The sequence below is a fragment of the Ochotona curzoniae genome, unplaced genomic scaffold, assembly GCF_017591425.1.
Source record: "Ochotona curzoniae isolate NIBS_2020 unplaced genomic scaffold, NIBS_Ocur_1.0 scaffold_2453, whole genome shotgun sequence".
NCBI classification, from domain to species: domain Eukaryota; kingdom Metazoa; phylum Chordata; class Mammalia; order Lagomorpha; family Ochotonidae; genus Ochotona; species Ochotona curzoniae.
In genome coordinates this window covers 8,975,651-9,047,739 of record NW_024467094.1, presented here as the reverse complement: position 1 = coordinate 9,047,739, position 72,089 = coordinate 8,975,651, and positions in this window count along the sequence as shown.

Here is a 72,089-nt window from a genome sequence, read left to right as displayed (position 1 = left end):
CTTCTCCACCCCAGGTCTTCAACTATGACCAAGCTCAACACTCTATCTTCACCAGGGCTCAGGACCCTCCTAGTGGATCAGTGATTTGGCTGCTCCTAATCCTACAGGGTTTTCCAAACAGTAACTTTGTGTGTCTCACCTAGGGTCTGATCTCCCCCAGCTCCACCCAGAGGCTGCTGGTCTGGACTCTGGGCACTTGGCATTGAATGTTCAGAGCATGCTGCTAAGAAGTAGCCACAATAAATTCCAAGCAGAGAGTACCTCTAGGGGAGGGGTTTTCAGAAGCACTCCCGTGTCTTGCTTATTCTCTCAACCTCTTCTTAACATTGGCAAAACACCCATAATACTTCAATTATCAAAAAAATGCAATCTCATCTATCTCAACTACCACTATTGCACATAAAAGAGGTACCATGAGAGTGGGATCGAGGTGACGTGGAGGTGACATAGCTGGAGAGGTTGGGAGACACTTAGAAAGAAAGTTAGCATCCAGAAGGCGGGTGTGAAGTGAGACGGGAAAAGTCATGTGTATTCCTAGCCTAGAGGGTAGCTCTGTGGGGCTGGATGAGAGCTACCCATTTGCTGCTGAGAAAGTGAGCTGAGCCCTGGATGCTGGGCAAAGGCATGAGTTTGTTCTTGGGGGAAATGGAACCATGAGGGTCATGAACTGGGAAGCTCTGGGGTCAGAGCCAATCTTTAATGGGCCAGTCCAGCTACAGGGACCAAACATAAGGTGACTTCACAGACTGAGGAAGCAGAGGGGGAAATGAGCAGCAGTGTGGGGTCTGCAGAAGGGAGGCCTATGACAAGTGACATGAGATTCTATTGGGGCAATGTTCTACATCCTAAATGCAGCTCCATTTGAAGGGTTGATACATTGAAGAGTCATGAGTGTGGGGGGATTACAAGCAAGAACATCATCCTAGGTGACCAGATTAAGTGGCGTGAGTTCCCTGACTTCTCCCTAACTGTGCCACAATGCTCACTCAAGGCTGCCTCCATCCAGTCTCCAAGAACCACCAACGAAAGTTGGCCATCTGGGAGTCCTCAAACCTGGGGGAGCACCCCACCACAAGCTCCCATAAAAGTGCAGGTTCTGAATCAGCATGTTCAGGAGAAGGAGGAGTATCTGTGTTTCTAGGAAGCTCCCAGGAGATGGCTGTGCTGCAAGCCCTGGGATCACACTTGGCCGTAGTGAAACTCTAAAACCCAAGTCTGCATGTGAGACTGTCTTGCACACAATGCTTGGGGATGCTTGGTGGTTTAATCAGTCAAGGCCAAAATGCTTCCTGGGGCACTGAGGCAGCCAGGAATCAGCTCTTGTCTTCCCAGCCCAGCCCCAGCCCGCACAGCCTCACATTATGCAGAACCTTCTTTTTCCACACGATAACTGTTGCCTGAACTTCCTTCATGTTTTTTACCTTGGGGCATGAAGATTCCTCTCTACGTGTGTATGTGTATGCATACACACATGCACGCACACATACACACAGTATTTTTGCTTGGTGAAGCCTTTCTCGCTTCCATCCTCCCAACACACCCCCGCTTGGCTGCATGGCCCTCTCTTGCTGTCACATTTCCTGTAGTTCTCCTCACTGATTCATGGTGGGCACTCAGTATGTTTTTGCTTTACAAAGGTTTGCGTTCAATACTCAAATCTGGTCCAGACCCCAAGACCAGAGATGCTTCCTGAACACACATTTCTCTGTGTTTAGGTAGACATCAGGATGTCTACTGGAGCAGATCAGAGCACCCTTCTAGGAGCTGACTGGAGAGGCCCTGGTCAAGGTTGCCAGGTCTGCCTTGTCTCCTCCTTAACTGCCGAAGCCACACCTCTTACCACCTACTATGTGTTCAGATGGCCTTGGGCTGGGTCCTGAGGCAGGAGCTCAAGGGGATGCTGGTCTTGTTCTGACCTGGAGGCCTAGAGTAAGCCTGTGGAAGAGTCAGGACCACCTGACCCTACAGCCCTTAGGCCCCCTCTGCCTACCTGCTGTTTGAAGAGCCCAGCGAGGTCTTTGGGTCTGCGCTTGTATCACATCTCCCATTGGGGCTGGAGTCCATGGTTGAAGTCCTGTTCTCATTCGCCATCCATCTCCCACCTGAGCTTTATCACGGTATTCTCTCACCTTAACTTGGTCTAACCGGTTAGTTGCCTTCTGGCAGCCAGGGTGTTCATCACTTTCTCCAGAGTCCATTCCAAACAACCTCCCAGTTCTTACACCAATCCCAAAACCATATCCAGCTTCAGCTGGGATTCTGGCCACTTTTGTAATGAATGTGTCCTAGTTCAACCAGCAAGGAGTTCATTCCAGCAGTGTCACTGAGAACTCTCCAATGAGGCTGTAAATCCATCCTAACTCAACATGAATGGTGCCCATTGGAGCTGTGCATATGGCGGCCTTACACCTAACAGCTCTCTAACCAGCATCTTTCCATTAACAAAGACCAGGATGGCCAGAGTACGAGGTCCTCCAATGATCCTATAAGTGTCTCACTGAGCCAACCCCATGCTCTCAAGGATTGTAATGGTCAGTCATTTGAATAAAGTGCTAGTTGAGGCTGTTTTACTCAGCGTCCATAAATCACTGGATGTTTCACATTCTTTTTGCCTACTGAGGCCATGGTGCAAATGCAGGGTGACCTCTTCTAAGCCTGGGAAGGACATGAGCAGGGAGGAACATCGTTAGGTAAGCTGATGAGGAGCTGATTACTGCTAACCACGCCGGATTCTTCCTTGTAAATTATTCACAAACACAATTTCTAATGTTTGTGTCCAAGCAGGCAACTTAAAAAAAAAAAAAGCACCTAAATAAGCTGATGCAGTTAGGAGAAATTGCCCTGTTGGAAACATCAAAACTGAACCTGACAACTGATTATTCAGTGGATGAATTTATTCTGGTTTTGGTATTTCAACTAGACTTTCATGAGATTCTGATGGGAGAAAGGAGGGGCCACTGGCACTCCATTGTTTAACCCTGTGTTGGGCTGGCCCACAGTTAAACTGGACCCCCAGTGTTTCCCTGCTGCCTGAAATCTTGCCCTTCAGCTCTGAGGGTTGGCTTCTCTGGAGTCCTCTTGGTATAAAGTACAGGAATCTTGCTTATGACCAAACCTAAAGCACTACTATTCACTTCTTGTGGTAGAAAATTGAGACCCTATAGAATGATGCTTTGCCTCATTAAATCTCATACATGGGGATGTAGCCCAAGGAGACGAGCGACTCATGCACAAAGACAAAAGAGTGAAATGCTCACCTCCCATTCCCCCCACATGTGTAGGCTGAGAATAATCAGGGTGCTCCTACAGCTTGGAGAACAAACAGTGGAAGTCAGGATAACATTGAGAGCTAGCTGGGCAGCAAGAGTATTCCAGGCCGTCAGCTGTGACCCCTGCAAGGCCCTGTGGAAGGCACAAGGACTCCTCAGATAGCAGGGTTTAAATGACCAAAGCCCAGGTTCAAATCACCACGTTACCAAGATTCAGGAGGAAAGCTACCCAGTCATCTCAGAAACACCCTTGATAAAAGTTTGTATCTGTTTGAGATTTAAAATGTGCTAAAAATTCAAAATACAAAAGCACTTTCCTAATCTGATAGGCCTACAACAAATATTGCACTCAGCAGCAAAACATTGGCTTCTTCCTAGAGGTGGGAATAATCTTCTATATGCAGTTTTATTTTGCATTCTATTCAAGATCTTAGCCAATGCGACAATTTTTTAAGCCATGTATAGGGTTAAAAAGAAAAATACCAAATCGTTATTTTTCACCAATAACATGATTATATATACAGAAAAATCCCAAAGAGTCTACAGATGAGTTGCAAGAGTAAATATGTGAATTATTGAGGTCATTGAATATAAGATCAATGCATCAAATTCAGCCATGCTTCTATATGCTAGGAAAATGGGGGGGAAAAGGTAAAATATGCCGTTAAACTAGCTTAAGGGATCAAACTCTCAGAAACAAATTCAACAGAAGATAAAGACAACCAATCAGTGGAAGGGAACTTTTTTCTGCTAAAAGCTATTTGAGTATTTATAACTTCATTTGCAGGCCATACCAACAATCAACTTAAAAGTGAGTTGGATACAGACTTACTAATTTCTTTCTTAAAAGTTTACTTCATTAATTTCAAAGGAAGAGTTACAAAGAGAGGGAGATACACAGTGAGAGATCTTGCACCCACTGATTCACTCCTCAAATGGCCAGATGGATCAGGGTTGGGCCAGGCGCGTGTGGCCTGGGGAAGCAGTAGAGGACAGCCCAGATCCTTTGACTCTGTACCTGCACACGAACCCCAGAAGAAGCTCCTGGCTCCTGGCTTTGTATCGGCTCAGGCTGATTGCAGCTTGAGCAGTCATTTAGGGAGTCAACCAGAGGACAGAAGATTTTTCCTCTCTGTTTCTCCTTCTCTCTATAAATCTGCTTTTCCAATAAAAATCAATGAATCTTTAAAACATTAATTCCAGCCTGATTGTAAGACTAAATATAAAAAGTTTAGCATAACACTTCTAAGAAATAATAGAGGAAGCTGTTTTTATGACCTTGAACTAAGAAAAGAGGTCTCAATTATGATACACAAGTAGTAAATTTAAATACATGATTGGGGCTTGGCGCGGTAGCCTAGTGGCTAAAAGTCCTTGCCTTACATGCGCCAGGATCCCATATGGGTGCCAGTTCATGTCGCAGCTGCACCACTTCCCATCCAGCTCCCTGCTTGTGGCCTGGGGAAACAATAGAGGATAGCCCAGAGCCTTGGGACCCTGTGCTCTCATGGGAGACCAGAAGAAGCTTCTGGCTCCTACCTTTGGGTTGGCTCAGCTCCAGCTGTTGTGGTCACTTGGGGAGTGAACCAGTGGATGGAAGATTTTTCTGTCTCTCCTTCAAAACAAAAATAAATAAACCTCTCTTTTTTTAAAAAAAAAAAAAAGACATGATTGATAACTGGACTATACTCAGATTAAGAATAAAATGGGGCCCGGCGTCGTGGCCTAGCAGCTAAAGTCCTCGCCTTGAACCCACCGGGGTCCCATATGGGCGCAAGTTCTAATCCTGGCAGCTCCACTTCCCATCCAGCTCCCTGCTTGTGGCCTGGGAAAACAGTCGAGGACGGCCCAAAGCTTTGGGATCCTGTACCCGTGTGGGAGACCCAGAAGAAGTTCCTGGCTCCTGGCTTCGGATTGGCATAGCATCGGCCGTTGCGGTCACTTGGGGAGTGAATCATTGGATGGAAGATCTTCCTCTCTGTCTCTCCTCTCTGTATATCTGACTTTCCAATAAATAAATAAATCTTTTTAAAAAAAAGCATAAAATGACATGATTAAGATAATAACATGGCAACCCAACATGAACGACAGCATGGGGAAAGTTACCAAGATCAAACACAGAAAACAAGGGAATTCTAAAACATTGACAGAAAATTCTTACTGCCTTCTCATTCATTTGTCTTTGAACTTTCTGAAGACTCTACCTATACTTAGAACACCTACAAGCCAATAAGAGAAAGCCAGCAAAATGTTTGAAAAATGTTTTACAAAAGAGGATATTTAAGTGGCCATTGAACTATGGAAATACGTTCAAAATTATTAGTCATCAGGGAAACACATTCAGATTATAATAAAATCCACTAGACTATCTAAAACAAAAAAAAAAAAAAAAGATTTTAGAGTGCTGACCAAGCTCTGGAAACTGGAGCTCTCTTACATGGATTGTGAATGTGGAAGTGTGCATAGCCACTTTGGGGAAAAAGCTCCTATGAAAAATTGAAACGGTTCATACCCTACAATCAGTTGGCCCTGGGCATTTGGCAAGCAGAAATGCTCACCATTGTCTATATAAAAAAAAAATGCATACAAGAATATCCACAGCAAGGCCAGAGCTGTGTTGCAGTAGGTGAAGTCTCTGCCTATGGTACCAGCATGCCATATGACCACCAGTTCAAGTCCCAGTTGTTCCACTTCTGATCTAGCTTCTTCTAATGCCCCTAGGTTCAAGTCCTTGGGCCCCAGCAACCATGTGGGAGACCTGGAAGAAAGCACGTGGTTCCTGACTTTGGCCTGGCTTTACCCTGGCTGTTGCAGTCATTTGGGGAGTGGATTACCCTATGAAAGATTCTGTGTCTTTTCTTCTCTCTGCCTTTCAAATATAATAAATAAATCTTTTTAAAAAAATATTCACAGCAATGTCATTTGTGATAGGTAAAAACTGGAAACTCAAATATCCATGAAAATAGAATGAGTGGATAAATTGCAGCCAATTTATGAAGTGGCATTTTAAACAATAGTGGAAATAAACAAGCAACTGGAAATTTATGATAACACAGATGAGTTTCACAAGCAGTGTTGAACAAAAAGGAGATGCAGAGAAAATACTCCTCTTCTGACCTCATCTACATAAAAATTCAAAGTTAGACAAAACTTCTCCATGGTTTGGGAGGAAGGGATATTGATTACCACTGGGGAAGATTGACAGGGACGGGACTCAAGTGGGTTTTCTGATCTTCTTGGCAATGGATAGAGCTCATAGGAATGGAGCAATTTTGAAAATATGCCCATCAATCATTAAAATTTTCTGAGTATGTGTAGTGCTTCTATAGATGGTTCCCACAAAGTTCATGGAAGATGCAATTAAAAGGTTCTTTTAAAGCATGAATTTTTGAATTCCAGTGCACAGTTTTTTTTTTCACGACACATGTTTTTCATGAATTTTTGAAGAGCCTGCATATAAATGGATTTCAAAAGTGCACCAAACTAATCCTTTAATTCCCAGGAATGGTATTGTGTGAGACAGACTGTGAAAGTGAGAGAAAGAGAGAGAGAGAGATCACACTTACGTTTTGATGCAGAGGTCATGAAATCAGGAAAGGAGTAGAGAAGCAGAGGTCTGGCACCCTCAGTGGGGTTGGTGCAGAGCCTACCCTGCGGATGGTGAGGGTGAGTACATCTGGGTAGTTACACTGGGGAAGACTTAAAGAGGAGGTCTGAGGTTCTCCTATCTTTTCCCTCAACATTCTAGGAGACAAAATTATCAGCTACACCCTCACTCAACTGCTACTCACAGCAGATCCTTAATAACTTGCTCTTTGGCGAGAATAAACGTATTTGTCCCAGCGAGTTGATGATGATTTTATTGCCTTGGGAGGGTTGTTTCTTGTTTTCTGCTTCCTTAGCTAAATGTTTCACACACTATAGTCAAAACACAGTGACTGCTGAAGAGCAGGAAAAATCAATAGAGGACTTGAGTTTATTGGGCCTGTTCTTACGACTTTCTATCATGAAATCATTTCCAAAAGAATTGGGATCCAGAAAGCGAAACAAATCACTGTGTGCATACAGATTGTAGTCTCTTTGCTTCGCTCCCCTCGCCCCTTTGGCCCACTCAGCATGTGATCCTACATGCTAGAACTTTCCTGATATTGTACCAACACACAAACACGTACATTCACATGTGCATCCATGTACACATACACGTGCGAACATGCATACAGAAACTGTACCCTTCCCATTATTCTCCGCTTCCTTTTTGGATACTCCTCAGCTGAAGGGAGAAGTCCTGTTGTGTTCTTGGTCTTGATGTTCCCCAGTGGACCATGCCAGAGCTGAGTAAGACTTTCTCTCTGGTTTCATCCTACTCAGATCCCAGACCTTGATGCTCTGGTTCTCTTTCCCTCTATTGGAAGGAAGCCTGCAGGTGAAGGACAGACATGGGCAAGGCTGTTCAAGATACAGTGGATCAAACGCTGGGTCTAAAAGAACTGACTTGGGCCCTAATGTGGGGCTGTCTGGCTCCATCTTACGTGCAGTCGGGGGTTCCCGCTGTTTTGTAGAAGAGGACGGGAATGGGCCATTGGCACATGCTGCTCTTCCTTATCTCTGCCAGCACTGCCTGTGCTGAAAACAGCCCCAGGGTAGTGTTCTACTTCATACATTCACTCATTTCCTCATTCATCATCGACTGACTCCTATCTTCCATACAACACTGGCACGTACTACATCTTGAAATGACAACCCCGAAGTTACCAAATACAGGCTTCCTTGCCATAGGACATCACCGCATACATCATCCATTGGCCATTGAAATCTGTGATGTCTTTGGCAAATTCAACGGCTAGGGGGTTACACGGCTCTCTTGAAGAGCAGCCCCAAAAGGGAGTCCTCATGTGACCTCCTGTGGATTGGGGAAAAGTCCCCGTATGACTTCCTGTGGAAGAACTGGGTTATGTACTCACAGGCTTCTAGCTCAGAGAGACACCCGTGCTGCCTCTATAGGCTTCCACCAATTCCATATCCCAGGAAGCTTAGGAACCACCAGCTCTTGGGCAGATGCAGAGCCCCTTTGTGCCTGGTATATCCGCGGCAGCCCCAGGGTCTGGCCTAGGCGGCAGCTGCCAGCACTCACAGAACTTCCATGATCAGTGCATTAATGCGGCCCCTGGCCTCTGTTCATCACATTACCTGGCTTCCTTTCAGCAGTGCGGTTGCTCAGTGGAGGGTGTAATTTCCTGACTCTAATGCATGACAAGGTTTCACTTAGAGGATAAAATAAAATTACCTTGGGAGGCAGACACCGAGAAGTCACAGATAGGACTTGGGCCATAGCGCTATTCAGGGCTGGGCGGGCTGCAGAGAGGATACAAACGTCTCCAGAGGTTTGCAGTCCAGAGTTCCACGGCCAGGGTCAGGATGTAATGGGGTGTTGGATACAGCTCAGCTGCTCAGAGTCAAGACCCTCCTTGTGGGCTCACAGTTGACTGAAAAGTCTGCTCTTCTGTGGCTAGAGTCTATGGCCTCTGGGCACCTTCACTCTGGGCTATACCCACTGACCTCCTCCCCTCCTCAAGACCACCCTTTCCTCCAATCAGGATTCCTTCCAAAGGTTAGGAGAATCACTAGTTAAGCCTGTAGCCTTACTGCAGCCTTGTCACAGCCCACTGGATGACACAGAACTATGGACCCACAGAACTATGGACTCCTGGGAGGCACATGTCTTCAGCCTATACAAATTTACCCTATTCTTGCCCTCTTTCCTGATAGGTGCTTGCATCAAACATCATAGCTGGATATTCAAGATGAAAGGAAGTGGACATTCTCTAATTCTTGTCTCAGGAGAAGTTCAGCAGACCCCTGCCTTCACCACTGACCCTCTGGTGATGGAGGAACTCGGTACCATCTTGCTTCATTCCGAAGCTGATTCTTGAAGAATGCATCTGTGCTTTGGGTTATAAGTCAAAAGTTTTTGTTATTCCCAGAAGGGCCCAGAGGATAAAATCTAAGCATTACAACTTTCTTCTTTGTCTGTCTGCAGTTGGAGGGTGTTTGAGGAAGGAGAGAGCTCTCATACACAGGGGTTGAGGTTTATGTTGGGGCAGGGCCTGGGTTTGATTATAAAATTGGGAGGACTCCGATTCCACTGCAGAGGAACAGCCTGAGACAGAGTTTGGAGAGTGGAGAAGCAAAAGATACCCGCTCAGCTATGCATTCCCTGTGCAGCCGTGGACAGAGCCAAACTTTTGTTAGCAAACTTTTCATTTGCACAATAGAGATGACATTGTGGGCTTTGTTCTTCTGAACTAAAGTTGAGAACTGAGTCTGTTACAAAGTACCACCAGTGTGGTACCACAGGACTCCGCTGTAGTTATGCATTCTCCCGAGGCTGGGTATCTGGGTTGTTTCTAGGTTTTGACTTTCTCATGAAAAAGCTATGAAGAATCTTGTGTGAAGCTTTGTGTTGACACATGTTGCTGTAATTGGCTGGGAATGGACACTAGGGACATTGCTAGAGTGCAAATGACCTGTCTGCAGAAAATACAGGCTTGCAGAGTGGCTTCCTCCATGCCTTGACAAGCTCACCACATCTTCAGAGTCTTTAGGCTTTAACCAAAAGTGTCTGCTCCGGGCTGACTTGGCTGTACTTAAACTATCTTGCCTCTCGCTGACATGCATGACAGGTGTCTTTAGAAGGACTGGAGCCTGGGCTGAAATGCAACACCAATTTATTTGAATATTCATGGAGTGGGTTTCATTCGGTGGGGGGAGGTTTGGCAGGAAGCATAACAGCTGGACGTGCAGGTTGCAAAGAGACCTAATTTTAGAGTTGTTTTGACAAGTTTCCAGGGTTTAGTTACTGGCGCCTGGAGTAAGAGATGCTCAGAAGTAGAAGATGCTACTTTTTTTTTTCAAATGTGTAATCTGTCCAGTTACTTCTGAAGCATGAAAAAAAAAATTCCTAGTTGGAATGGGGTCAGCAACTGTGTCGGAAAAAATGGATCAACAGTTTCTTTATGAGTTAAACATGTATCCATTTCATCTGAAATTGCACTCCTAAATATTATTTTTAAGAATAATAAGAACATGTGAGTCCAAAAAGCTATGTCCAAAAAAGCTATGTTGATAACAGACTTTTGTTATGATAGTCAAAAACTAGGAACAACCAAGGTCCATCCTTGGTATCTACTGTCTGTGGTTGAGCCAGACAGTAGAAAACTACTCTATCACTTATCTTTTGCTACTAGCCCCAAACTACTGACCGATCAGTATTAGAAAAGTAGGTTTAATTTTTATGTGATTCTGCAGGTCCAAAGCTAAGGGGCTGCATCTGGAGGATCTGTTTGTTGGCAGAATTCCAAGGAGAGCAGGGCATCACATAGCATAAATGGATGTGTGTGTGTGTGTGTGTGTGTGTGTGTGTGTGTGTGTGTATTCTCTCTTTCTCTCTTCTATGCATCCACCAGGATTCAGTCACAGAAGCACCACCTTACTAACCTTATCTAACCCTGCTCACTTCCCCAAAGCTTCATCTCGGAGCAACGCTAGAGTCAGACCAATTTTCCACCCTTCTCAACTCTCACAATAGAGGGAGGGGTCGAATTCAAACCCACATTTCAAAAGGCAAAACCCATATTCAAACCACAGCAACTACCAGTAGCAGTGAAAAGAAACAAGCTCTACCAACACAGGAACAGCAGGGGTGAATCCACTGCCTCCTACCACCCGGCAAAAAAAAAAAAAAAATTATGTGCTAAAGAAGCTTGACGCCCATGAGCACATAGGATTCCATTCACATGAAATTCCAGAAACAGTAAGCTTACCTTTGGGGACAGAAATCAGTTCAGAGGTAACTCTGGGTTGGGGCCATTTTCTGAGAGTGGGCACAAGGGAAATTTCTAGGGAGTGAAGATGTTCTGCCTCAGCTCCAACACACCACTCCCCACCCTGCAACTATTGTTCAAGCAGCACAGGATGAGCTCCGGACCCATCTATCTGGTTTTCTGTTTTGACTCCTGTCATCTCTCCTGCCAGAATACTTCACTACCTGACTCCGTCCACCCAAAAAAAGCCTGTCTCTGCAGGTCCAGAACTTTCTACCTGCCAAGAGCTGGTTGAAAATCACCTTCCCTGAGAAATCTAAGCTGCCTTAGCCCTCCTTAGCAGCAGTCTCCCTGTCTGAACCAGATCTTGTCCTCTAAGCATTTTTCCCATCTTTCTTTGGGTCCTGCTTATACTTTATGATTTTCCTTAACAATTGGTGGCATACAGGCCTTAATTGCCTTGCTCTGTTTTGACCTCACTGGCAATCCAGGACTGTGTTGATTCTAGCCACCCTATTCCCTAGAGGTCCCATAGCAGATGCCTGATACCTCCATAGGGAACGAAGGAGGGAATGAAATGCAAGTTTTCCTTTTGGCTTCTACCAGACGGACGACGCAGTGCGTTGTGCTCTGACTCCCCTCTCGCTTCTCAACCATGCAAGGTGCAAGACACACTGCTCTTTGCAGGCTCATCCTCCGGGACCCTGGGGAGGGCTAGGCTGCCAACGTCTCCCGGAGTAATTAAATGACAAATTACCTGCAGGCTCTCAGCTGGAAAACCTGCAGGAACACAGCCTTTCCATATTCATGGGATTTAATCAAGTCTGAAAGCTCCGAAGGACCTTCCCCAGCCTTGTCCTGAAGGCCTTTCTCTACAGAAGGGGAAGTTGAGGCTTGAGGCAGAGCAGTGACCCATACAGTGACACACAGGGCATTTGTGGGATTGGGATGCATGTCCCCATGTCCTTGTGTTTCCATGGAGAGAGACAGCTTCCATTCCTCTCTCCAGGATAAGAAAGGATTGGAGGAACATTCTCCAGCCTTCTCTGTAATACCTTCCCCCACGAAATGGAAAGCTCTGTGTGCAGAGATTAGATTGAGCATGGTCCAGCTTTTCTCCGAGACCTGGGCTCTTCCAAGTTGCTTCTCCTATGCAGGAGGCCAGGGTGACGGCTGAAGAACCTGCCAAACAGGTGCAACCAGGGGAGACCCAGATCGCCTGGGTATGCCAGCCTCACTGTGATTATATCTGGAAGGAAAAGTACATCAATGGCATCCTGTGGCCCAGTCCAAGGTAAGCTTGTTATCCGCCTCCATTGATATTTCCATGTATTCTTGGGTCTGTCCTTGGAGACAAGAAGCCTACCCTCATCCATCCTATGGTGATAAGTGGTAGTGCCAGGGAACAACCACGCCTTCTACTCTCCAGCCAGACACATTTCCTGTAAGTGAGGCAGGAATTGGGGAAGAGCGGGTGCCCCAGCTTCTGGTCTAGGATGGATAGGTAAGTTGCTTCCTTGAAGAAAGTAGACCACAGATAAGACAGCATACATAGGGAGGAGCGAGTGGACTCATCTTTGACCATGCAGACAGGCATGGCAGCAGGGTATCCTGGTGGAGGTGTCCAGATGACTGGAGGACGTCGAGGAGAGCCCTGGATAGAGAGGGAGGAGCTATCAAGGTGTGGGTGTAAGTCCATGGAGAAGATGTCCAGTGAGTTGGGGACTGGGGACAGAACACACACACACACACGCATACCCAGGAGGGAAGAGGGAACTCCAAGCTTGAACAGTGGGTTTAGAATGAGCAGCACGATGAGGGAGAAGGGGTAGAATTGGAGCTAGGAATACAGGATGTTTCAGGGACCAAGGCTGGAAAGGCTTTCAGGAACTGAGCACTGAACGTGACAGGTGCATGTTTTATGGTTTTCAGTGCTGAGCAGTGTGATCCATGGGCCTGCAGTATCAACATCACAGAACAGTGGCGTGTTAGATATGCAAATGCTCCAGCTCCTCTCCAGCCCAGTCCCACCGAGTCAGGAACTCTGGGCTTGCAGCTTGAGTAATCTATGCTTTAATAAACTCTCCAGGTAATGCTGGCATACATTACAAATTCAAAAACCTGACATTAACAATTACCTTCCTACACAGCTTTAGGCTTATTTCTAGGAATTTCTACACATTTGGTGATGTTAAATGTTATTTTGAAACTTATTGGTCTAGTTTCTGATTGATAATCCATAAAAATATAATTGATTGATATTGACCCTTAGTCAAACATTCACTTATGGATCCCAATGATTAACAGATTCATTCCTCTGCTTGCTTCTGTGCCTACTGAACGCTATAGGATGATGACAGAGATGGGGTCACAGATTTGGAAATCAATAGCACATCTGTGAACTTATTCAGAGTTATTTTATAGGAGAAAGGAGTCCAAAGTTAGATTTCAAGGCATTTTTGCTGTGTTCTCAGGGAATCTTCCATATACTATTGATGTGGCTGGGATGGCGGGCAAGCCAGAAGCTCCTCCACGTTCCACTCTCACTAAGGAACCAACGTTGGAAGTTGACCTCAGGTGACTAACTGCAGGGTATTTCCCAGGTCAGTAGAAGTGGTTTGTTCAGATATGGATGAAGGTGACCAGTCACCCTCATTTGCCGGGACCTGAACTTTTCTTCAGTGTGAGGTGCTCAATGCAAACACCAGGAGAGTCTGAGGGAAATCAGGATGGCCAGCCATTCTGGCCTTGAACCTGGTCTCCTTGGAGCTGCCTGGTGATGTGCAAGATCCAGGAACACCCCCCAGTGAGTGTAGTAGTGTCCAATTCTGGGCACTTGTCAGACTGACGTGAGAACTGTGCGTGTTCCACAGCTTCTGTGTTCAGGCCACACCCTTCTAATTCTCCAGACCTACAAGACTGCAACGTGTCTGCTGTTTTGAGATGTCTTTGAACCCTGCATCTTTGCCACCATGGTTCTCCTAGAACCTTCCAGCAGTTGGCACCTTGCAGGCTTTTGATCATTCATCATCAGCATCCCAAGGGTAAGAAACTAACACATTCAGGGACCATCCCCTGAGTTCTTGGTCATGTTTCCCCTTGACAACAGACTTGTAAATTCCAACTCACAGACAAAACCTCAATACTCTCCATGTATAAGAGCCCAACTTTCTTGCAAGAGAATGCACCATACAAGAAATAACTGAATTCACTATCATTTTCAGTCTTTAGAAGAAGAAATTGTGTTCAAATTCCAGTAATTATTAATAATAAATTGCTAGTAACATTGCTTTCTCTCATGTGCTCTCTCTCGTGTGATCTCTCTCTCTCTCTCTCTCTCACATACACACACACTGATATACTTCCTTGAGGGCCACCACACAGAAATACATCTTTGCGGTCAGATGTCACCTGCATGTGCACAGGTAGTGGCTGAGCTTTTAGAAATGACTGAAGGTACCAGTCGTGACCTTAATCAGCAAGATGGAGATTCAGAGACTGCAATCCCCACACTCCTCCTTACCAACAGCTAGAGTGAGTCACGCATGTCACTCAGCGCCCTTGTTCTCCTTTCTCCCTGTCTCCTTGAGGAGTCTGAGTCCTCAGAGAGGCTGGGTCTCCACCACCCTCACCCATACAGGCAGGCTGTTCAGCACCCAGGTGTCTGGTCTGTGGTCTGGGAGGCCTGCCACACTCCATCTGCACAGGTTAGAGGGCTTCAGGCATGGGTTTGCTTGCAGCAGGAAGAAATGGAAAGTCAGAAAACCTTGAACTTGACTCCTACCTTAGCTTTCATAAGCTTCATCTCAAATCTCTCCAAACTGGCAGGCCAAGATCACTATTTTACAGCAAATACTGTAATAGTAGAAATGGGCTAGAATCATCAGACACAAATCCTGCTGGAGGGAATGATGCTCACACAGTCCCTGTGGATCACCCCCACAGTAACCTGTTAATGACAAAAGGAACGTGTATGTCTGCCACGGGGAGGGTTAGTGGATTCCACCTGAACCAGGTGATCAAATGTGTCATCTAATGTGGATCAAACTGAAAAGCACTTATCACCTGAGGTGGTGCAATGGGAAGCACATAATACAACCTGTTTTATGTGGTATTCTTGCTAAAATGCTAACCCGATTCTGTCAGGAAGACATAATCAGCATTTTCTGATGACCTAGACTCTCCAAAGTGCCACTGCTGCTGTACGGAGAGATCGTGAAAGTAGGGAGTCATCCTTGACCATAAGAAACGGGAGCTAGTAGAGGAATCATTCTACTACAAAACTTAAACTAGGAGAGCCAGTTCTAGCACAGCTGAGGAACTGTATGGATACAGTCTGAACTTGCACTGGATAGTAGGTGGTCTTACTGTGTAGGTGAATTTTGGATCTTTTGTTTGATTCTGGTGCTGTGTTTGTATAAGAGAATGGTCCTGTTCTTGAAGGTATAAGCCCAAGTACTTAGGTGGTAAAGTATCACATGTTTGCAACCTACATTCAAATAAATCTGAAAGGCAAATATGTGTGCATACACGCACAAAACCAAAGAGAGGGGGATGGAGAGAGTGAATGGTAAACTTGGGAAATAGATGGTTCAACACCTAAGAGGCAGATGTCAGCTTCTGAGCATACAACTAAGGAATTATTCCCTTCCCCAACAGCCACGTGGGGCTTCTTGCACCACATTCCCCTCCTCGATTCACTTCCCAAGTGACCTTTAGTTTATGAGCCACATGGCAGCACAAGGAATAGCAATGGACTTGCCTGATAGTCCTTTGCCCTGGTCATCTGTTGTGACATACCAAACTATTCCACTAATCAAGCCGCTTACAACAACAAACATTTATTTCCTCATGCTTGTGCATCAAGAATGGGGCAGCAGCTTGGCTGGGTCGTTCTGCCTGCTCTGAGTGGCTGCAATGAAGGCATCAGCTAGCAGTTGACTGTGCTAGAAGAACCCCTCCAAAATTCACTCATGGGCTATAGGAAGGGAACCTCTGTTCCTCCACATACGGACTTCTGCCTAGGGATGGCATTTGATGTCTCCCAGTATGAGTAATCCAAGAGAGGGAAAGACAGACCAAGATCAAAGCCTTTTTAGGTGTCTCTCACAATCTAATTTCAGAAGTGATTTACCGTCACTTCCACAGCATTCTGTTAGTCATGCAGACCAACCCTGGAGCAACGTGGGAGAGGATTACTCAAAGATGTGTGTGCACTAGGAAGCAGCAACCAAGGGTGCTGTATTGGAGGCTGGGCCCTATATTTCTGCACCATCTATCCTTCCTGAAACCATGTGTGGCTTCTGATATTTATTAGGGAACAGAATAGGAGGCAGCAGGAGCTCCAGATACACAAGTGCATGTGTATGCACGCACACACACTCCCAAAACTGATGAATGATCCTGCCTTCCCAGTCAATCCTTGTGCAATGTTCAGCTGCCAGGGGGAAAGCACCTGGAAGATGGGTGCTGGCTCAACCAGGGTTGAGGTTTCCTTAGACAACAGGACAAGGGAGGCTGGCCAGGAGCAGACGGTTGTCATGATGGACTTCCCTCACAGCAGGCTGAGGAAGGACATGACTGGCAGCACGAAGGAGATGATTATTTAACAAATGGGTCTTTTCTGACTGGAAGTATACAAGGGGCTCCAGAGCTGGGACCCTTGAAATGGGTTTTTAGTGCTGCCAACAATGGAGAGAATGAGTGTGGGAGTAACAGTGATGCAGGGAGGGTGCTGGGAAATGTAGTTGGGAATTGGTCAAGGAAATTGGCTCTTTTGATAATCTAGATGTACTGTGATTCTGTGTCTTCATTTTCTTGTTGGAGATTTCTCTCTGCTCTAAATTCTGAGCTCATGTATTTGTGGATGTTCCCCTCTTTTGAATTGTCTTCATTTAGGTGAGTGCTATGGTTCCAACAGGGTATGGCTTCCAAAGTCATGCAAACTTTTGAACTCCAAAGACCTATATTGATGGTACCAACAGGGCAGAAACTTAATCTGACTATGGCATCTAGAAGGTTGGCTGGGAGAGGGAGCGGCAGAAGTGGTCCTCTGTCTTTGGGGCATGAAGGTGTTCTCCAATGGACGGGGATTGGCTGTAACATCTGCACTGGTCCCACCACTCGCTCTCCACCCTCTCAGTCCACGTCCTGCCCTGGTCTCCTTCTAGCCTCACCACTGGAGCCCACATGATCTTGGACTGTGACGCTCCAAACCCGTGAACCTAAACAAACTTTTCTGCTTTTTTTTTTTTTTTTGCAAACTTGGGTTTCTCAGGCCTTTCACTGCAGAAATGAGAAGCTACTGGCTGCCTTATTTTGTCGCTTTTCCCTTTTTCATGGTACTAACTGATACTTGTTTTCATTCATGGATTTCTCTCCTAATCTTTTGAAGTCCCCTCGTTTTGCTTTATTGAGCTTACTTGGGTCTTTGTGTTTTTCCTAACTTTCAGAGTTAAGACCTTCCTTCCTTCATTCTCAATGTTTAGATTTAAGTATTTAGGATCATGACTTTTTTTTTTCTGAATGTGGTTCTAGTTGTAGTCCATCCCATTATGCATAGAGTAGTTTACTTAAAAAACTGAGAGATTTATAAATTTTGTTTTTTTGAACAATTAGTTATTATTATTATTGTTATTATTTAAAAGATTTAAAATTATTTATTTGAAAGGCAAGAAGAAAAGGAGGGGAGAGAAAGAGAAAGCCTCCACCCAGGGCTAGAAAATGCTGAAACCAGGAGCCAGGAACTCCAACTTGTCTCACATGGAGGAGAACTTGGGCCATGATCTGCTGCCTCCTCAGATTTTAGCAGGAAGCTGACCTGAAAGTAGAGCAGCTGGACCTTGAACCAGCACCCCCATCTAGACAGCCAGTGTTGAAAGTGGCGGCTTAACTCATTGTACCACAACCCTGACCCACTGTTTTATTAACTGATGTTACCATTTTTTTAAAAAAGGATTTATTTATTTTATTGGAAACACAGAGACATCTTTCATTTGCTGGTTCACTCCCCCAAATGACTGCAATGGCCACAGCTGGGCCAGTCTGTGTTTTCTCAGTCATATTAGCAGGGAGCTGGAGCAGAAATGGGACTCAAACCAGTGTTTCCACAGGCTGCAGGGTGTACCTAAGCGCTTGGGCTACTTTCTGCTGCTTTTCCAGGCACTTCAGCAGCGAGCTGGATTAGAAAACGGGGCATCCAGGACTTGAACCAGCATCTGCATGGGATGCTGGTGCCGTAAGCAGATGCCTAGCCTATTATGCCACAGTGCCAGCCCCTGATGTTACCAATTTATCATCAGAATGTCTCCCTTGTGAGTTATGTTTGGAATGCAGGGAAGATTATTTTGTGGTCTAAAAACCCTAAACTCAGGCGGCCTGTCTGATTAAATGTTTCAGAAGACGCTTCACGGGTGGAGGGAGTATGTTACCTATTGTTGAGATGTAGGTACACAGTTTTGCTTTACAGTTGGAGGTGAGTTTATTAGCTTGATTAATCTTTAGGTGCCCTTATTTTTGTCTATTTGATCCTGTCACAGGTGAAGAATGAAGTTACCTGTTACCATAGTGTTTCTTGTCTCTTATCCTCATATTTTTCTGTTACCTATTTGCATATGTTACAATATAAAAGGCTCTTCGTGGCCTTTTTTCTTATTCCTTTTGCCTTAAATTCAAGGTGGTGTGGTGTTGAGACATCAGCTTCTGCTTTCCTTTGTTGCACCTGTCAGGGATAGGATCTGCTGTTTTATTTTTTTGATATCTCTTTGTCACTTGGTTTTTGATGCTCTTATCTGCAGCATATAATTTGTCTTTGCTTTTTGATGCAATCCAAAAGACTTTTTATCAGGCATGTTTATCTTATGCGTGATTACAAAGAAGATATTCATGGGTTTTTTTTTTAGCCCTATCATCTTTTTGTTCAATTTGTTACTGCTTTGAAAATGGTTCTCTAGAATGTGGCCTGTTTTATTTCAAATGCTTTCCCTAACTTAACAAGGTCATTTTTTTTGCTTTTCTCTTCACAGTTAACATGTTTAATTTGTTGTAATAGACTCATATCCACACTCTCCTCTGCCGCTCCATGTACGAGCTGCAGTTGACCTGTGGTCACCACGCAGGCGTACCTGACAGTGCCTTGGTTCAGGCATGCTGCCTGACCCCCTCAGTCTCCTCTGGGGCTTTCCTATTCAGACAGGCAGGAGACACCCAGAGCCCGTGTGGAACATCTTCATGGAACCGTTCACTCCAGGGTCTTGTGTGTCCACACTTCCCACTCTGTCCTGGACATGCTCGGGCTGCAGCAGCAGCAAGAGCCCTGGAATGAGCGGCTTACGTGATCAAACTGCAGGTTCCCACAGCTCCGGCATGAAATTCCAAGTGCAAGGGGTTAGCAACCTGGCTTTCTTCTGAGAACTGTCTCTTTGACTGGCAAATGCCTGCTTTCTGTGGGTGACCGGGTCCGATCCCCTCCTCCATTGGTTTGGAGCCCACCTGCACACCTTGTTTTACCCAGTTACCCACCTAAAGGCCCAGTGTTCAAATTCAGTTCTCCAATGAGGCAGGGTGCATGTCAACATGTACATTTGGGACAGCACACGATTTGCCCACAGGACATGGTCCCCCACAGTACACAGTTCCCCCACAGGACATGGTCCCCCACAGGACACTGTCCCCACAGCACATGGTCCCTCACAGTACACAGTTCCCCCACAGGACATGGTCCCCCACAGTACACAGTTCCCCCACAGGACATGGTCCCCCACAGTACACAGTTCCCCCACAGGACATGGTCCCCCACAGTACACAGTTCCCCCACAGGACATGGTCCCCCACAGTACACAGTTCCCCCACAGGACATGGTCCCCCACAGTACACAGTTCCCACAGCACACAGCTTCCATTGCTTCCCCACAGGCTGCCTCACACGACAGAAGTGGAAGCCAGTCTGATTACGAATCCTATTGGTTTTCCCACACCCCTCTGTCATTTTTTGCGTCCTTCACTCCCATTTCCTGGGATTAAAGTCTCCAGTAAATTATGTTCCATTAGCCGTTGCTTATGGTGCTTTCTGAGAGCCCACGCCAAAGCGATGGTTAAACCTGAAGCCATCGTTTAAGGAGATATCCATTACCCTTCTATCATGATGAGGACAGGAGGGTAGCTCGTGTACCTGCTTCCTTCCATCTCATTTCAGTGTGTTTTAAAATGCTGATGGTCCTATTCTCTCACACAGCTGATTGTCACCTTTGCGTCTTTCAGCACTACCTTTGTGTTCTCATCCTTGGGTTACAAAGTCTAACTTTGGCTTTGGAAGAGGAGAAAATGAGCACACATCTTTCCCCCGCTTCATTTCTTGCTCTGTCTCTGAGCATTAAAATTGTTTTTACTGCACGATAGTGTAGTGGCTAAAATCTTCAACTTGAATGCACTGGGATCCCATATGGGCACCGGTTCTAATCCCAGCAGCTCCACTTTCCATCCAGCTCCCTGCTTGTGGTCTGGGAAAGCAGTCGAGGACGGCCCAAAGCTTTGGGATCCTGCACCTACGTGGGAGACCTGGAGGAAGCTCCTGGCTGCTGGCTTCGGATCAGCACAGCTCTGACAGTTGTGGCTGCTTGGGGAGTGACTCATCGGACGGAAGATCTTCCTCTTTGTCTCTCCTCCTCTCTGTAATCTGACTTTCCAATGAAACTTTAAAACATTTAAACTTTAAAGCATTAAAAAGTGGACTTAAGCCAGCACCCCAGTGCCATTCTTAGAGGTGTTAGCTTTTTTTTTTTAAAAAATTGTTATTACTGTAGTATCATGGTTTATCATCCCCCAATTTAAATGGAAATGTGGCTTAAAAGTCATGGTAAAACAATTTACAAAGAGTAAGTTTCCTTTTTGGGGGAGGAGGGGAGGAGTGGTTGTTTTGTTTTGTTTTGTTTTGTTTTGTTTTGTTTTGTTTTGTTTTCCTGAGAAGGCCCCAGGGAGTCACAGTCTGTGAATGACTCCACCTTTAAGCAAAACCATCTCTTGCCTTTTTATGGTATGACAGCTTAGCTGGTAATAAAACTGTGATGACACAGGGGATCTCGCATTAGTACTGGTTGTCACATAGTAGGTATTCTCCCTGGGAAAAAGGGTCACCTCTCCTGGCCACAGTCATGTGGCTTGCAGTGACTCGTAGCAGGTAGAATCCATTGCTCTCACACTTGGTCTGGTGACTTGTTTTGCCCCATCGAGCAGAAGAGCCCTACATCTGTTCCAGTTTCTGGGAGTCACCGTTATGTTCCTAGCATCTCTTCTGAGCTTTGACTGTCTTCCGTGAACCACAGGGACTGCTCCTTCAGCCTGGAGACGAGAATGAAGAAAACAGGTGGGAAAAAGCTCATGGCTGCCATGTCCCCTGAACAGGAAACATGTGGTTGTGGCTGTAACAGCTGAGGTTCTGGTGGCTCTTGTGACCATAGCACACCCAGAGACAGCTGCCTGAGTCCTCTGCACAGGGGGCTTTCAAGGCACTGCCCAGGCACCGGGAAGCTCTGGGCAGAGGGGCGAGATCTGAACGCAGCCTGTGTTTCTGCTTTCCTGCTGGCATTTTTGCATATAAGAACTCGTGAGCATACCTCCCTTTGTCTTGGAAGACCAGATTACATGACACATTTTCATTGGAGTTATTCCCTCTTCACTTACTCTGGGCAAAGTAGATCCTCTCCATTTGCCCTTTTCTGCCTTTCTTCTATAGATATGAATGCTATTTTCATGATTGATAGCTCTGAATGAGAAAAAATAAACTATACAACAGCAAAGCACGTGAGTCCTCATAAAGGCAGATACACTTGACTGTCTTAATGTGCTTGTAAAGGTTTCTGCCTTCTTCTTGTCTGACCATCATTTTTCTGCTGGTCGCTGTCCTTTCCTTTCATTCGATTATATTCGATTTTGTTCACAAAATCCCCTGTGTCTTTGACTTTTATGCATTTTGAAAGTTTCTGTCCACTGTTCCAGCTTCATTTTTGTCTTGTAACAGTAAAGGCTCAGAGAGGGGGAGTGGCCACTTGTTAAAGGCCACACAACTGGGTGAGGCAGAGACATACATCCAGGCACTTGCCCTCAGATGGTCCCCTCTGCTCCTCCAGTTCTCTCCTCTCCATTCTGTTGGTTTTTTTTTTTTTTTTCCTGTTGCTGCTTCTTGCTGATTTCCACACTTACTCTGGTCCCCTGTTCTCATGTTTACTCTCTCGCCTCACACACCATCTCCTTTGTCATTGTACTTCCTGGATGTTCTACGTCTCTTGATGAACACATACTCCGGGCACGCAGGAACAGGGTCCAGGGTGTGTGCAGACATTTATGCAGTGCATACTGATCACAGCATGGTAATCAGCTCTTCTGTCTTCTTATCACAAAACGTGACCCAGGGTCATGAAGAGGGACCACTCCATGGTGCTGCAGGAACAAGAGAAGGTGCCTTGCTCTGACTGGGGCGCTGGCTTGGGGTTACAGATCCTCTCTTGGTGCAGGGGTAGTGGTCTCGTCTCAGCTGACTGTGAGAGAAAGGACTGGGCGTGAGCTGGCAGCTACTGGCCACAGGCACGCAGGGTCTTGATGACTGCTCTGCATTTTCATTGTTTCTCTCCGCTGGACTGTGACTGTGCTCTGGGCAAAAGCAAGTCCACTTGGCTCTCAGTCAAGTGCTCCCTATACCCTAATGTGTTATGTAGAAATTTTGTTTTCTGTGGATTTATTCTTTTAAAAATTAAGAGATTACTACTTATTTGAGACACACACCCAAGAGCATGCGCACACAAAGCAGAAACAAAGATAAAGCAAGGAATAGAGAAGACAGAGGACTCCCATCTTCTGGTTCACTCCCAAAATGTCCATCATGATCTAGACTGGACCAGGCTGAAGCCAGGAGCTCAGAACTCTCAAATGGCAGGGACCCAAATGCTTGAGCCTTCACCTGCTGCCTCCTATGGTACCTCCTATGGTAGGAAGTTGGAATAGAGAGAAGGACCTGAACTCAGGCCCTCTGATAGAAGATGCAGGTATCCCAAACAGTGGCTTAACCACTAACTAAGCCTTGACCACTAACCGGTGCCTTGACTACTAACCAGGCCGTGACCAATGGCCAGTGCCTTAACCCCTGCTCAGTGCTTTAACCCCAACCAATGCCTTAACTCCTACCTAGGGCCTTAATCCCTGCCCAGGGCTTTAACCACTATCTTCTGCTTTAAATTTAACCCCTACCTAATGCCTTAACCACTGCCTTAACCCCTACCAAGGGCCTTAACTCCTAGGGCATATACTCATCCCATTTGATTCACTGCTTATTCCTCTGCACCACCTCAGTACTACTTGCCACCCGGTGTCTCTTTGTGAACTCTTTGTTTTTTAAGGATTTATTGATTTATTGGAAAGGCAGATTTACAGAGAGAGAGAGAGAGAAGCAGTTTCCAACAGCTGGGTCAGCTCCACTGGGCAGAGCTAGGTCAGTTCAAAGTCAGGAGCCAGAAACTACTTGGGCCATCCTCCACTGCTTTTCCAGGCTACAAGCAGGGAGCCACACAGACTCAAACCAGCACCCATATGGCATATCAGCACTATAGGTAGAGGCTTAGCTTGCTATACCACAGTGCCTTCCTCCTCCCCATGGCATGCTCCTCTCTTACCTCATGGCGCCCTGCCTCCTTCCATACTCATCACCTGGTGAAAGCCATGACATGGGGGCTCTTACTTCCTGCTCATTGCCCCTCCTGATTTGGGCTCATGCATTTCAGCCCTTCACCTTCCCCAGCCTAATCTGTGTTGCACCTGCATTCAACTCCATACATTGTGCTTCAGGCTTATGGGTATTTCTATTTCATCCAGAAGAAAACTCACTTTTCTCTTTTAAGCAAGAAAGGGGAAGACACAATATTATTCCAGCTTGAACACACTCCTCTAAAGTCTTGGCCCAGGAAGAGGACATGACTCTCTGACCCTGGAAGGATGAAGACAATGGCAAGATGCCCTGCCTTGTCATGACTATAGAGTCCAACATCATCAGTGCCTGAGCATAGACCGCTGTGATGTCATCAGTGCCCGAGTATGGCCTGCTGTGATGTCATCAAGGCCTGAGCACAGCCTGCCATGGTGTCATCAAGGCTCGAGTATGGCCTGTCATGCCCATCAAAGACACACACCCCAGGACACATTCCTGGAACTGCTTTTTTTGACAGTGAAGATGCTGGCATAACAGATGGTGGCAGGTGAAAAGTTTTGCCAATGATGTGATTGAGGAGTTCAGATTCCCAGATCCCTGGAATTGGAGCACTCACCATCCCTTGTAAAATAGCAGCTGGTGCTGGAACGAGAGACCAGTGCCTTCTCTTTCTTACTATTTCCCTATTTGCTCTCCATTCCTCCCTCTCCTTTACCCTCCTTCCCAACTGCCACCTGCTGTGGGAAATGTCAAAGTTGTGAGAGCCACGTGGAGGCAGGCAGACGTCCCGTGGGTGCTGAATCTGCAGCAGGGGCCACTGCCGCCAGGCCGTGACTGCCATCTATCCATGGAGGCTGTGTCACAAGGTGAAGTGCTTACGAGACAAAGTGGAGACACGTCTTCATTTAGGTCACAGCCTTGTCAGAGCTGAGCAGAGTTCCTAGCTTGGGAAGAACGGGGAGAGCTTGGGCCCTAGCCTTATTCACTAGGAAGGAACTGGGCAAAGTGATTCCCTTTTCTGGCTCACGACTTCTTAATTGGCTAATTGGACACGATAGTACATCTTTATTAAACAATTGTTGCCCTGATTAATGGACACAAATGGCTCCAGAAGCTGATGGACTAACTACAGAGGCTCTCTCCCGCTACAAATACTTGGGAATGCTAGATAAATACAAAATCATTTTAACATAAAATCACCAAAAATGGAAAACCTCAAGAAACAAGAATAGTAACTGTGGGAGCTCAGCAACACAATAGCCTTGGTCACATGCGGTCACCAGAAACAGGCAAAAATACACACAGCAGCATCGTCCTTAATCACCGCGAACTGGAAGCGCCCCAAATGTCCACCATAAACAGAATGGATAAATAGTGATGGACTCAAATTACAGAGCATCATAGAAAACCACAGGACAGAAACCACACACACCTCAGCACAGAGGAAGCTTAGAGACAGTAAATGAAAGAACCAAGACACAGAAGAGCACATACAGTCTAACTCTTTACACACAGACAAAACCGCAGTGGTGGGTGCATAACTCTATTCGATGCCTTAGAACCTTGCATCACACAAATACTAACTTACTGACTTTTAAGGATTTATTCATTTATTTGAGGGGCATGGTTAAAGGGAGGAGAGAGAGAGGTGATCTCAGCACATGTAAGACAAGGACTTTAGCCACTAGCCTACTGCACAGGGCCCTCTATCTCTTTTTCATTCAATATTGTCAGACCACAGGGCTGTGGATAACGGAAACCAGGGAAAGCAAAGCCATTGCTATAGAGAGGTGGGGAGAGTGGTGATAACTGCATTCGCATGCAGCTCCCACAGTCCTACGGCCAAGACTTGCACAGATGCCCTGAAGACCCCCTCATCTGGTGCCACAGCAAGGACAGCCACAGCCAGCCCATCTACCCCGTCAGCTGTGGGCTGAACTCAGGGCCTGGATTCTCCTTCCCACCAATGCAAAATATCACAGCAAGTGGAATGGCAAGACTGCTGAGGAGGCAGAGCCAGTGTCAGGTAGCTCTGATCTCCTTGATGATGCCTGACCTTCTCCATCTAAGAAGGCGCCACTCTTGGGAGTTATCCCAAGTCAGCCCCTTTTGTTAACAAAACTGATTGTTGTCATCACATTGGAGGGTTGACCCGAGACCTGGACTCTGGGGGCTCTGACGGGTTTACTGGCCCAGCTGTGATCTCATCCTGGCCCTCCTGAGCTCCATGTTCTGCCCAGTCCTGCACCCTGGACACGTGGAACAGTCATAGAGGAAAGCACAGAAATATACACGAAGTGAGTGAACAAACAGTGCTCCAAGCCCTGGGAGGGCAATTCAGAGACCTCATTCCTTACACTTTATAGAAAAACAAGAGCCCTTTCAGGAAATCACAAATATTTGTCACCTCCACTCCCTGGATAGTCATTTCCTCCATTGTACTTCAACGTAAAACGTGAGGCCACAACCATCTTTCTACGTTTAATAATAGTTCCAGGGTGGACATCTGACCTGAAGGTTAAGATGTTGGCTAACATACCTGCATCCTTTCCCAGACTCTCTGGGCACCACAGCCCCTGACTCCAGCTTCCTGACAACACAGACTCTGGCAGGCAGCAGCCATGGTCCAGTTCATTGTGCGTCTGCCACCGAGGTGGGAGCCCTGGCTTGAAGTTCTAGTTCCCAGCTTTTGCCTGGGTCTCTTGGGCTGAAAACCAGTACATGAGAGGGCTCTGTCTGACTGTCTCTATTCCTCCACCTCCTGGAATTAAAAAAAATCTCATAGCAAGTGAAGAAAGGGCAGAGCCCAACATTTTAAGGTTGGGTAATAAACTTTTTATAAGGCAGACTCTGCTTTTATCATTAGCATTGATGAATTATTCTCAGCTTTCAAAGCCTTGGTAATTGTGTCTCCAAAGAATCTCATTAACCATTGTGGGATTCTTTTGATCGTTTTTAATACAAGGGATAACTTGTGGAATACCTTTGCATGTCTCCATCTGGTCTACAAACCTGAAGCATAAAATTTAAAAATCTCCAAGGGCAGGTGGACAGCTCCAGGGAAGGCCAGAAGGAGGTATTTTGCTTTATTCTCCCCAGCAGATCTTCTTTAGGTGAGGAAAGAGGTTTACCAACCAGAGTGAATCCACTGAGGTGCTGGAATTCCTGCTGTCTTCCTCCCTGGCCGTGGTCTGTGGGTATATTTGGTTCTCTGAGCACTTTCTGATTTTTGTGATTGTTGTTGTTGTTCCTCTAGGTTGCCATAGCTCTCAGTGAAGCAGTGTTTGGAAGCTCCTGTCCTAGCCAGCACTGATTCACCACAGCCCTTTTGAATCAAGATCCCACTCCGCGATTACATATCACTGCATGATAGTAATGTACATTGCGCTCTTATAACACACCAAGACGTTAGTGTGACTCACTTCATTTGGTACAATCAAACTCTAAGTCGGAGCCATTATTCCCATTTTGCAAGTAGGGAAAAACAAAGCTAGAGAGATTATTTAACATGTCCAAACACACCCAGGTAAGAAGCAGTAGAGATGAGAATCAGATCTTTGGCATTCACATGTTACACAGCCTGTTCTCAATTTCTTAGCTTCTTGAGGTTCCAAATACCTTTATGAACACAGGGGACTAATGGCATTGGGATCCACCTCAAATTATCCCCAGCTTTCTCCAATGAAGACTCTAAAATTTCCCAAAGGATGTTCTCATAGCCAATGTTCAGGTTTCATTGGAAGTAGATCGAGGTGTGCTTTCCAGAAAATAACCCACCAGTAGCTCCAGTTCACCTGTTCTGTCTCTGACTTTGGCATTCTTTCTGCTCAGAGACTACTGCGTTGGGGGATGGCTTGTTACAAAACAACGAGTAAACTGAAGCAACTTTTTTTGCTCTCCAGACTCACACATTCAACCATCTCCCTACACGTATTCACTTGAATGCTCTGAGATCACTTCAGATTTAATGTGTTGAAGGAATCCCACTTCCCCTTTCCTCCCAGCCCCTGCCCCCATGAGAGGTCATTCCCATCCCCTCTGCGAGACAAGAACCACAGAATCAGAACGCTTCTGAGTCATCAGAGAGCTGAGTTCACAAGGCAGTCAAGTAAACTGGAATTTGAAGAGCAGCAAATCCCTTCAAGGAGTAATGTGTCACAAGATATGTCTCACTCTTGATGAAGCACGGGATAAAGATGTGGCCACCATCAGAGGAAGTGAGAAGAGACCTGCTAAGATGGTAATGAATGCTTACAGACTGACCTGGACATGCTACCAGCAGACAGAAAACTGAGAGCTCTGGGTATGAGGGGAGACTGCACACACTCGCAAGCTTTTTCCCAGAGGCCTCGCTATGTACTCCAAAGAAAGACTAAAGCAGGGCAGGGGACTAGGTGGGCTTAACACCAGAGGCACAGGCCTGCATCATCCGCTGCAACTGGGTCACAGACATAAAGCCCTTCTTATTTTCCCAGACTCTTCTGTCTCAAAGCAAAAGCCTTAATCCCCTATAAGCAGGAATAAATAGCTCTCCTCTTTGGGGAGCTTAAGAAAAAACCCTAGATCCCGTCCTGTGGCATACCAGGTTAAGCTACCACCTGCAAGCATTGGCATCCCACATGAGAACTGGCTTGAGACCCAGCTGTTCCACTTTTTTTTTTTTTTAATTGGAAAGTCAGATATACAGAGAGGAGGAGAGACAGAGAGAATGATCCTCTGTCCGATGATTCACTCCTTAAGAAAGCACAACTGCCGGTGCTATGCAAATCCGAAGCCAGGAGCCAGGAACTTCTTCCAGGTCTCCCACATGGATACAGAGTCCCAAGGCTTTGGCCTGTCCTTGACTGCTTTCCCAGACCACAAGCAGGGAGATGTATGGGAAGTGGAGCTGCCGAGATTAGAACTGGTGCCCATATAGGATCCCAGTGCGTTCAAGGTGAGGACTTTAGCCGCTAGGCCATGCCGCTGGGCCCCCAGCTGTTCCACTTTTGATCCAGCTTCCTGCTAAAATACCTGGGAAAGCAGTGGAAGATGGCAGTACTTGGGGCTCCTGCATCCATTTTGGAGACCTGAAAGAAGCTCCTGACCCGGCTGTGCATGTTGGGCCCATGTGGGGGGGGGCGCGAGGGGTGAACCAGCTATGGAAGATTTCTGTCTTTCCCTCCTTCTGACCTTCAAATTTTTAAAACATTTTTTTAAAAAATGAAAACAAAAAAACTCACATCATAATATTGGAGGAAGAGATGGAAATCAAACCAGTGGCTTCTTGGAAAGAGAGAAACAAAAAACTTCCTGCCTATTGGAAACAGGCAAGAAACATTCTCTGTGCAAGGACTTTGCACAGAGCATCCCTCCACCGGAAGGGCCTAGGGCCCTGTACCAGTCCCACACCATGGAGTATGATTACACCCAGGAACGTGGGAAAGTGAAGTCCAAGAAAAGAGAGAAAGTGTGTGTGCGTGGGAGAGGGGAATAACTAAAAGGATCAAGGCTAACCATTTTCCAAAAGTTAATGAAACGTTGTAAACCATAGATCCGAGAAGTTCCAAGAAATCTGGCAGGATAAGCGACAGCATGCAAGCACACGTGCTTGCTCACACGCAGCCTTGGAGGCAACACAGACGAACGTTGGAAAACTCAAAACCAACAGGGGAACGTCTTAAAGACACAGGAAGGGAAAAGTATCATGTACAGGAAAACATTCGCGAATTTCGTGAACTTCAGGAGAGAAAAGATGCAAGCCAGAAGAACATGGAATGGCAGAATTTTAAAACAGTAAAAGCTGTCCAACTAACATTTCATTTAAAAATAATAATAAACTTCAGAAACTAAGGTAGATGTTTTCAAGACAAATCAAAACTATAAAAAATGTTAAAAGAAAATTCTTCCGGAGTGAAATATTATCTGGAAATCTGAATTCACACAGGAATTGAAAAACACCAAACAGTGTAAAAATGTGGGTAGAAATAAAAGACATGTTAAAATCAGTTCTTAAATTTCTTTAAAGTATAATTAAGACAAAATGATATCTGTAAAAACAGAATGTACAGTTACGGAACGTCAGTTATAGAATCAAACTCGAGAGGGGATGAAGGTTGTCCTGCACATACGCGAAGTGACATGGCACTGGAAGCAGACTTTCAGCGTTAAAGCTGTAACAGCATCCATCCAACCGTAACCACTAAAAAGCTAAACAACAGCCATGACAACTCCATCAAGGGTGGAAATAAAAATGAGTTCTGGGGAATATCCAAGTGATCCAAAGAAGGCAGGAAAGTGGAGCCAAGTAGCACGCAGCAGACACAGCACACGGTGATGGAGCACTTGGGCTGAGAGCCGGAGCACTTGGGCTGAGAGCTGGAGCACTTGGGCTGAGAGCTGGAGCACTTGGGCTGAGAGCCGGAGCACTGGGCTCAGCTTTCCTTCCAGGCGGCCTGCTGTAAGGGTTCAATGAGACAGCAGCCGTCTCAGTCAGCCCCAGCCCCTTTGATCAGCACCCAGCGCTTCTGAAGATGTCAAGGCCGTTGGTGGGGGAAATGGATTCTCCTGGAGCATTTCAGGCTTTCACGAATCTTTACAAAAGGTTATTGATTATATCAAAGGTTATTGATTATATCAAGGGTGAACCAGACTCGTCTGAAGCCAGAGCTGCCTGGCAAGTGAAATATCACCTGGGGAACAGCCACGCTTTGTCTCCTGCTTCTTATCCCATGTCTTCCTCAGTGTGTTTTCTGTCTGAACTGAAATTTTAAATGTCAGATGTTCTTAGAAAAAAATCAAGAGGTTTTTTTTTATCAAACAAAAAAAAAAGAGAAGAAAATTGAATGCTTAAATATGTATGTTAAATTCAATGAGATTGGGCCCGGCGCGGTGGCGCAAGTGGTTAAAGGTCCTCGCCTTGCACGCCCGGGATCCCATATGGGCGCCGGTCCCAGAAGAGGCTCCTGGCTTCGGATCGGCATAGTATCGGCCCGTTGCGCTCACTTGGGGAGTGAATCATCGGACGGAAGATCTTCCTCTCTGTCTCTCCTCTCTGTATATCCGCCTTTCCAATGAAAAAATAATAAAAATAAATCTTTAAATTCAATGAGATTAAATGGCCTGAGTACCCCAATTTAAAAACAATAAAAACACCAGATTCGATTAATACAAGGCAAGAGCAAATTTCATGCTATCTATAAAAAATGCCTTTTGTGTCCAATGTTGTCAATACATTAGACTGTAAAGAATGGAACAACTTGAAAACTAACTGAAAGAATGCTGGAGTGGCTATGAAAACAGGAAACCAAGTACACGTTACCACAAAAACGTTTCCAGAGTAAAAGACACTAAATCATTTTTTTTAAATAGCAATCCTTATTATGTGTACAGTCGACAGAACTTTAAAATAAATAACGCAAAACTTTTACAGACTTTGAGAGAAATAGACAAATTCAGAATTATAGTCGGTGATTCATCACTCTCTCGGTAATCAATAGAAATTGAGACAGAAAATCCATGAGAGTATAAACAACACTCAGAGAACATGTACTTGAAACTCTCTTCCAGAATATAAAAGTTGCTCAAATTCACCTTATGAGGCCAACATTATCCCAATACCTATGCTAGTCAAATGTTAAGAAAACATAAAGCAATGTCCTTCATGCATACAGTGCAGAAATCTTTAAAAAACTAACAAACTGAGTCAACATATGTTAAGATAATAACAGGACACAATCAAGTGAAGATTATCCCAGGAATTCAAGATTGTTAAAAAATTCAATTAGTATGACCATGATAAAAAAAAAAAGAGTGAAAAATGAAAGACATGACTAGCCCAATCAGTGCTGAAAAAGAACTTGGTAAAATTCAAAATCCATATATTTTTTCAAATACTCCACAATATCAGAACAGGAACATTTGCAACCTGAAAAAAAGACATTTATAGAAAAAATTTTTTCATGCTCAATAATGGAAGATGAAATGCTATTCCTTAAATATTGCAAATAAATCAAAAACATCTTCTGTCATCATGCCTATCTTGTATAATACTGAAAGCAAGAAAAAGAAAGGAAAGGGATGCAGACTGGAAAAACAAAAATGTAACTCCTTATTAGCAGATGACAAGATTGTCTATATAGAAAATCTTCAAAGTCTACATTCAAAGTTCACTGAATTAATGGTGACTTTAGCAAAGTTGACTGTAGATTATTCTGAAGCCTTCAAATCATTGCAGAGAGAAAATAAATGGAACCCAAATAAATGTAGACATACCATACATGACATGGTATCATTGACATGGCAATCTCCCCCCACCCCAACTGCCAAATGGATCTCAGAAGGGCATTTGGTAAAATGTGATAACATTTCCATATAAACTATAGTAGGCTAAACTTCTGTCTGAAATGCTGACGTCTCATAGAGACACATGTTGAAGTCCCAGCTGCTCTACTTCCAATTCAGCTTCCTGATTGAGCTTATGATTGGGAAACAGCAGAGGATGGCCCAAGTCTTTGGGACCCTGCATTCATGTGGGAGACCAGGAAGAAGCTCCTGGCTGCTGGATTTGGATTGGCTCAGCTCTGGTCATTGCGGCTATTTGGGGATAGTGGATAAAATGTCTCTCCTTCTCTCTGGAACTCTGCTTTTCAAATAAAATAGAAGCAGAGGAGGTATATGGAAAAGAATATAGAACAGCTATTAACAGTACAGTTACCAAGACAATGTATTTTGGCACAAGGAGAGACATTTGTATCCATAGATCAAAATGTAGAAAATCTACAGAGACAATAAACATGTACAGCTCATTGTTTTCAGGGAAAAATGGCAAAGATATATTTTTGACAAATAACACTAGATATAGTAAACATTTCAATATGAAATAATGAACTTCTTTCCCAATTTAAATCATAAGCAAAATTTAATTGAAATGGACTGTAAAAATGAAGTTAAAATAACACTCCCAACTTCAAGAAAAAACAATTTAAAAATCTTTGTGACTTTAGGATAGATTTTTTTTTTTAGGATACAAAGAGCTCCAAAACACAAAATAAAATGATAAACAGGAGCTTGCAAGAATTTAAAACTTCTGATCTATGAAAGACACTGTTAATAAAATTTAAAGACAAGCCACAGATGGCAAAGATATTTACAAAACATCTACTTAACAAAGGAGTTGTGTCAGGAATCTCTAAAGAGCTCTAACTCCATCAGACAAAAATAAACAGCACAATAAAAAGTGAGCGAAAGAATCAATACACATTCCACCGAAGACATCACGCGGAGGGTACTTCAGATGTGGTTTGCTCCATAAAGGGTAAGTGTGGGAGATCTTGTACCCAATGTAATGATATTCAGGATAGATGCAACCTTTAAGAGGTGGAGCCTGGTGGGGGATCAGGTCATTGGAGTGCCACCTACAGGATGCGTTAATACTCACCTGTATGAGTGGGTTAGGGCTCTTGGCACTAGACCAGGTGCTGTGGGTGTGAAGTTCAGCTTTCTTGGCTTGCTCTTGTGCTTCCTCTCTTTTCCACGTTCATTCTCTCTTTCTCTCTCTCTCTCCCCCGAGCCCTTACCATGTGGTTCTATGCATCCTGAGGCATGCATCTGAAGCTGATGCTAGATCCATTCTCTCAGACTTCCAGAACTGTCAGCTCAACAGACCTCATTTCTTTACTAAGTACCCAACCTTCGCTATTTCATTGTTATAACAGAAAATGGATTAAGACAAAAGCAAATAAGCACAGGAAAATCTGCTCAAGATCATTTCCCATTATCCACAGGGAAATGCAAGTGAAAACCAAAGTGAGTTATGACTCTTCACCCACTAGAACAGCCAGACTAACGACTGACAATAGCAAGTTCCACCAGGGACACAGAGCCACATGCACTCTTCATTCCTGCAGGTCGAAATGCAAAATGGTACGACCACGCGGGGATAACAGGCTAGGGGATTCCTTAGGATGCTAAACATATATTTACCATGTGACCTATGAACCCTGCTCCTGGATACTTACACCTGAGAAATAAAATATCTACACACAAGAACAGCTATGAACGTTTGTAACAGTCCCACGATGGCCAGAAAGAAAAACCTGGAAAGAGCTGGTACCTTCCATAGATGAGTGAATAACCAAAATCCAGTATCTCCATATGTTGACATCCTATTCGGCAAGTAAAAAGAAGACAATGCTGGTACCTGAAACCTTGTGGAGGTTTCTGAAAAACCACTTTTTTTTTAAGCCAAAGAAGCAACATATCACAAGCATTGTTTATTTCATGCTACACCCTGGAAGAGTCCAAGCAATAGAAATAGAAATCAGATTAGGGTTATGGAAAGATTTAGAACAGACTCTGAAGGGACAGAGAGAATTCTGATGAGTAGTGAAAGGTCCTGTACTTTGATTATAGTAATGGTCACACACCTGTATGCATTCAGCAAGAGACTAAATTGGTTGGATGCAAACTTACTCTCAGTATGCCCGACTTCACAAATAAATTGTAACACATCCAAGCCAAACTCCTCATGCTCCTCCTCCACACAGCTCTCCCTCACGAGTGGAACTTTGTCACCCTGTCACCAAGCCTAAACACTGGCCACAGTTCCCTCTATTCCCTCACTTCATGTGTCCAGTCGTTAAGCCTCAATGACTCCACCACCTACACATTGTTATTCCACTCCCTGCCATGTCTACATCTGCCACCTGTGGCATGCACCGTGGATTCTTTCTTCACCAGGCCACTATTCCACTTCAAACTCTTCCCAGTTTATACACTGCCTGACCAGGGCACCTTACAATGCCTTCCAATGCCTTAGCAAGCAGTGAATCTGGCACCTGATTACTAAAAAAAAAATCCCTTGTCAAAACACTCTCCCTACATACTCTGTTCCTAGACAATGGTGTGAGCCTCCTCCAGAACCCTTTCTTCTTACTGATTTACATAGGCTATGGGTGATAAAGAGGATGGTGGCAGTGAGATGACCAACTCCAAGAGGACGGAACTGTGGGCAAAGCTAGTAAAGTCACCGCCTGCAGTGCCAGCATCCCATATAGAAGCTGGTTTAAGCCCCAGCTGCTCTGCTTCCAATCCTCCTCCTTGATAATGAACCTGGGAAAGCATTGGCAGATGGTTCAAGTACTTCAGCCCCTGAATTTATGTAGGATACCTAGAAGAAGCTCCTGGTACTGGCCCAGTCAATGTGGGCCATCTGGTGAGTGAACCAGTGGATGGGCGAATCTCTCTCTTCTGCTCTCTCGCTGTAATTCTGCCTTTCAAACAAATGAATAAAAACTTTTACCAAAAAAAAAAAAAAAAGAAGAAGAAGAAGAAGAAGAAGAAGAAGAAGAAGAAGAAAGAAAGAAAAAGGGGGACCAACCCTGGAGTCAGAATCCAGACTCCAGCAGCTTTGCTCCATTTAACTTTTTATTATTATTATTATTGGACAATCAGATTTACAGAGTAAAGGAGAGACAGAGAGAAAGATCTTCCATCTGCTGGTTCACTTCCCAGTGGCCACAATGGTCGGAGCTGAGCCAATCCGAATCCAGGAGCCAGGAGCTTCTTCTCTGTATATCTGCCTTTCCAAAAAGAATAAATGAATCTTTTTGAAAAGACTTATTTATTTATTTATTATTGGGAAGTCAGATATACAGAGAGGAGGAGAGACAGACAGAAAGACCTTCCATCCACTAATTCACTCCCCAAGTGGCTGCAACAGCTAGAGCTGAGCCAATCCCAATCCAGGAGCCAGGAGCTTCTTCCGGGTCTCCCACGTGGGTGCAGGGTCCTAAGGTTTTAGATCATCCTCTACTGTTTTTCTAGGCCACAAGAACCGGCCCCCAAATGGGACTTTAGCCATTAGGTTACTGTGCCAGACCCTCCATTTAACTTTGACTAATATAGCTTTGCTGTGCCTCAGTTTCCTCAGAAATGGGGATAGTAAAACTGTCTCCTTTATTTATAACGACTATGCAGGATGGCTTACTCCCTTTTTTGCTCCAACAGTCCTTGTCGATAATGAATATGTGATCTCTGCATTTACATAGTTGTTACGGGGATTCAATAAGCTAACACTGGTAGAGTGCTTGAAAAAGTGTCCAGAACATGCTAAGTGTCTCAGAGAGCATCAGTCCAGGGCTGAAGGGAGTGGGGAAAGCAAGAAAGATGGGAGGAAGGGGAGGGGAAGAATGGAGGTTGGGTGTGGAGGGAAAGTCATGTTGACTCATTAGGGCAGTCCTCTTGAATCAGTGATCCTGCCAGCCCTTCATTTGCATGCAAAGAGAGGGTCCAAAATGTTGCATGTCATTCAGAGATATTTGTGAATGAGTGAAATCTCTTGTTTCCTCCCCAGTGAAACAAAACAGGAGCTTCCAGGAACCCAGAGGGGTAGGATGGTCCCAGGCTGTTCCCCTGAAAATTAGCTCAGCCTCAGTTTTAGTTTCTGGGCAACTAAATTCTCCTCAGAGAATCCATGCTGGTTTCTAGGTTCCTCTGAGATATTTCAGGGAAATCATCCCTTGGTTGGGATGTATTAGAAAAGGTGCTGTGTACCTTCAGATACCTACCAATACTTGACTGATGACAAGTGGGGGTCACTAGACAAGGTGGGAAAAACCCAGGCTCCCACTGCCTTCTCAGCATGTGTCTCCCCAAGCCACGACCTCATTATGTTGCTGTTTTACTCTAAAATTTCTGTGGCTTCTCATTGTCTAGAGATAAAGTCCAGACCTGATACTGTTCTGATATTGTTCATGTAAAGACCATACACTCTATTCTAGACCGCATTCATTCCTTTGCATTTCCCCTGTCCATTCCACTCTAGTCTCTTGTTTTACTCTCACTGGACAATCGTTACCCACTTGGAAGTTCAATGCCAACTTCCAAAACGTAACTCCAGGTGCTTTACTCCTCAGTCCCGGTTGACAATTCCTCACTGGAATTCTGTTTTCCAGGGTATTCAGAGCCTTGATGGCCTGCTTTTCATACACAACAATTTCTCACCTCAAGCTCATACACAGTAAGAAACAAAACAAAACAAAGAATTTCTGGAAACCTACTCTATGTTCTAGGCAAAAAGGTAGTAGCAGGTTGAAGATTTGGGCAAAGAACAATTCCTACCACTGTTAACTTTAGACCTTTTGACAAGGCAAGGTGTACTGTCATCACTGTCCAAAAGGAATAAAATGCAAACCATGCATGTTATTTTAAATCTACTCTTACTTATGTTTATGTTGGAAGCAGGAAAAATAATCATGGGCATTATTCTTTGATAAATCTTTTGTCAAGGTTAGACACAATGTGAAGTGTGAAGCCACATCGCCCAACACGTTTGAGCTGTTACATTAAAATCATCATCCTCTCTTAAACTTCGGACAGATCCTTTATCATTAGTCATTTGGAAAATATTAGTCCACTGAGCTATGCAGGTCCTTCAAATGTTGACATATTTCATTATCCAATCTAAAAACGTCACATCTGCTAATATCACCAGACGTCTCATGAAATAAGGTTTTAAGCACTGAGAGCTGTTTGAGTCACTGGGGCCATTATAAGATCTCCACAGTTCTAATTTTCCTTTGAAAACTTGATTGTTATCATGCACAGCAAATATTGTCTGTACTCTCTCTTGAATTGAACAGGTTGGCGTCATCTTTGGAAACTATCTAAAAGTTGCTCCAAGTCTGAATAATCACACAGCTTGACTCGCAGTCATTTTGTTCATGTACACAATGGCGTTCCCTGAGAAAAGGAGCTTGTTCAGCTCACACTGGCAATAAGCACGCAAGGACTTTTCCTAGAGAAAAGCATTGTACTCTGGCAAGCAGCAGTGGCGCCTTCTGTGTAATTCCCATCTCATCACACAGAATATTAAAAAGACTTGTTCTCAAGAGTCAAGCACTAATAACATTGAAACTGTTTACTGCTTTATTAAAAACACTCAAGAGGCATCAATGCGCTCCTTCTGGGTATATTTGGCAGGGAGGGATACAGTGGCTACCAGAACAGTTGGTTGCCGTTTTCCTGATCCCTGTACGTTGGCAGCATCGGGTCAAATTTCTCCTGGTAGGAAAGGCACATCATATTCCATTAGCAGTGCAAAAATCATGGTGACTTGATGAATCCCTTGACATGTCTCAGACATTGCCAAGAATCCAAGACCATATTCTCAAATCTGCTCTTTTGAATTTTGAAATCTGAAATTCAGCACATTTGCATGTGCCATTCTGTCTGACTAAAAAAAAAAAAATTCTGACTTCCTGTGCTTTTGACAATCGAGTCCTTCTTTCAGACCCTGCTTGTCCATATTTCACTTACTCCCACCTGAGTCAAGGCTAGAGGTTAGCTTTGAAAGGGACTGTCCAGGAGCTACTTTGTAACAAAGAGAAAGCTAGCAGGAGCACTGACAAAGACCTCAACAGGGTCTATAGATACATACGGGTGCATATGTACATGTTTTTAGGGTCTTTAACCTGAAAACAGAAAACACAGACTGGGAAACCTGAGAGCTCAAACATAACAGACACAGATTGCAACCTTGCAAGACCAAGCCAAGAGTTAGGGGAAAGTGGTAGGGTCAGGTGGTAGAATTAACCGGGGAAGCTACTAGGAGTAGTCAGCAGAAGTGCAGTAGACAAAATCAGTGAATGTGGGGGAACATGGTCAGATCTCTAATACTTTATGAAGGAAGATTAAAACTGGGAAGTAGAAAAACATAGAATCTTTTATAGAATGATAATAATAAAAATAATAAAGGTGGGGAAAAAAAACACAAAATCTCTACATTCATTTGAACAAAACCATCAGGTGAGTCGAGTGTACAGTGCTTGATCAAGTAGGGTGAAGCAACTGACAGTGTGGCATGGTGGGTTAAGCCACCCCTTGGGATGTCCATATCGCATTTCAGAGTACCTGGAATCAAGCCCAACTCCTTTGCTTCAGATCCAGTTTCCCACTAGTGTGCCTGGGAGGCAGCAGATTATGGCTCAAGTGCTTGGGTCCTGCTATCCGCTCGGGAGACCTGGATGGCGTTCTGGGCTCCTGGCTTTGGCCTAGTTCAGTCCTGAATATTGCAGGCCTCTGGGGAATGAACCAATAGAGGGAAGATATCTTTCTGTGTGTGCCTGTTTGTATGTCTGCATGTGTGGGCAAAGAGAGGGGAGAGGGAATTATGCCTTTTGAATAAGTAAATTAATTTTTTTAAGAAAAATATTTCACAAAGGCCACAGTGTTTCTGTACCATGTCCTAATTGTTCTGTCCTTGAGACCCATATCCAGGGTGATAGCAATACCATAATTAGGAAGCAGACACACACACACATATGAAGCTAACAGTAAATGTTGTACATGTGTCTCCATCCAGAAGGATGAGCCAGGAAACAGTTGCAGAGCAGAGCGAAACAGACAAGGTCTGAGGTTATGAGGGAAAAGAACATGAGTTGCATAGAATGGTTGATCACGCCTAAGTCATTAGGGAAGGGTTTCGGGTATACCTGTTGGGTCAGCCTTCCTTGAAGTCAGTGTAGACTGCAAGTCATGTGGTGGGGAGCTGCACTGTCTGGCCTGTCTGATTATCAGCTGTGCCTCCACTGTGCCTTCTGTACCCCTGCAGTCCAAGGGGATCAGTGAGGGCAGAACTGTGGGTCAACTGAGGGGGGAAGGCTTGAGATTTTCTGACAGCTGTTTTGAACACTAGTCCAGCAGGCAGAAGCTGGTGCATTGGGACCATGTTGGGGACTCTGTCACAGCCATAGGAATCTGAGGTTTCACTCTCTGAATCTGGCAATATGGCACAGAACAATGGTATTCAAAGTTAACTATAGTTGCCCTTAGGGCTGTAAATACCCCTCCTGATGTTGAGCTGGCAACTAGGAATCAGTAAGAGGATAAGCTGAAAGAAGACAACTCGAAGGAATTCAGACGTGGAAAAATATGGGTGATAGCAATTGGAAGCTTACTACCCAGGAGCAGGGTGGGTATGTGACCTGTATTTGTGCCCCACATGGCTTAACACACAGATAGCTAGCTGTTCTTTCTCAATTCTGGGGCAGGGAAGAGGGGGTGTCAGAAATCCAAACTCCAGGTGTCTGACAGGTTTGTTTCTTCTGGAGTCCCTGGGGTTGGGGATACATCTATCCCAGCTTTTTCTCTTGGTTTCTGGCATTGCCTGCAATTCTTGGCATGCATTGACTTGCACACGCATCACCCCAGTCTCTTGTGTCAAGTGGTGACAGCCCTGCTTCTGTCTCTGCTCCTCTTCCTATAAGAACGTCAGTCACACTGGGTGAGGCCCCATTCAGATGAGCTCATCTCAAAGACTCCTCTCAAATGAGGCAACATTCACAGATAGAGGGCAACCATAACAGAGCCCATCTGTGAGGCAGCTGAATGGGAGTGATAAACACAATAGATACCAACCCCTCTGACTTCATGGCTGTCAACCTGAACCCTGGAGTCTATGGGTTCTGATGAGCACTGTTGGCAAGGCTAAAGCAGGGACATCTGGGACTTCAGGGCACCAGAGGAAGGGCTAGATCATCGGGACCAGGACAGAAGGTCTAGGGCAACGGACACTCCCCAGGGCAATGGACACTCCCAGCCAAATGGGTGTTTAATCTTGCAGGAAGCAGTAAGAGGTCTCTGTTATGAGGAAAAAAGAGTAGGAGATAGTTGGAAGGGAACAGGAGGGTTGGGAATTCAAGCAAAGCTGGCCATGGCTCCGCCAAGATGAACTCTTGGGGAGCTGTCATCCCTTTCTAGTGCCCCCTCCTGAGCCCCAAACCTGAAGAGGTAGCAGTCATGCCACACAGTATGCCCCTGGGTGCCTTCTTTTCCCTTTGACATGGCTTGCTAGACTCCTTCCACACACCAGGGATGGGAACACAGAGAAGACCATGGTGCAGTGCCCTATAGCGTCATTGGCAGCCGCAGCAGAAGTGGTTGGGGGTGGACAGTAACGTGAGGGGCTAAAATTATTCAAGCTCTTAAAATGGTCTAATAAGGTAAATTTCCTCCTGCTATGAACTCATTTAATTGTAAAGATCTTAATAAATTCAGCCTGATTAACTCCAACCTTGTGGGGGGAAGGTTATTCAGTATTGTAGAAGTAATTTTAAACAGAAGCCAAAAAAAAAAAAAAGAGTGAAAAGGAAGAAAACCTTTAATGTTGAATAAAGGGTTTGCAGGGGAAGTGTGCAGAGGTCGGAGTTGGTAGCAGTGGGGGTGCGGCATGCAGTGGTGGGTGGAGTGGAGCTTCTGAATTCACACCACTGCCTTTGAGAAAGTTCCTTTCCCAAAGTTGGTGGATCCTAGGCAATTCCCCCAGGTCTGGACCAGCTTGCCTAGTACCTGGCCCGGGGCTGAAGCAAAGGTGTGAACTCTTTGGGGAGCTTCAGAATGTGGCTGGTCCCTATCCTGGTTAGTCCTCACCTGTCCTACCTCAACCCTGGTGCTGGCCTGCCCCAGAGTGACCTCTGTGTTGCTGCTCCTTGGTGTTCAGGGACCAGGTGTCCTCAGTGTTGCATCCTGGCTCAACTGCTTTGCCTGAACTTGCCTCTGCTCTTCAGAGGAGTACCTTCCTCCCTGTCCCAGAAGCAGTTAGCTCTCCCTGCTCCTGTGCTCCCAGGGTGCCAGTTGGTGGTGTTTGTTTTCCAGAGCTCCCAGAGCTGACATGCACGCCCTGGCCCTCCCCTTGTCAGACTTCTCCCATCAGCCGCTTGAGTCCCCAGACACTAACCCTGAACTGCAGGCTGGCCTATGCCATCTGAAAAAGGAATCCATTTAGCAAAAATAATACTCCTTAGGTCCAGGCACAATGAGCTGCCTGAGACAGGCAACAGATAAGCTCAAGGCTGCCACAGCACCCTTGATTTTAAACATGAGAGTGGGAGGGATGCAGAGTTTACTGACTTATATTTGAGGGTCCAGGAAACCCAAGTAACTCCCATCCTGCCCTCAAGATTCCTGACCTGCTAAGAAAAGCCCTTAGTGTCCCCCCCCACCCCGCCAGCTGTCATTCTCTGTTGGCCCTCCCTAGCGTTAACACGTGCTGCTTTCTCTGCCAGACATTGTTTTTTTTTTTTTTATTGTTGCTTACATTGTATTATGTAGTACAGTTTTATAGGCGCTGGGGATTCCCCCCACCCCTCCCATACCCCTCCCCCCATGGTGGATTCCTCCACCTTGTTGCATAACCTTAGTTCAAATTCAGTTGAGATTCATTGCTTGCAAACACATGCCTAGCATGAAGTTCAGCGTCTTATTGTCCAGATAAGTTCAGTGGCCTCTTGGGGAGACCTTCTATGGTCTGAAGATAGGTCTGACAGAGTAAAGATCCGGTCAGTTAAAAGCCCCAACAGACATTGTTTTTATCCCCACACCCTCCTTCCTGGCTGACTGTGAACCACTCTGCAAGCCCCAGCTGGTACACCACCTCCTAACAGCCTTGCACCAGCCAGGCTAATGAAGACTTAGAAATATCAGCATTGGTCAGTGTTGTTGTTGCTTAAACTAAGGGTTATATTTCATGAGCAATCAGAGAATTAAATGATTGGGTTGCAATCTGCATTTTTTTGCCCTTATTATCATGTCTAAATTATTTGTTCATTTGAGAGGCAGGAGACACAGAAGAAAACAGAAATCATATTTTCTGGTTCACTTCCCAGATGCCTGCAATGACCAGGGCCGGGCCAAACCCAACTGGGGAGCCAGACACTTGATCCAAGCCTCCAATCTGGGGGGGAGGGACACATTCACTTGAGTCGTCCCTGTGGCTTCTAGGATTTGCTTTAGAAAGGAGTCAAAATATTCCAATATGGGATAAAACTGTTTTATCTAGTATTTTTTAATTTTAAAAAGGATTTACTTATTTTTATTGGAAAGGCAAATTTACAGAGAGAATGAGGGAGAGAAAGATCTTCCACAAGCTACTTTATTCCCAAAATGACCGCAACAGCCAGAGCTGAGCTGATCCTAAGACCTGGAGCTTCTTTCGAGTCTCCCACACAGGTGCAGGGTCCCAAGGCTTTGGGCCATCCTGGACTGCTTTCCCAGGCCACAAGTAGGGAGATGGATGGGAAGCGAAGCAGCCAGGATTAGAACTGGCACCCATATGGGACCCTGACATTTCAAGGTGAGGATTTAGCCACTGGGCCATTGTACTGGGCCTTATCTAGTATCCTAATCAGTAGCCAAACACCTACCTGACCTTTCTTTTTCAGCAGAGTCAACTTCACTGAAGAAAGGTAAATATTGCTTGTTAAAGTTGTTCAAATTATGTGACACAGAAAGAAACAAAGAGAGAGAGAGAGACAACTCGCTGGGTGCACCTGTGTTGTGATAGAAAATGTGTTTCTTACGTAGATAATGGTCCAAAGCTTTGAAAACCACAGCTGTATGGATCTCTGCTGCCCAGCCAGGCTGGGGATCATGGTTTTCATTTTTCAGGACTTTTTTAAGCTGTGCAGTTGTTGTCTGAAGTGCAAGGTAGGAGGCCAGGAAGAAACACAGCTACGACGTCCCCTGAGAGGCATTCTGTGTACGCTGGGTTTCAGCAGCATCTTCCTCCCAAGATGCACAGCACTCCAGGCTTTTAGCCCTCTCCTGTAGACGCAACTGACGGGGAGTGTTTTGTGAGTGTAAATGGCCCGAATATGTGGCTGTTGGCCCGTGGGTGTCCCACAAGTACATTCCAGGGTAACTGCCTTTAAAAATGAAATTGGCTCTCAGGCGGTCGTGATATAAGTGATTACTGGTTGCCAAGTCACTGCACCCCAACCGTGAAGCTCTTGTGGGACCTCCTCTTGGCAGGTGACACATCCTTGGCCTTCAAAGACCCCACCGTGGCCTATGGCTGAGATGCAGTGTCATCAGCCAACCTGGTGTGCACCTGGCATTGATTCCAGCTCTGTTGGCTCGCTGAGAACAGCACTGAGCCGACTTCCATAAACAAGGGCATCCATCTCTGTCAGTCCTAATGAACTGTGTTTGTCAGACAGAAACCAGAGAGCATCTGTGTTGGAGGGAGACAGATCACTTCATCCAAGCCTCCTGATGTGGCAGCCTCTGGGCACATGGCGATCATGGCATTTAAGTTTGGAGGAGTCTGCAGGAGTCACATGAAGCGGGAGAACTGGCTGCCCTGACCATTGCCGTTGAGAGAGGGTATATGGGCTGGCAAAGCACTGGCTGGTGCTTCTCTCCCTGATGCTGCACTTGGGTCCAGAGTAGGCACCCTGCAGGTACTTGGGCAGGAAGACAGAGGAAGAGGCAGCATCCTCCATTCTCACAGCATGATGCAGGCCCCAGGAAAAATGACTATGGTTGCTTCCACTCACTTTCTTTACAGATGTGTTTGAAAGAGACTCCTGGATGTTAAAGAAACCCATCTCCCATGAGCTTAGGCAATTGGGGATGCTGTATTGATGCACACACAAGGAGGCTGAACAGCTGGGCTGCCTACACAATTGTATCCAACGGCTCCATAGCCTCTGCCTCAACCCCAAGGCAACCTCTGCATGCTGGTTGTGTTCTCTCTGTGCTCCTGGGGATTTGGGTTAGGGGAGCAGGATTTCAACACTGATGGCTCCCAGGTTTTCTTCTGAGAGCTCCTGCCTCTGGCCAGGAGAGAACTGCCATTGGCCATTTTCGATCAATGGACAAGATAATCATCTATTGGAGAAGTGGTCACATAAGGCAACTGCCATGGGAACCACATGGCTAGCATCCATTCTTAGGGAAAAAAATGGAGTTCTTGGCAGTCATGCTAAAGTGACTACTTCAATGGTCTTTGGTTCTTGCTTGCTCACCAAACATACATCCAACTCTGTTTCTTATCCTTTCCACCCACTTCCATGTCCAGAGCGAATAAACCATTCATTCCTCTGAAGATACTCAAAGACTATCACGGGGAGAGTGGAGGAGTTGTAGGATGCTGCTTCCTTCGCATCCAATATTCAGGACTCCATGTGACATTTAACAGTGACACCAGGGCAAATCCTAGGCTTGCCAGGTAGCTTTGTTGGTTCCGATGGTCAAATATCTCCAAGGTTGGCATTCCAGTGGACTTGGCCTCGTGCCTGAGCTGCTTCTCATTTCTCTCAGCCCTGAGTTCTCAGTTATACCCAATATAATAAGGATAACTTGTCAACTTTTTAAAAATGTATTCAGTCTTGGAGGGAGATACTCTCATACACAACACTCACACAGCAACAAGAGGGGCTGGACCAGGGCAAAACCAGGAGCCGGAAACTCAATCCAAACCTGCCAGGTGAGTAGCAGGAACTCGATCACTTGACCCATGGCCTCTGCCTTCCAGGGTTTGAATTAGCAGGAAGTGTGAGTCAGGAGCTGAGTCCAGGACTCAAATTCAGACACTCCAACGTGGTAATGTGTTATGTAGACATCTTAGCCACTAGGCTGAACCCTGTTCCAGGATCATACTTTTGAATGGTGAGACAGTTGGCAAAAGAATTTCATATTCATGATCTCAGGAGCTCAAATATTTTTGGCCCAAAACCTGAGCAAAGTTTAAAAATGCATGATAGAAAACAAAACAATTAGCGATCTTACCTCACTTCAGGATTCATTTTATAAAAGTATTTGTAAAATAAGCTTAGAAGAAGCTGGACCCATTGTTATACATGATAAACCCTGATGGTTTCTTTTAAATGATTTTTCTTTTTTCTATTATGCTTTTGCAATATCTCTGAAGTTTGTGCATGACCCACCAGTGAAACTGAATGTCCACTTTCATAAATGCATACGGCCTTATATGTGTTTCCCAGGTTACTCTTCTCATTGAACAGTTACATTGCAACAAGGGCTACATGAAGAATGTCCTTCTGGTTACCAGAACCTGAAATTTTTATATGTTATCCCACTTAGTCCTTCCCAAAACTCAATGAAAAGGACCTATTCCTTCCATTGCATATCTAGGGAAACTGAAGATGAGTGTTTGAGGTCAAATGTTGCATGAGTTAAATTTTGTATCCTTATTACTTTAAGATATCTGAGCAGAGCTAACTTACATTGGAAGGCTCAGGGTTGTAGAAGTTCATAGCCCATTGGTCTGGTGTCCAATGAAGGTGGCAGACGGTAGAATACAGGTGGAGGGAGAATTCTACAACAAGCTAGAGAGCAGAGAAAACAGCCAGGACCTGCTCAACCTTTATAACCATCCCTCTCAAAAAGAGCTCTCTTCTGGGGATGTACTCCCATGACATAAAACATCCCAGGAAGCCCACCTCCTACACATCATAATTGTATCAACTCTCTACTCCCTAACTCCCTGGCTATCGTGTCAATTCAGGCTTCTGCGGAACATGCAAACGGAACATGCAAACAAGCATGTAACCATACAAGATGTTAACCAAGCTCTGAGCAACAGAACAACACTGAAATCCAGGCTGTCGGAGAGTGAAACTCTTTCTCTCATTGTGAAACTCCCTTTGGGAGAGCTGGTGAATCCTGAGCAGTATTATAAACTGAAAGGTTCTTTGCTGCTTCTGTTGAAGGTGGATTCTCATTTCCTATCTCTTCAACCTGGGCCAGCCTTGGAGATCCACTGGGCTAACGGAATGAAGCAGAAGTAACCTTCTAGGACTACTTTAGCTAGGTCAGAAGAAATCGTCAGACCCTGCCTCCAAGCGCCTTGGGTTACCACATGAAGAAAGTCAAGCACTTTGAGACTTCACCATTCTGAAGGCCCTGTGTAGGGTCTATGGTTGACAGCCCAGATGAGCCCTTCTGCCTTCCATTCATCCCCAGCAGGGAGCAAACACATCTTGTCTGCAGTAGTCTAACCAACATGGAGCAGAAGAATCACCTGGCTGATCCCTGCCCTGATTCCCAACCCACACAGGTAAGACATGTAATAAATTAATTCCTTGTCTTAAGCCATGAAGTTTGGAATATTTTGCTGTTCAGCAGTTGCTGGCCTGAACACAAGTTTCATGGGTTCCAAACCATCATTAACTTTCAGCCAAAAGGTTCTTAGGAGTCTCTGCTCATTCTCCCTACAGCTGAATGGGCTGGATGAGGCCTCAATCCCACCACATCCATTCTGCCCAAACATACTGAGACGCTCCCCCAACATCTTTCTCTTCTCTTTTGTCAGAGCTCCACATGGAAGACAAATTCCATGGGACCTTTGGGGTCTTCCAAACCCCTATCTCGTGCATGCTCATCTGTCTGGCTAGCTCCTGGATGCATGTCTTTCATGGAAGGCAAAAGAGAAAGAAGGGAACTAACCCATTGACACTGTAGGAGAGCCAGACATGGCGATGGACATAAATAATAGAAAGGCATTTCTTTACATTTCCATGAGAGTTTCAGGGCACCTTGACTGATAGTAGAGAGAAGAAAAGCAGCCTAGAAATCAAAAAGCTTTTCTTCTTAAAAGCGAGCTTTGTAGCACTTGGGCCCATCACCACACGAGTAAGGAAGAAAGAAACTCCATGCATTCCCCCAGGAGGCTGGGTTGTAAGAAATGGGGGTGAGTAGAGGTTAGTGGGGGAGGAAGTGTCGGAGCTGTTTGTTAATATTTACTCAAATTAATGAGATGTTGAGCAACAGCCTCTACATAAAAGCCTCAGTTAAAATTAGTAAGTAGTTCATCCTGTTCTAACAATATGGAATAATTAATTTCCACACTCATTTTTCCCCCCACACAAACAGTAATTAAAGAGAAATACTGTACAGCTGCACCTGTGCTTCATTTCTCGCTTACACAGTGAGTAAACCCGACCTTTTATTGATGAGAAGAGATGCACATTGGAAACCCACAGGAAGAGCATCCAAACCTCCACAGGCCTCCCTGGAGACAGGCAAGAAATCTCACCCTATCAAACCACACGGTGGTGTCCGCCCTGCAACGACCTGAGTTCTGACTTCCAGCTCCTCTGAAAGTTGCAAGGCTGTGATGGAGTGAGACCCCTGTGAGGTGCCTACCCCAGGAACAAGGACAGAAATCACTTCCACGTCCCATTTCTGCTCCTTTCTGGCTGGGCCTGGATTCTCTGCCTCCAAGTGAGTGTGTGTGGACAGAGTGAGTTCAAGTTCAGCAGTTCAAGTTCATGCCTCTCCCATGGACTTTCGCCATCTCCAGCTGGCTGAAGGACTCCAGCCACACTGTCAAAGGGAGGCCAGAGCCAGAAAAGGCAGAAGAGCTAATATTTGCACTGCACTTTACGGTTTGTTCTTGACAGCTCCCACACTCATTATGCAAAGTTATTCCGTTCTCCAGCTAACTCCCCACAGGACTCCTGCAGCAGCTGCCTCTGCCTGGAAACTCTGGCTTCTGCCTTTAGTCTCTGACACCGCCCTGCAGCCAACATCTCATGCCCACAGACAACCCGCTGGGGATGGCCCTGACCCAATGGGGGAGCCAGGACTGTGCACTTCAGAGTCATTTCTTTATCTACCAAAAGGCAAATATCGGCCAGCTCAGTTCTTAAACTCCAGATGGCTTTATTTCTGAAAAAGGTATTGTGTGTCTAAGGAGGTGGCCTCTGATTCTTTACTCTGGAAGAAGCGAAGCATCATTGGAGGCAGCAGACCCTGATAGAGGCCTTGAAGTCCAACATTCCAAAGACACAGAGACAGACAGCAGCTTAGTTTACTCCACTCCGAATGACACAACTTGGGTTGTGGAATTAACACTCATCCCGCAGGCCCCACCATGGCTGCTTGTGCAGCACCTGCCATACTGACGGGTAACTGAATGCCATTGTCAGTGACCCCCTAATAGACCATGAGCTCTCTGAGACCAGGATATCAACTGCTTGTCAAGTGCCTTGCCCTATGGCATGGAAGAGATGCTCTGTAATCATCTGGCAAATTAGTGCCTAGGGAACTGAGCAGTTCCTTGGGTGATGTGTAACTAAAATCCCAGAGAGGAACAGTTTAGGAAAGAAGGGGGTGTTGTTTCAGTTTGCACATGGAGGTTCTCAGTCCAAGATTGGGCGGCCTCATTAGCCCCTGGAAGAGTCTCACAGTGGTGGAGCAGAGTGTGTGGGAAAGATCATAGATGAGGCAGGAAGCTGAGAGAGACACAGGAAGAGTGCTTTTGTTGTGAGAACTGCTCCCCTAAAAATCCAGAGAGCTCCCAGCAGGCCCACTGATCAGAGGCCATAAATTAATCAGGTCTCCACCCTTAATCCATTGCACACTATCATGTGACTTTGGAGTTTGGGGAAGGGTCATGTGCTGCTGTAGGTTAAGCTGCTGCTCAGGATGCCAACACCCCATATCAGAGTGCAGATTTCAGTTCTGGCTACCCTGCTTCCAATTCGCCTCCATGCTAAAGCATCGAGGAAGCAGCCTAGGCACCTGACTCGCACATGAGAGATCTAAATAGGATTCCTTGTTCTGGCTTTGGCCTGGCCAGCTCCATATATGGCGGTCGTTTGAAACGTGAACCAGCAGATATGAGATTCTCTCTCTTTCTCTTCCTCCCTCTTCCCTACTTTTCTCTTTGTGTCACCCTTCCTTTAAATTAATAAATAATAAGTACCTCTTTTAAAAGAGTTTGGAATTTAAATGTCTGCGTTTAAACTTTTGGGAGTGAGTTTGGTTCTGTGCCAGCTACCAAAAGAATATAAGCTGGCATCAAGCAGCTCTTAGCACAGAACTTCCTTTCTGAGTTGGAGCACTCCAGGACTTGCACCATCACTCACCATTCTACTCCTTTCTTTTGTATGACTATAGAACATGGGAGAGAAAGCTAAGCCCCTGGGGATTGCTTGGAATTGTTACTCAAGTCACCAGATGCAATTCTAACCTCACTGTCACAACACCTCCACATGCACGTGAGCCGTACTACATAGGGACTGAATTCTAGGACTTCCTTCCAGGCAATAGTATCAAGTAGGAACACAGAAGAGACAAAGTGGGTATGCCCTGCATGGTTTATAACTAACATGCTTGACCAGCATCGGAGGAGGTGCAGCAGGTGTCTAGAACCCTGGGGTGTCAGCTGGAGTCCCTACTTACACCCATTCTTCACAGCATCCTAACCCCCAACCTCCATGAAGTCTGTCTTGTTTCACTCAAGTCTGGCAATCACAGATTCACCCGGCTTTATAAGTTTAGCTCCTTCATGTCCTTGCCCTCCCTCTTACAGAGTAGTTATACCCTCCTGCAGGCAGAATAATGACCTCTGTTCTAGTCCATTTTGCACTATAACAAAATGCCCAGGGCTGGTAGTTTGGAAAGAAAATCAACTTATTCCAGTTCATGGTTTTAGAGGTAGAAAAGTTGAAGGACACAATGCCCTTTTCCCACGAGATGTACAATGTTCATTTTCAGAATCTCTGACTGTGCTTAGTCACACAAAATGCTGATAAGATTACCTTAAAACAGAGACATCACAGTGTATTCTCTGGTGGGACCTAGTGTGGTTACTAAGTGCTTCCACCTCCCTAGAAGAGGGATTCAAGAATCAAGAGAGAACCAGAGGCCTGGAAGTCTGAGAAAGGCTTGTCTCATCATTGATGGTTTGAATGAAGGCAGGAGAAGGGGCCGTCAGCCAAGGAACAAAATGAGGGTGAGGCGCTTTGTTCTGCCAGGAGCCTTCTGTGTATTTATAACATCATTCGTGAGCTTTGCAAAATCGTTAACTTAGCCTGTTATAGGTTTGTTGGATTTCAGCTCCTACCTCGGTTAGTGTGGCAGGGCCAGACCAAATGATTTTGAGTGTCTTGTCTGGCCCATGGGCCAGCCTTCCAATACCCTTGCTCCAGAAGCAAAAAATACAAGGAAATAGAATCTCCTCCAGAGTCACCATAGGAGGGCAGCTTGGCCAATGCTTTGATTTCACTCTGAGATCATCTGTGTGGTCATTAATGGAGCAGCAATAAGAAACAAGTGTGCCCTTCTGGCCTGTCCTTCTATTTCACACCACACCACCAGAGCTGTTCTTGCCAGGTCACATGCGTAACATTCACAAGTCACAAAGGGCTTTTTTTAAAGTAGTTGTCCAGACCAAGGCATGTCCCCTACTGCCCCTCTTCCAATAGGAAAGCCCCTACTACTATGAATTCTAAACTGTTGATTATAAAATATGTCTCTAAAGAGATATGAACTTAAAGGGAAACAAACTGGTGGGATCTGCTAGTTCAGGATCTAATTTCTGTTGGTAGCCTTTTTCCACCAAATGAAAAGAGTGGTCAGCCCACCCCAAAATCATACCCAACCTCCAACACACCAAGATATAGAGCATTGGATGTGTTTATTATTTTTTTTTTTTCTTTTCTTTTCTTAGAGCATTGTATGTGTGCTCCATTTGTATTCTCGAGGTGGCTGGCACTCACCAAGGACTGCAGGCAGCCATTCACTGAAATCTTTCTTCTCATCAGCCTGTCCATTCCTGCAACCTTGTTTCCTGAGGGCCATTGACCCACACAGTGTGTACTTGGAATATCTCTAGGCCCTGGGAGAAGGGTCAGGCATTCCGGTGCTCAGAGCACATTGTTGTCTCTTAAGGCTATAACCCAGGCAATGGCGCCAGCATGCAATAAGGACAGAGGGCTGGATCAGCATCCCTGTTCTCATTCCACTGGTGCTTATGGATGACTTGGGCCCTCTCTGCTGGCTGTGCTATTACTGAACATATCCTAGGTCTGGGTCCCTTTCATTTAAGCACAGGCTGTGATGTGTCTTATTGTATTCCAGGGAAGCAGGGCAAGTTGGAAGAGAGCACCCTGGGGTGGATGAATTAGATGGATTTTGGGCTACAGTTGGTGGGGTTAGCTCAGGCACCATGGGTCATCAGAAGAAGGCAAAAGCTGTGAGCAAGATTCCAGAAATTACTGGGGGGACCATACCAAGGAAATAAGCTTTATTCATAAGCTCAGAGGACTAGAGGGATTTAGAAAATAACCAAGAAATGAGGGTGGAATGAAATTAAAGGTCCACAGCATAAAGCAACACAGAAGTCTAGAGAGACTGAGCCTACATTAACTGTTCTGTGAGTCTCTCTCTTCCAAGGCTTCTTGGTTATGCTCCATTTGCTACCCTGGCCCAGTAGGTGAGATGACCTCAATACATATTACAGCACCTGCCTAAAACTGATCAATGCACATGATCAGTCAATGGTTACAGGCTTGAGTTTAACTGATTTTGTTTGGTTCAGCAACTTCTGACCACATTATTGAGGCATTTTGGATTTTGTGTCATTACAAGTATAGCTAGTAGGAACATTTCAGTGGTCTATGTTAAGAACTCCAAGAATACTCCCAGTGTGTATGCCAGTGAAGATCCTGTTGGGAATCTAGTCCAACAGCATCAGCAAAGACCTTGCACCATGATGCTCATCATGATATAATTTACACTTGATAAGAACGACTGAGACTTCTGAATTCTGTTCCAACAGGTAAAGAGCTTGGAGGTTACAACTTTATCTTAACAAGTAGAAAGCTGGACAAAATGGGATTGAAAAATGGGTCACAGGGCAAAAAAATTGTCCTCCAAATCAGAGAGGCCAACAGGAGGAAACAGAGAATCACAACCTCTTCAATCAGAAATCCATGAGATAGAACCTCACAGGCAGCAGTGTCAGGGAAGCGAGAAATGAACTGTAGTTGCTGAATTGCTGGAGGTTCAGCGTAGACAAGTCTAAGAGATTAAAAACTTCAGGGTTGGGCACAGTCTTGGGGAGAGTGGCCCGTGGTGTGTGTGCTTTACTTCTGAGAGTTCAACTCGGGTACTACATGTCTGAATAAAATCTCAACATTGTGAGCATTCTATTCTTTTCAAGGTCTGCCATCTGGGGAAATGGTTTAAGCAGAGCCAAACCAACTTGCTGCCATCAGAACCCAACCAAGTCGAGGGATGGTAAATGGCCATCCCCAATGCTCTTCAGGCACGCTGTCCCACCCACAGAGGAGGTGATGGGGGAGTAGACGTTCTATGGATAGCCCAGAGACACAGGCTCAGAGCAACATTTACCCTTCACTTCCAGCTACTCCAGGTAGTTATTATCTCTCTAAATGTCTGTTTACAATAGTTTCTTTTTTTCCCCAATACATAATGTCCTGCTATCAAGAAAAAAAATACATAAAGGATAATAAAAACAAACCTATGGCTCAAAGAGATAGAACAAGCATCAGAAGCAGACTCACATATGATGGGGGTGTTGGGATTGCCAGAACGTTTTTTAAAACAGCCGTGAAGTACATACTATGAGCCCTGAACACTAGTAATATAAACAACATTCTAGAAAATACCGACAAGGCAATGGAAATTCTGAGAAAGAACCAAGAAAAAATATGAGCAGAAAAATATTGTAACAGAAATGAAGATCGCATTGCATAGTTTTAGTAGTAGAAGACCGAACAATGGCTGAGGAAGTTCCTTGGCCCGAGGACATCTCAGCAAATCCCTAAAACTGGAAAACCAAACAGAAAAAAAAAAAAAAGCTGTGTGTGTATGTCCATGGTCTGCAGGTCAACTAATGAATAGAAGATGTGTGTAATGGGAACATCAGGGAAGAAGAGGGAAATGAGCAGAAGAAATATTTGAGACAATAAAGACTGAGAATTCCCCCACTCATTAATGTTTGATGTCAAGCCACAGATCTAGGAAACTCAGAGAACACTAAGCAAGACAGATGATGTCACAAAACACCTATATGTACCATATTCAAATTATACAGAAAATCAAATATAAAGCAAAAATGCTGAAAGAAAGCCAAAAGACATTCCACCAAAATTAAAAGTTAAATCTTTGAGAAAGCCTGAAAACAAGAGTGTGGAGTGAAATATTTAGTGTTAGAGAGGAAAATATATCCATTGACCTAGAGTTCTGCATCCTGAGAAAATGTGTCTCAGGGTTGGCCCTGTAGTGCAGCAGGTTAATCCTGAACCTGTGGCTCTGGCATCCCATATAGACACTGATTCATGACCTAGGTGCCCCACTTTCCTATCCATTTATGGCCTGGGAAAGCAGTGGAGGATGACTTAGGTTCTTGAGCCCCTGAACCCACATGGGAAGCCCAGAGGAAGCTCCAAGTTTCAGATCAGCTCATCACTAGCTGTTGCAGCCATTTGGGACATGAATCAGTAGATGGAAGTGTGTTTCTCTCTCTCTCTCCTTCTTTCTGTCACACTGTCTTTCAAACAAAAGTAAAACATTTTTTTAAAGTTATGCCGCGGAAGTGAAGTCGAGGGGCAAGTAGATAGCCTAGCCGTTGAACGTGGGTTGCAATGTCAACATTCCATGTCAGAGTGCCGGGGACCAACCTCCAGCTGCAGTTCTTCATTTTCAGCTTCCTGCTGATGCAGATCCTGAGACCAGGCAGCAGCAATAGCTCCAACAGCTGCCTCTCTGACACAGGTGGGTGACCTGGTTTGAGTTCCCGGTTCTTGGCCTAAGCACAGTCCTGACCTAGGCTTTGCAAGCATTTGGAGAGGGAACCATGAAATGGAAACACTCTCTCTCTCTCTCTTTCTTTCTCTCTCTCTCTCTCTCTCTCTTTCTGACTGTATCTCCCAATTCCTCTCTCTGTTTTCCTCCTTCTCATTCCATCTAAAAAAAAAAAAGAAGAAGAAATGAAAAAGAAATTAAGTCTTCATTAGACAAATAAAAACTAAGAGATTTTGTTGCCAGTACATCTGCAATGTAAGAAATGCTAGAAAAAATTAGAGAGAAGAAACATGATAAAAGCTAAATAAAAACTCTTTGAATTCTTAATTGAAATAGTAATTTGGTTCAAAATTGCAACCACAACAATGTACCTAGTGTGTATGCATACAATTTAGTTATATAAATTTATGCTTACACAAGAGCAAAATAAATAGTGATGAAAACAAGGGCATCTAAGAGAAGCTAGAATTCTTTTGTTATCCTAAGGTGCTGGCACTACCTGTGAAGTGGTATCATGTAGTTGAAAGTGAACTTGTAAAGGTATTATGGTACTTCACAAAATTCATGGAAATAAATATGCAGAGCTTATGAAAAACTGGTCATGGATTTGAAAAGGTTTAGTACCAAAATAAAGTCACTTTTAGTTTCACCGTTTCCAAATTTGAAAAAACAAAAACCACATTTTTTTTCCTTTTTTTTTTTTTCTTTTGGCAGACAGTCACAGTGAGGACGCTCCCACCTGTGCGATCACTCCCCAGATGTTCACAACAGTAAGGACTGGGCCAAGCTGAAGTTGGGGGGCCAGGAACTCAATCCAGGTCTCCCCTGAAAGTGTCAGGAACCCAATTGCTTTAGTCACCCCTGCTCTCTTCCAGAGAGCCTGAAGTTGGGACCTAGAGGTAAGTATTGATATCAGGTATTTTGATCTACAGTAGGGTGGGTGAAAGAATAGACAGATATATCCATGGAGCTCAACAGAAAGCTCGTACATAGACAGACTTCAATATAATGAGATGATCTTTGACAAAGAAGCCAGAGCCACACAATGGAGAAAAGGTTATCCTTACAACAAATGATGCTGGAACAACTAGCCATCTATGTGCATGGAAAAAAAAAAAATCTCAAAACAGACTCACACTCTTCATTAAAAATATCTCAAAATGGGACATAGACCTAAATGTAAAACACAAAAATATAAAAATTCTTCGAATTCTATATAGGAGAGAATCTCAACGACCTTGGGCTTAGTGATGACTTTTTTAGGAACACCAAAGGCACAAATCATGAAAGAAAGAAAAGTTAGAGTCATTAGAATTTGAAAGTTCCACTGTATGAAAGAAACGTCAAGAGAATAAAAAGGTAAGCCACAGACCAGGGGAAAATGCTTGCAAAAGGTAAAGCTGATAATGGTGCATTATCCAAAATCAGTAAAACACTTACAGCTCAACAGTAAGAAAACAATCCAACTTCAAAACTGGCCCAGCACCTTCCAGGATAATTCCCCAAAGAACATGAGGCAACTAAGCAGATGAAAAGCTTGTGAAGAGCATCTGTGGGTAAGTGAATACATGAACCATGGTACTATCAGACAGCAGACCGTGATGGGGCAGGAAAACGAAATGAGTTATCAAGCCATGCAAAGATACAGAGGGAACTAAATATGTTATAATATTAAGTGAAACAAAAGAAGCCAGTGTGGAAAAGGATACACACCATGCGACCCTAACTACATGTCTACAAGTAAGAAGATGAGTGATTGCCAGGGGTTAGGATGGAAGGAAGGAAGACTTAAGAATGCAGAGGCTTCTTAGTGGTAGTAAGATTACTACAAAGGTAAGGCTATGTCATTGTAAATTCTTCCAAACCCATGGCATGCACAACACCAACAGACACTCCAGGATACACTACGGGCTCTGGATGGTGGTGACGGGTTGGTTCGTTGATTTTTAACAAGCATACCACTCTAATGGGAATACTAATGATAATGATGATGGGCTCTGGATGGTGGTGACGGGTTCATTGATTTTTAACAAGTATACCACTCTAGTGGGGACACTGATAATGATGATGGTGGGAGGGTGTTATGCATGAGTTTGGGTAAGAGGCATACAAGACCTTTCTATGCTTTTCTCTCAACTTCTCTGTGAACATGAAACTGCTCTAAACATTAATTCTATATATGGATGTATGTATTGATGGATGAATGGATAGATGGGTAGATGGAAGGAAGTGATATGGACTTAGGCAGGCAGTGGGTTTAGAGTCACAAGTTTGGAAGCCACACTTCCCTGCCTGTGTGATCCTCTCCTTCCACGTGTGAGTCAAATGACATTTACCCATCATTACCAGGGACCTGGGGAGGGTGGTGTTGTGTAACCACTCCCCCTTTAAGCCCCATAAAAGCCCATGCTGAGCAGGGACTTGCTTTCTTGGCCTCTTGTTCTTCCTCTTTCACACGCTCGCTCTCTTGCTTCCCACGGACAGACTCCAAGCATGGAAGGAGTCACTCTCCCTTGTCCTTTCCATCCCTGGCCCACTCTCCCCACACATGGCCCACGTGTGTCTGTATTTCTCACCTTTGAATAAACCTGATCTCTTTCTTAAGCCATGTTGATGCATGTGCTTTTTAAGCAAAAGGTAGGAACCTAGAAAATAAAAATTAGGCCCAAAGCAAAACCACAATAGGAGGATGGAATGAAAGAAAAAGGGAGGGAAGAAGAAAGAGGGAAGGAAACAAAAAAGGTTAAGTGTAGAAAAACCTTATGACACAATATCACACAGTTACCGAATGTTATAGGCATTATCTTGAAGGCAAATGCCTTTGACATAAAATCACATATGCAGAATAACTGAAAGTATGTAGATTAAAAAAAAAAAACCTGAGTTGAGGAATGTGAATGTTTTTAAATTTATTCTTGTTTTGCTTTTATGCATTTTCTAAAATGTCCACAACACTCATGTACTGCCTTTAGAAGCAGAAGGGGAAAAATGTCGCCTTCCTCAAACCCGTGAGAAGCTGATTTCCTGAAAGCTGGGTGCTTCATCACTAACTGAGACGAGGCTTAGGAAGCCAACTCCGGTGTGCCTCCCACCAGCCACTACCTGGCTCAGCTCAGCAGGAAAATTGCTTGGCTCTGACTCCAGAGTAAAACATCACAACTACTACTGGGTGGCATTGTCTTCTGAATTCTCAGCACAGCAGACACACACACACACACACACACACACACACACACACACCCCTTTGATCCTCTGCACTGCCAATCTCTCCCTTTTTTTAAAGATTTATTTTATTTTTATTGCAAGGTTAGATATACAGAGATGAGGAGAGACAGAGAGGAAGATCTTCTATCCAACGATTCACTCCCCAAGTGACTGCAATGGCAGGTGCTGCGCCGATCCGAAGCCAGGAGCCAGGAACCTCCTCCAGGTCTCCCACATGGGTGCAGGATTCCAAAGCTTTGGGCCATCCTCAACTGCTTTCCCAGGCCACAAGCGGGGAGCTGGATGGGAAATGGAGCTGCTAGGATTAGAACCGGCACCCATATGGGATCCTGGCATTTTCAAGGCGAGGACTTTAGCTGCTGGGCCACGCCGCCGGGCCCTGCCAATCTGTCTTGTATGCAAATACTAAACAAATCCTGACCAATCAACTGATCCTTGACATCTCAGAAGATGGTGCGGCATGATGGCTATGGAGGAGGATTCTGACACCTGACAACTGGGTTAGCTTTGGGTTAAAAAGGAACTTGTGCATTTTTAATACCCCATCCTTGGTGTCCAGAAATTTCCTATCACTCAAGAGACTGCAGCAAACGCTTTACCAGCAAATTATTTCAGAAGACCTACTATGTCCATGTCCGTCTCTGTCTCCACACGGTAAGAAGAGTCCAGGTTGCACACTCCTAGGCTGCCCCCCTGGTCCCCTGCGCCTGCCTCCTGCCCTGACCCCATGGAAGCTGCCCTGTGACCCTCTGTTATGGCCTCTCCACCCAGAACACCAGCCTCTGACACTGAGGTCTAGGGCTGGCAAACGTTCACTTGTGAATCAAATCCAGCTCACTGCCTACTTTTAGAGACCCATAAAGGTGTTTTTTATATTTTTAAATGGGTGTGGAAAACAAAAGATGAATGCTGTTTCATGACATGTGAAAATTATATGAAATTCTAAATTCAATACCTTCAGTGCATCTAGCAAGAATGTACTACAACCCGGTAATAGTCATTCACTTACGCAGTTTCCACGGTGTGTTGTTCCTGTAGAATGGCAGAGTTGAGCCTTTGCCACAGATGGCAAGCTTGACTCTCTGATAAGTTTTCTCTCACCCATCTTTGAACCTGACTTTGCTCCATGAAATCTTAGTAGTGACCTTTCTCTTTATCTCCTTGGAGACCAACTTATAGTGTCCAAGTGAACAACAACAAATCAGACTTTAAAGTCTGACATTTGGGACTGGCCTTATGGCACAGTGGTAAGCTACCACCTGCGATGCTGGCATCACTTAGTGGTACCTCATTTGAGTACTAATTCATGTCCTGGTTGCTCCACTTCTGATGCAGCTCCTTTCCTACTAATGCTCCAGGAAAAGCAGCAGAAAATGGTTCAAGTGCTTGTGTCCCTGCCACCCACATGGGGGATTCAGATAGAATTCCTGGTTCCTGGCTTCAGCCTGGCCCAGCACCTGCTATAGTGGACATTTGGGGAATGATCCAGTACGTGGAAGATCTCTCACTCTCTCCCACTCTCTCTTCTAAATAAACTCCCTTGTTAAGTCTGATACTCAGTTTCCCAAATGCTACTTTGAAGAGTTGCTTTACCTCTGAAAAGGAGAAGGTTTAGAAATTGGTCCCAGGTCCAGAGGTCCTGCCCAATTGTGGTCTAAAGTGTCCACCCAGCCCTTCCTCTCAGGAAGCAAGCAGCTGTCCTCAGCTATTCAGAAACAAGTGTTCGTCCCTTGTTTGCCAGTCTGGGCCATATTTTGCATGCTCTGGATACCCAAGAGGCTCTGACCACCCATGGAAGCCACCGGCTTTTTAAAACCCATTTGAGATTGGAGAGTGCTAATGAAAACTCTTCTCCCCGGCCCTCTCTTCCACCTGAAATATTATTTTTCTTAGAGAATAAGACTGAAAGTTCAAGTCACTATTTCAAATCAGGAAGTTCTTTTTTGTAGTTGAAATAAGAAAGGGGGAAAATTGGCATACAATGTGTTCTCAGAAGCTCATCAAACCTACTGTTTCCCTTAGCCCTGCTGTCTCAGGAGGAAGATGCTGGTCTGAAAGGTATCCTGGAGAGCAGGGGTCCACGGATAGCTCTGAAGCAGCTTTCAAAGCTGGTGGCCTCCTGCAGGGGCCTTGCGAGAAGCCCTCAAATGTGAGCCAGCTTGGCTGTCTCACTCCAGGATCACTTCCATAGAGCCCGGGGTGGTATGCACATGACACCTCCTGCAAGCCATCCGAGCCAGGGTGTGACTCCAACTGTCAACCATGCAAACGTGGCCCAAGTTCCTGCCTCTTGGAAACAGCTTACCTCAAAGGAACATGAAGGATTCAGGAAATACTGGAGCATTTATGAGTTCCCTCATCTGCCACAGAATAAAGGCAGCCCCCTCCCAACCTTTTGATGGCTTGACTCATGACTTCTTAGCATTGGGATGGTTCAATGGTGTGCCCACCAGTACAAATCACACTCTAATTTTGCATAGACAGTACTGGATACCCAGTCTTCTCTGTTGGCACTGGGCAGCATCAACAAGCACAGTGCCCCAGCAGTCCCAGGGTTGCAGGGGGACACAAGCGATGCCCTACCATGCTCAGTGCTACTGAGTTGGGCTGTATCCCAGGTTAGGGGGACTCAATGCCTTTCTCACTTAAGACTTTTCAACTTGGGATGTCATCCCATCCTAAATGGAGGGGTACATGTACATCATCAACCAGGATTAAAACTGGTGACAGAAGTCCTGTGCTTCCTATGGGAACCTAAGCCCTCTGCAAATAGAAAAGTAAACTTCGTGCTTTCTTAGCACCTTTGTGTAAAACTCATGTAAACCACCTGTTATGCTTCCTCAAACACTAAGCACAGACCCCACACACACCACCAACAGCAGACAGACAAAACTGGAATGCGGATGGCGTCCTTACCAGGTGTCAGACACATCAACTCACTCAGTTCCCATGAAAACTCCCTAGGGCAGGTGCTGGAACTACAGCCACTTACTTTACAGATGAGGAACTAAAGCATAGACAAGTAAAGACTGGCTAATAAGCAGTGAGGACAGGATCAGAACCCTAGCACCCAGAACCCAAATCACCATCCAACATTGTCCTCAACAAACAGATGGCTGGTGTCTGGAGAGACTAGAAAGAGACTCAACGAAGCCACTGATGTTTCGCCTCTGGGTTGGCCAGGATAAAGTTACAAGAGGAGGCTCAGGAAGGGAACCTGCCATGGACTGGTGTGTAGCCAGTGGGGATGAGACGGGCAAGAGGTGTGGCTGGCACAGCATCCTAGCCAAGTCCCTGAAGGCAAAAGTCCAGACACCAAAGAGAGAGGTCCTGGAGGCAGGGACTCAGACGGTGACCCAGGCAGCAGTCCCAAAATGGCACAGATACTCGAGAGCACTTCAGTTCTGCTGAGGTTCGATGTCATCCTATTTCAGTGGAACCTATCAGAAAAGAAGGAAACTCCCTTGTTCAAGATTCCTTTTGTAGGCTAAGGAGTCATTCTCAGCCCCTGGTGGTGGTGATGGGATATGGTTGGTGGGGGGTCAGATCTCCTCTCCTCAACCACCAGCAGCGCCTGGAGTTGGGCTTTGCTCCAGTTGCTGATGTGAAGGTCTGGCTGCTCCCCCATACAGCAAATAGTTGCCCTCCTTGGGTTCAAGGGCAGATACTTTCTGAGTTCAATAACATGGGGTTCAAACATCAGTACGCATGACTTGGCCCCAAAGACACAGCCGCACCTGAGCTGAGGTGCATTTTGCAGAGGGCAATGACTTCTCCGGAATGTGCCTCCCTTCCTTCCCCGCTGCACTGACTGGGATCCAGGAGTGTGTTTAACTTTGAGCCCATAGGGAAGAAAGGAGAGAGGGAATAAGCTATCTTATATTGATCATTTAGCTTCTCCCAGGCACTGAGCCATGCATTTTATAATTGGACATCGTGGCAACAGCACTGACATGGGGCCCAGAAAGACAGGTCTGAGTTGCAGCTCTGGAAACTCAGCTCTGATCTCCATCACATCCCCTGATTGTCTGTGTCAGTCATCTACTGCAGGTTTGCAAATGTCTCCAAGCACGAAAGGCCTTAGTGACAGTGTAGCTCACAGATGCAATCGGGAAAGGGCTTAGTCAGGAAGGCTCATCTGTTAACTAAGGGGGAGACCTGGTTGGAGTTCCAGGCTCTTGGTTTCTGCCTGGTTTAACACTGGCAATTATAGACATTTGGGGAGTTGAACACCTGTATGGAAGAGATCTCAGATTTTCAAATAAATAAATCTTTAAAAAAAAACTAAGGTGATTTAGGTTGGAGATGGGGCAGGCCTTAGGCAAAGCAACCTGAGAAATGGAGATGCTGGGATGTGGTGTTGCAGAATCCCTCTGCCAACTTCAGGCTTCCCTAAAAGAAGACATGGCGGTCACCCACAACTCACGGAGGGCATACTCCTTGAGGGATGAGGAAAGTCTAGAAAAGGCATTGACGCCCATGTCTGGATCAGTGTTAGGGATACAAAGTGGATGGTGACAGGAATAGAGACAAAGAAAAGACTCAGCTTCCAGGAGCATCAGGAACATGGAAGCCCAAGGAGCCAGGGCTGTGAAGTGGCTTCGCCTTGCTCCTGCGGTGAGGAGGTGCAGCTGCAACCTTCTCCACTCCAAGGACAGGAAGCTCTCACCTGACACTTGGGTTCCCCAAGGGACACTGAAAGGACAGTGGAGTGTGAAGCATGGTCATCAGCTGTCCTGGGCCAGGGATGTGCAGCCGGTGCTCTTGGGACTCCAACCTCAACCTCTCATCACCGTCCGGCTTCACAAGAGAGGGTGTGAACAGACCTTCCAGCCAGCACTTGGCATGAGTAAAGTGGCTGTTTCATCACCTCAGCAAGGTCTAGATTCTTTCTGTCTCTGCTCTATGCAGCCATCACTGCCTGAGGCATCTACTCTAGGACAAAAGCAGTGTATGAGAGAGCTCAGGCTCGTGCTCCCTAGTTGTCATAGCCTTGTACTGGGGCAACTGTCAGACATTTGTCAGGAGAGAGGTGCTAGGCCTGTCCGCTTATGGGGCAGTGGTAGGTCTCCCAGGGTTATCTCAACAGGTTGCAGAAGAATCACAAAATGGGAGAAGAGCTCCAGCCAGCCCAACTTGCCAAGGATGTTCATGGTTGTGTGTGAAGAAGCCAGCACAGCATCAGGCATGCAACTTCGCCTGCGTCACTCCCTGCAGTGGCTCAAAACCCTGCAATGGCATCTCAGTGCAGGCCCTGCCTATCCCCCTCAGACTTACTGCCTTTCACTATCACCTCTCCTACTCATTGCTGTTCTTCAGAAACAGCAACATCACTCCCACCCCAGTGCCTTTGTACTTGCTGGTCCCATTCTGATCCTAGATTTCTTCATAGTCCATACATTGAACAAGCACAGTGTGTCAGATGGAACCAAGATGCCATTTTACTGTTTGGTAATCATGTGTCCTTCAGTTATATTCAGCAGCAGTCATTCTGTCCCAAGTGGAAACTCACATGGATTCTAAATGTTCCTACACTTCTAGCCCTATTGCAGTTTTTGGTCTTAAGACCCAACTAAATTCAACTATGTGGACATGTGCAGCCCCAAACAAGTGCTTTGCTCTCCTTGCAGGACTTCCCACTTTCTTCGTGTAGCTGCTCAATTTACAGATGAAGAACTCAAGCGCTGACAAGTGCAGACATCTGGCTAGTAAGTGGTGAGAGCAGGCTTAGAATCCTAGATACAAATCCAGAACCCAGAACCAAAATCACGATCTGACACTGTCCTTAACAGACAGTAACAGATGGGTGGTGTGTGAAGAGCAAGTGACTCAACGAAGCCACTGATGCTTTGCCTCACATCTACGCTTGTATCCATGGCCACTAGCTTCAAGGACGGGATGTCGGAAGCTCCTTCTCTTGCTTTCCAATTTGCTCTCCTGCTTGCTCTCTTGCTGCTGCAGAGCCTGCAAGGGCACACACACTGGTAGAACAGTTCTTAGCTGGGGACCTGGCACTGACTACAGCCAACTCTCGCCTGCAGGTGTTCTTGCGGATTCTTTGAATCTACCATCAGCACTGTTGGGGACCTCTTACCTGCAGTCTTGGGCAAGGCAGTGGGCATGTGGTTTCATGACCAGTCCCTTCTACCCATCAGACTCAGAGTTGAGGTCTCCTGCCCCTCCTAGACAGTTCTCTGAGATAGGACTTTTAAATACTATGCAGATCCAACCACTGCTCACACCTCTATACTTCCACTCTGAGTGCAGCCATCACCTTCTCTTTGCCTCAGTGGCCAGATGCCTCTACCCACCATGGATGCACTAAACAGTCCCCTCCATGTGTGTGGAGCTGAGGAATCTCATACAGCTTAGGTAACACTGTAGGGCAAATGTAACAAAATCCCCATACCAGTTGACTTTGAACTGACCAAAGGGACATTCTCAGGGTGAACTTGACCAATCAGGTCCTTTTAAAAAAGGAGCCTGAAGGTCAGAGACTCTCTGGAAGATGTAAGTCATCTTGAGCCCCACATGGACACAAGAAAATACACTTTTCCAATAATTCCATGAAGTTGGAAGAGGATCCCAGACTTGGGTGCTGGGAGAGCCTCCAGCCCCAGTGGACACCTTAATCAAAGCCATGTGGAACCCTGAGTAGAGGACTCAGTGAAGCCGTGCCCCGACTCCTGACCTCTGGAAGATGTGTGATAATAAATGTCTGAGTTTTTTATGCTGCTTTTGTGTGATTTATTACACAGCAAGAGGAAACAAATGCACTAAGATTATTGTAGGAGTCATCTAATTCTGATCCTACTCTGCCCATGCCCTTCAGAGTTCATTATTGTCCCCAACAAGCTTGATGCATCTTCAGCAATCCTCTCCAAGGTCTTTCCCAGTCCATGCAACCCTCCGTCTTTATTGTTCATTATTTCTCATCCCTGCCCAGAAACATGAACCAAGGGCAGCCAGGAGAACTGGGGAAGCTCAGGTTCAGCTGCTACCTCTGACAACACTGCCCCCTCCTTTTGTTGCTTCAGCATTCCCTCAGGAGGCTGCCCTGGTGCCCATGCACCATAGGCACAGGGCCACTATATGTATTACATCTGATACTGGATCCCCTCAGTCTGAGATACCTGCTGTGGCTTCTGGCTTCCCCGCTGCCTTCCTGCTCTTTATAAGTCCATCAGAGTTTTCATTTCCAAGATCTTTGACTATCACAGTGGTTTTGTGAGTTGCACATGGGGGGGTGCAGGGGGAGGAAGGGCCAGACTCCTCTGCCCCATCCCACCCCTGTCCTAGGATCACACAGACAAAACAAAGAGATCTGTGGGATGCATGGCAGGACCACTACCAACAGGCAGCCTTGTGTTCTCTGATCCTCCTTCCAGGGAACCAATGGATTAACTCTTTGACTGTCTGAAGGACTTGAAATGACTTGTCTTTCAGCAAAACAGAGACTAGGCTCCTGTCCAAACTCCTCCGACATCTCAGCCTGCAATTTCCTTTGAACAAAGTGGTTGCTCTACCTTTTTCCAAGGAAAGATTAGTCTTCTCTGTCGGGTGACAGGAGCCAAATGGGAGGTGAAGCATTCTGCCTTCCCTGGACCATCTGTTAACATAACCCCAAGCCACCCTCAGGTGTGCGCTGTCCTCTCTTGGCCTGCTCTAAACAGGGCTGCCAATGCCTTGATTGCTTTTCGCTTGCTGTGTGTGCATGCCCTGAATGCGCCCCACGTTCCTACCTACTCCTCTTGCCTCTTTAGAAGAAGCTTCCAGTGTGATATGCACCTGCTGCCTGAGCACTGGGACAGTCAGGAAAGACGTGCACAATGACAGGCAACCAGAATCAGCATCTGGAGTGAGTTGTATGCACTCAGGGCTTGGTTTCTTGTTAGTCTGTACACTTCTGTCCATGTATTATTCTTAGATTGGGAGTCACATTGGGGTTGAGTTGAACTCAACAAGACCAACCTTTCTTACTGTATAAATATGACCTGGAAAACATGAAGCGTATCTCTTTGGAAGCTCAACAATGACCTATATCTGGTCAAGAGACAAAGTCCAACATCCAAGCTAAACACTTTGTTTGAATTTGTTTAGGGGAGAAGGGGATCCAGGGGAGGACGCCTAATGGTTCATCCCCAACCATGACACCTGTACCATCCCATCCTGACAAACATGAACCAGACATCGCCATCCATGACAATCACTGCTTTTCAAGCTATCTTACACCACAAACATGACAAGTGCCAAGAGGGTGGAGAAATCCAGTCCCTGCCGATACGTGCATAGAAGATTAACCACCTCAAAGAAATTAGGCAAGTGTCTTCATAGCAGTGACTTAAAGACATTGCTATGTAGTATGTTAATGAAAAAATCCATTGATGTTTGGCATTTATCAAGTGTCAAAAATTAAATTTAGCTGTCCTGTGATTTTAATTAGTGTTAACCCAGTTTAGCCAGCAGGTAGCTGCCCTGATTCAAGCAGACACCTTCATCTGCATGTCTTTGGTTGCCTAATACACAGAGGAAGGAGTGGGAGGTGCAGGAGAGCACCAGGAGGGGTGGTTTTTGAACCCAGACTTTGAAGGAGTTTGACAACTGTTCAAATGGAGAAGCTCATTCTGGGAGAATGAACATCACACACAAAGGAGAGAGACTTGAAAGAACAAGATACCTTCCCAGAAGAGCCAAGTCCGATGTACCTGGAGAGGAAAGGGGAGGCGAGCTGAGGTCTCATGATAGAGGGTCTCCAAGCTGGAGCTAGAATCTCCTTGTAGAAATGGGGCAATGTTAGAGGCTTTGGGGAAGAGAGGAATTTGCATATATTTGAATTTCAGAAAGAGAATTGGGGACAGTGGGTAGATGAAGGAAAGACTTTTTAGCAGAAGGGTTCAAGAATATTTCATGGCTCACTGCAGGTGCTGCACATTTGTTCAAAGTAGCATAAGGGTGACAAGGCTTAAGCGAGCTCCTGCACCATTTTTACTGCCAGGGCTTAAAGATAACCAAGTCATTCCATCACCACAGATAGATGAGGACAAAGGCTTTGCCACAGGGCACCCGAACGTGTGAAACCAAGCACCATGCTTTTGTCATCTTTGGAAAATTCTGTAAAGAAAGTAGTAGGGTCCTGGATAGTAAAGGATGATGCTAAAGGAGGGAAGAAGGTGGCAGCAAGCACCCAGACTTCATGGAGCTTCCCAACCCCAGGAGGGATGGGAAGGGGGTGAGAAGAGGCAGCAGACAGCCTGCTTGCCCACCTGTGAGTGGCATTACCATGTCTTCCAGAATAAGCAGTATAAGTGAATTTGTGTCAAGAACTTATCCAAATGATACAGGAGTTCACAGAATAATATTCTAGACTCTCAAGAATGTGGTTGTCAAGGGAGTCTGCAATATTCAAAACACACAGAACTAAGGTTAGGATCACCTTAGTCCCCCTCCAGTCAGCGGGGTAGGGAGTGCAGCACGCTATGGGGCATCCAGAGAAGTGGCCACTGATGGGGGCAGGGCGATGCCTGGTACTCCCACCATCAGGGATAGAGCCCAGGAACTACTTCAGAACGTGGTGGTTAGGTCAGAGAGCCATTTTCAAGAATAAACAGGAACCTCACACTTGTAGACTCTGGAGTGCAGAGTCTAAACCTTCCACCAGCCTCCTTGTGAACATAACTCCCGATATTGTCCACCAACAAATGGGTAGAATTCATCCAGTCAACAGGCTCCTGGAGATTGGCTGCTGCACCTGTGACCCTGGTGTTGTCATACCACTTCTGCTCTTTCCCAACTGGGAAGAGATGAGCACTGGGAAAATGACAGAGCTGTCATTTCCACCTTATTGCCAACCACTGCAGGAATAGCCTTGGTGCTGTCTGGACAAGCAGAAAGTGGAATGGAGGCTGAAGCAATCATTTTCCACAACAGTGTCCATTTTTGCAAGATGCACAAACTGAAAAAAGAAAAAACTCAGCAAACCACACTCTCCAGGCATATCCTCGAGAAAGATTTGCATCATGCAAAGAGAGTATATATAAAGAGGAATATTGTGCCGTCATTTTTAAAGCAGCACATGGGAAATCCCTTCATGTCCATCAATAAAGAAATAAGCTATCAGATGTTCATACCATAGATAGTTGGCAGCAGTTTTAAAAGATGAGTTGGTTATGTATGAGTTGACATATTCCTAGCTAAAAAGAAAAAACTCAAGCGCTAAAATTTCAGTGTGATCTTATTTATGAAAAATTCAAAGGCTATCAAATATCTTTCAAACCTTGAATTTTTATACAAACACACACAGAAAATGCTCTTTCCCTAACAGACAGTGGGGGCACTCTGGAGCAAGAGAACCTTGATGGAATAATACCACCAGAATATTTTGCCATAAGACTCGACGAAGGAATTGCTTACAGAAATAAAACATCAAATTAAAACTAAACGCATACCATTTTAAGCAAACCTATAAGGGCCACAAATCTACCTAGCTCTGCTCACATGTACCAAGGAGATGCCACTGGTTTTCTTGCCTGTGACTGACATAATCTCCCTTGCCGTCCTGCATCCCTCTGGCTTGCTTTTCTCCCAAGGGTGGGAGAGAGAGACAGACAGACAGAAGACAAACCTTCCAATCAACAGTATCTTAGTCTCGTACCCTTGCGTGGCCTCTTCTGAAGAACTTAGTCCCTTCCCAATACAGTCTCTGACTCCCGATTCTTTCCCTCTGCTTCTCTCTGAGTAGGTGTCTGAGCAAAAAGAGAGTTCTCTGGATTAGGGTGCGCATTACTCAGGACCTGCTCACCATCTTGTCTGAGTGGTCAGGGGAATCCCAGGGGTATCTTCTTGGAGTCCAGTCATGTGCACAGTGACCTTCACCCTCACCATGGATGTGGTTAGGTCCTCTGCACTTCCAGAACTTCTGGCACCGTACACAGCACACACAGGCTGTGGGGCCAACTTGCTGCCCAGGTTCATCTTGTTAGGTCTGCATCCTGTCTCCTTGTCCAATGTGGCCTGTGTCCATGACAGAGGCTCCTTTAGACTGAGGCTTCACTCTTCATCCTTGGAGTGGTCCACACCCTGCATGTTTTCAAGCTCACCAACACCTCTATGGGTGCCAGCTTACATGCACGGCCTGGGAGTGGGCACAAGGATCCTTGCATTTGGGCTCCTGGCTCCTCCTTATCCCCTTCTCTACTCTCCTCCACGATGGAAGGAATGAGCACCAGCATTGTATTCTCACAAGCAAAGACTTTGCTGCCTCAAATCCTCCTTTTCAAGGGGAACATGAGCCTGAATGGAAGAGGAACTCCTCTATCTCACCAAAGACACTCTATGTACTGACCTACCAGCCCTGTTTCTCTCAATACATAAACTCTAGGAAAATTCAAAGCAGCAGTTACTAAGGATGAGAAGAACAGTTCATGATTTGAAAAAAAAAAATAGCAGCCCAACTACACTAATTCTGAAAGAATCATCCTTGGTGTGGATGTTCCCCCACTTGCAGAGATCTTACCGAACAACAAAAATTAACCCAATGGAGACCTACAATTTGAATAGCAGTCAGGGGAAAGAATTTCTATGCCTTAGTGACAATTTTTACCTTTGACCTGAACACCCCCAAAATAAGCATGTGCATCCCCTCCCTATGTGATCTGACATGAGGTTTGCTTTGCCCAAAGCAGGAGTTTCTACAAACAGAAAATCAGTTTTGCTTCACAATCCAAGCAGCCAGGGGAAGAGAAGAGGTGGTCATTTTGCCCAAACACCTTTGGCCACTTCTGTGGCCATCTGTGACACCAGTCAGAAGTACAGTTCTGGCAGCAGTCACTCCAGCCCAGTCTTTCTTGTTTGCTGGATGTCTAGCAAGGGATACAGCCACCCTCTTTCGCAAAAACAACACGATCTGTTGTATGAATAAGACAGCGGTGGAACGGCAAAAGAACATTTTGAATATCACCTGTCAAGCCACAAACAGGCCAGGTCAGGATCCCCACTGAAGACTCACACTGTGAGGACCAAAGCCATTATCGCCCCAGATTTTGAGTAACCCAAGCATTTCCAGAGGCATCCGGGATACCCACTCAGCAGCACAGCAACAAGCAGCGCTTGGTGAATCTGGGGGATATAGTGAGAAGGTGGCCTGGGACAGCCACTGCGTAGCAGAATCCCTGTGTATGACCTTTTTGTGTAATTTTCCTGTTACGGCACTCTATAGCAATTAGTCTCTTGCAGTGACAGCCGGCTGGAGCCATTTCTGTTTGTTTCGGCAAACCTATCCAAGGTGCAAGAAGCCCCATGCACAGAATCAAGGAATTACTCAAAGGCAACAGTTGGGACCTGACGCTGAAGCAGCCAAACAGGAATTAGGACAAGAGACTCCAGTTTTGGAACAATCTCTTTTTTGCCTTCCAGAAAATATATATCAAATCAAGTTTTCTGCTTTCAATTCCAAATGACAGAGAACCTAGAATAAATTCTTAAATAGGAAAATTCATTGCCATGTAAATGAAGGGGCAGGCATAGAGTGATCCAGTGTTCATTCTCTCTCCCCCTCTCTCTCTCTCATTCCTTCTGCTGTTTCTATGTTGACTCCTTTCTCACTTGAGCACTTGCCTCACCGCTTGTAAATGGCCACAAGAAGCCCCTGGGGCCATATACTTTGAGATTTAAATCCTCAGGAAGAGATAGGTGGAACACATCTTTGTCCCAACCCAGTTCCCAGCAAAATCACAATGCGCATTCTGATTGGATAAGTTTCCGTTAGAAAACAATGATGAACCAATCACCAGACTCCAGAGGCTGCTGTTTACTAATGGGCCTTAGCCTGTGTTCTAAGCCCCAGCTGGTACATGGCTAAGCCTGCAGGAGGGGAAATCCATGAACAAAATTGGAACTGTTGCCAGGAGACCAGGAAGGGGATGTGTGGGTGCTGAAGAGGAAAACAACCATTGTCTTGCATAATTACCAGCATCTAATGAGCTCCAGCTGTGTGCACATGGTTTTCCATGCCATATCTCACTGATCCTCTCAAACACTGTCCTTGTTTTGTAGGTAACACAGCTGAAGGTCAATGCGATGTAAGGGCTTGGCACATGCTGGCTGGTTCATGAGAGGCAAAGGCAGGATTTGAAATTGGATCCCTGAGCCTTTGCTTTGAGCAGTCACATCCTCTGTGCAGGATCCTTCAGTTCCATCCTGCAGCCTGAGGTGGGGCCTGAGCTAGGTCCCCTACATATGACCAACTCAAGACACGATAGATCTCTGACAATGCGTTTTTGCTAAACGAGTTTAGTCTGCGTTGTCTGTCATTCAGATTGGTAGGAAATCTAATGGATGTGGCAGCCACCCTTCCTAGGACTGGTCTGTTGGCAGTAAGTGAACTTTCCCTGCATTCTCAAGCACTAAAGTTGCAAAGTGAAAGCACCCCTACCTCCCACCCTTCCAGCCTCTGCTACCACAAGGGCACCAGTTGTGGACACAGCTTCAAGTTCAAACACCTGCAGAAATCATGGCTCGCTAGTCTAAGGGAAGCACTTGCACCCCAATGCCAAAGCCTCCCCGCTAATCCCAGGCAAGGACTGCCTTTGCTTGTACTCCCAACTTCTGTGCTGCTCAGGAAGCTTCTTATCTTATCTGAACCAGATCCAGGCCCTGCAGGGAGCAGTTAGGCAGCAGGAGGCAGAATATCATCTGCAAAAGAACACCCCAAATCAGACACCACCAGCAAGCATCTGTCTTCAAGATGAGCCAAGTGAGTGCCCCTCGGAGGGCTGGGGAAAACAATACAGGAGCCAAGATAACCTCCAGGTCAGTGGTGAGGGTGAGTGACAGCTGGCAGGGCTGCTGCCAGTGTCCGAGAAACTTTGGTTGCTGGAGCCAAGTAGAGACAAATATAAGCCCCGAATCCTGCAGTGTCATTTGCAACTAAGGCTTGAATGGGGATGGGGTGGGCTTTCCAGGGGCTGCACTTGGCACCTGCCCCAGCCCTTGGGAGACATAGGCTCTCCTGATGGCTCCCCCATCCCCAACCTCTGCCCTGAATCCAGCCAGCATACACATGCAGAGCGAGACCAGGCTTTCTGCTGATTTATTCTGTGCTGTTATTTCCTCCTTGAACTCCTTTTCTGCCTTCACTCCCTCCTCTCCCTCCTCTGCCTCAAGTAGACAGACTGTATGTCTGGTTAATGAATTTCACGAGGCTAAAAAATATTAGCACCATGCCAGAGGTTCTCTGTTTTGGTCGCACATTAGACTCAGCTGTGAGTTTTTCTTTATTTTTAATACACGTACTTATTCTGCCCCTCTTCACCCCTCTGCTATTCCTGGTAGCATAGTATAAACTTTTTGTTTGTTTCCATTGGGACCCATGGAAATACTATAGTCAAATTAAAATGGAGATCAGGCCTGAAGAGTGCCTGAGCAGACTGTTAAACTAAGACTCTGAGGCCAATGGATCTCTGAGAGAAAAAAAGGCTTATTGAGTTGTTTCAGATGCTAGACAGGCAAGAGAGGAAACCAGGTCCTGGGACCAGTCCCCCAGCGACCGACAACAGCAGCTCTAGGCAGCAGTTGGAACATAAATCCCGACAAGTGGAACTCTAAGCAGGTTTTTTTTTTTTGTAATAATGAAAATTTGGAGTAGGGATGTACAGCCTGTTTACACTGAACCTACACAGGATTATGCAAAGCAGAGAAAGCTGTGGGATAGAAGAGCCAGCCGTACTGCTGCTGGATTGGTTAGAGC